This window comes from Amphiura filiformis, chromosome 5 (assembly GCF_039555335.1).
Source record: "Amphiura filiformis chromosome 5, Afil_fr2py, whole genome shotgun sequence".
Classification (NCBI taxonomy): domain Eukaryota; kingdom Metazoa; phylum Echinodermata; class Ophiuroidea; order Amphilepidida; family Amphiuridae; genus Amphiura; species Amphiura filiformis.
In genome coordinates this window covers 65,616,017-65,688,105 of record NC_092632.1, presented here as the reverse complement: position 1 = coordinate 65,688,105, position 72,089 = coordinate 65,616,017, and the positions used below count along the sequence as shown (strand labels likewise).

Below are 72,089 nucleotides of genomic sequence, written 5' to 3'. Positions count from 1 at the left end.
AAAATAGGGGACATATCTGACAGTAAAAGCTAACATTTTATGGAAATGAAATGCTAATCTATTTTAATGGAAATGCTACCATAATTTTGCTTTAATTTCCTTGCAGTGCCCTTGATTGCAATCAATATAATAGTGTCCACAAAGTGGAAACATACAATCAATCACATTAGTGTGAATCTCATATGAAAATGTACTTTAGAGGAGTTCCAGCACTTGCCGGGAGCACATCTAGATATTTGAAATGGAGCCTAACATTACAGAAGACTTTGGAGTAACTACAGTGGGCTCTGAAATATGGACAACTGATGCAGGCTCTGGGACGGAGTCTAGTGATAGGGATCACCATGATCATAGCCTTCCAGGTGGGCTCTCTGTGTATGTTTCTATTCGATTTACACTTTGATGATCATTATTGGCAGTTTGGGAAACATTGGTACCATTTGTGCATTCGCTTTGGATTCCGAACTATACGCAAAAGCAAGTGATTTAATTATCCTGGCACTGGCTGTAGCTGACTTGTGCATTTGTTTGGTAGCAATACCACCAGAGATGGTTGAAAAAGTAGCGAAGAGGTGGATTTTTGGTGAAGTTGGTTGCAGAGTAATTGAATCCATACTAGCCTCCAGCTGCATCAATGCTGGAATCAACTTGATTGTCATTTTAAGTTGGGATCGTTATCTCATGCTTAAAAGAGAATATGGAGATTATATGAAAATGCAGACGCGCAAGATGATTTTAATACTTATAACTGTAGCCTGGGTATGGGCAATTTTCCCAAGTATTGTGGAAAATGCCATGTGGGAACATCTTAGGAATTTGGAAGATCATAAGCCACCTGGATGTGTAACACCATTTTCTAACAATGAAACATTCGAAGGTATAAAGCTGTTTTTATTACGTTTCACACCCATTGGTCTTGTTGTCATATTTGGGGTGCTGTTTCTCATCCAGTTACGACGGCGCCTTTTAAGATGGAAAAAAGTCGGAGTTGGTATATCAGGTGCAGCTACCTTGACTACTGACATTGCAGAAACTTCAATACAAAGCAACACACGCATATGGGGTGCTATGGATTCAGATGAAAACTGTAGCAATCCCAATGTGGAAGCCATTGATCAAAAGGTGTATACAAAAGAGAAACAATCAGGACATGAGACTCTATTTCCTGCAACTTCAAGCAATGAACAAAATTCAACTTCAACACATGATCAGCCATGCAGTAGCACTAGGGAAAACTTTCCCCAGCAGAATGCAGCAAGACAAGGTAATCAGGATGCAGTTCTCACGTAAACGCTACATCAAACCGACCATCATGTATGCAGCTTTGGTTTTGGCCCTTTTCATTTGCACTACACCACTCCCTATTATTCATTTAAAGCACCTTGCTTGTGAGTCTACCCACGGTACTCCCACAGGGTCAGAGTGTAATGATTCAATAGCTACACAAATCAGTTTTATTTTGCTCTATTTTAACTCATGTTTAAATCCAATTCTGTATGCATTCACTAACAGAAAATTGAGACAATTTTATGCCAGAAAGCTAAAAAAGATATTCAGAACATAAAGCATAAGGACATGTGTTTTTGTGTTACATGTGTACAGTCATGGGCATAGGGGGGGGGGGATTTTGCAATCCCCACACATTACATTCCCAGAGTACACTAATGTGATATTTAGTCCACACAATATACTTGTGCGATACACTCATTTCATATATTCATTCACCTGTGTAGGAATGACCTTGTGCACATAAAGTAGGGAATTAATGTTTTAGCATAACAAGAGATTGAGCTCCGAAATGGCCGTGTAAAGCTACGGAGCATGAAACTGTGTGATTTACATAAAAGGCACAACTTTTTGAGAGCCAACAGCCTTAGCAAGTTATAGTTCATGAACCAGTAGGCATGATGTATTCACTATAGGCTACCTCCTTTCTTAATATATAATTGGCTGCTAGACATAGTGAGAGAGTATAGGCAGTCAGGATTACTTGATATTAATCAACTGAATATATGAATACAAAACCCACCCAAGTCCATACTTTGGCCAAATTGAGTTAAGCATGGGAAATTGTTGCTATACATAGGCCTGTCATATGTATGAAAGAACAACTCAAATTCAACCTCTGTGTCTATTGAGCATGTGAAAAATAGCATTTATAAAAAGAACCACCAAAGTCGAGGATTTGAGTCTTGTAACACATTGATTGAAATCCAGTATGTATTAAAGTCCACTTGTGACACATTCATTGCTAGAGAGTGACTTTTGAAAAAAAATGGGTTTAATCAAGGAAAGTGTGTGGTTTATATTACATGGCAGTATGCTTATCAACATTATACATACCTGTGTGCTTTATTTTGTATTATCTTACTAAATGGTAATCTCATTTTAACATTGTTGTCTTTGTATATGATTCAAAAACCACCCAAGTCCAGCATTTAAAATGAACCCCCACAAAGCCCCTGAAATACCTAATACAGTTTAACCCACTCATTTGCATGTAAAACTTACCATATTGACCAGGTAAATCTAATTGAAGGAATTAAAATGATACACATGTTTTTTCCTCAAAATCACTTCCCATGGACTTGGGTGGGTTTTGAATTCATGTATTCATTACTACTAGCTGTGAATTCAAGTGGCGCTGTGGTAAATTTCTTAACCGCCAATCCAGGGATCAATCCCCACTAACTTGGCGATTTTATCATTCTCTCTCAAATCAATCAATTCTATGTAATGTAATGTTGTTTTCACATAATGCATTCATTCATTCACATGCCTTTATTAATTAATAATTTAAAAAAATAAGGAATTCATTTTTAGTAATTAGCTGCAACTCACTGTTTCTGTTTCAGTGGTGTAACTGGGGGGGGGGGAGGGTAGACTATGCCATAGTCGAATTTTGAAAAATTTAGAAATAGGCCTATGTTATTAATCTCGATATTATAATGTAATATATAGTCTCAATATCGTGTACCACCTAGATGTAGGCATTCTTACTTTAAACAATAATTTGTGTTTTTTAATATTTTTTGAAAGAGGGCTCCCTTCATGCCTACCAGTGAGATCCAGCAGTCTGTTTTATTTTGGAGAATTGCTCATGTTGCTGACTGCTGTCCCCCCGCCCGAGCCTGAAAAATCCTATCAAGCTAACAGAGGGCGTACGGTGACTGAACAGATCAGGAAAATCTATCAATTGTGCACACAATCGGAGTTTTAAATGCAAAGGTAATAGGGGGTAATACTGAGTATGCACAATGGCAAGTGAACTACGGAGAACTTGGTCTAGGGGGAGGGGGGAGCAATGTGCCCTGGGCGCTACCACTAGGGGGCACAAAATCGGCCTCACTTAAAAAATGTTTGAACCGATGCCATTCCTACATCTCCGCGTCTAAGATATTCTCGGGTGGGGGAGGGTAGGGGAGCCAATTTTGTTTCTTGCACCAGGTGCTACCAGGCTGCACTGCACTTTTTCTCCATTTTCTTGATTGATAGTGTTAAAATGGATCTATAATATGTGACATGTTTGTACTATTACTATGTATAATGATGAATGTTATAGAATATAGATTATATAAGTAAAGATACATTCTTCTTTTGTCACGTAGAGTGCTCAATCCTTACGGAGAGCAAGATATACATAAAAAGAAGAAAATGTGTAAATTTACTCCATGTTGATTCACTACAGACTAGGCGAAACAGTCTGTAGTGAATCAACATGGAGTAAATTTATACATTTTCTTCTTTTTATGTATGAATATAGATTATATATATTTTCACTTTTATATATATTAGGCCATCTTAATTTTCGTCTCAAAGCCTTTCATTTTTTTTTTGCTGTTTTATTTTTTTTCCAAAATCCACCACACAAAAATATCACATCTGACAGTGTCAGACATCAAAATAGCCTAAATCGTAAAGCTCAATAAAATTCTTCATCTTGAGTCAGTGAAACCTCCTTGACTTGATTTTTGTCAAAAAGCTGGTCCCTCAGATATAAAAATTAAACCAAAAAAAAAAAAAAATACATACCGCATTAGGTTTTCAACTTGGGAAGGGCTTTTGAGACAAACTATTAAATTAAGATATATAGCCTTATCACTTTCGAAGGAAATTTGGGCAATTGACATCTTCAATTTTTTTTAAAATTGATTTCATTGACATTATGTGAGACAATCTAATCAGTTATTCAGTGTAAGATGAATTATTCAGTTATTCAAAATGAGATACAGCCAACAATGGGGAGCAAACAACAACAACAACAACAATAAAATAAATCAAAAATTGATATCATAAAAGTTTATAACTTTGCAACCAAGTAAGCTAGAGATGCAATTTGAATTTCTGTTGTTTTAATTTGCTATTTTCTCTGCTCTTTCACTCCTCTCTCTCTCTCCCTCCCCTCTCTCTCCCTCTCTCTCTCTCTCCGGGCTCTCTCTATCTCTCTCTCTCTCTAATCATGCTAATAGATTAATATAGACTGAATTTGTTCCTCTCTCCTTGCTCTGAATAGATATATGATATGCATTTATCACATAGCAAATTGCTACTTTCACAAGTTCATTTAATATAATACAGTAAAGAATTGAATCCATTTGCAAGTCAAATAACAAGGGCGCATTGTTGCTGAAAAGTCTATTCTTCAAAATCATATGAAAAACACATTTTCCATTAAGAAAATTATATGGGAATGCATTAGTGGCATTCAACGCATGTCTAAAGCTAAACCAGTGAATCATGTGATTTTAAATGGGAGATCTGGTCTAGCTCATATATCTTGTCAAATATTTTGACAATATTTTCACAAATAGAAAACAAATATATTTCTTTTTAAAACAAAGCACCATGTTCTTGGTCTATGTCATAATCTTGTTAAGCTATCAAAATACTATAAAGGTCAAGGGAAAACAACAACATTTTACAATTGAATTTGACTCGGTCTGCATAAAACCCGGGATAACATCCCTGGATAATTAATTCAAGTAGCTATAGTTAATCAGTCCCAAATATAGGCAGGCCTTATAACATCACAGATTAATATCAATATATTCAATTTCCAGAATCGTGTTGTGACATTCGCCAGCAGCATCACAATTTAATAATTCAAGTCACATACTTTTGTCTACTTTCTTTAGCATGTTACTAGGCAGGTAAACTATATCACTCTTAACATGGGTCTACTTTTCGGCATAGTGGTAAAAGCCTAGCAATTCATGCCGATTACGGCTGCTCAAACTAAAGAAGGAATCTTAAGTGCATTAAGATATGTAGATTATCTCTGTCCACACCTTGAGATACTCATCAGGCCAACATTAATGGATCTGGAATGAGCGTTTTGACCGTATTTTTTGTGGGACATGAGAGCACATCAGATATATCGAATTGCATTCTGAATCTGAAGAATGTCTTTTGATATCAAATAATTTTCATTTTTGAAATTCACGATATAATACAAATTTTATGACAAATTATTAAAATTTGATATTTTTCAAATTTTTGATATATAACAGTCCTCGAAATAAATTTTATAAATCTAATGATATATTCTTAAAGTGTATGTAGCTGGGAGGAAAAGCCGACGATCAATTGAAAATTTTGACATTTTATATTGAAGATATGGATTTTTTTCCCAAAAAGACCTATTTTTTTTTGTTTTTGGAAAAAAAAAAAAAAAAATCCATATCTTCAATACGAAAGGTCAAAATTGTCAATTGATCGTCGGCTTTTCATCCCACCTACATACACTTTAAGTATAAATCATCAGATTTATAAAGTTTACTTCAAATACTGTTAAATATCAAAAATATCAATTTTTAATGATTTGCCGTAAAATGTGTATTACATTGCGAATTTCAAAAAATCAAAATTATTTGATATCAGAAGGACATTCTTCGTATTCAGAATGCATTCGATATGTCTGATGTGCTCTAATATCCCACAATAAATACTGTCCAAATGTTCATACCCCTTCCCTTAAGGGATCTGGAATGAGCGTTTTGACAGTATTTTTTGTGGGACATGAGAGCACATCAGACATATCGAATTGCATTCTGAATCTGAAGAATGTCTTTCTGATATCAAATAATTTTCATTTTTGAAATTCACGATATAATACAAATTTTATGACAAATTATTAAAATTTGATATTTTTCACATTTTTGATATATAACAGTCCTCGAAGTAAATTTTATAAATCTAATGACATATTCTTAAAGTGTATGTAGCTGGGAGGAAATGCCGACGATCAATTGAAAATTTTGACCTTTCATATTAAAGATATGGATTTTTTCCCAAAAAAGGTCTAATTTATTTTGGTGTTTTGGGGAAAAAAATCCATATCTTCAATACGAAAGGTCAAAATTTTCAATTGATCGTCGGCTTTTCATCCCACCTACATACACCTTAAGTATAAATCATCAGATTTATAAATTTTACTTGAGTACTGTTAAATATCAAAAATATCAATTTTTAATCATTTGCCATAAAATGTGTATTACATTGCGAATTTCAAAAATGAAAATTATTTGATATCAGAAGGCCATTCTTCGTATTCAGAATGTAATTCGATATTTCTGATGTGCCCTATTGTCCCACAATAAATACTGTCCAAACGTTCATACCCCACCCCTTAAGTGCATTAAGATATGTATATAGATTATCTCTGTCCACACCTTGAGATATTCATCAGGCCAACATCAACAAAACTGCCTACCACAAAGCTGTTTTCCCAGATGATTCTGAGACTAACCTTTTCTTTTTTTCAATTCATAACACAAATAATGTTATTATGATTTTACATAGAAGGAAGTATTGATTATTTGACACTTTGAATATTGCTGTTCATATCAATGATGACCCAAATAAATCAAAATTAATGAAATGACATTTTATGACAAATTATGTATGCACTTGATTATGACACACTCATTTTGATTACATTGTGTTAAAGGTTTGTGACCAGAGTGACAGCTTTACCCCCCTTACCTCATCAAAACAGATAATAAGTCTATACCAGAAGAGAGCGCATGCTTTTCTCATTACCCCTGCAAAATGTACACCCATTTTAGATGAACAAAGACATGATAAAAAGTGGTAATTGACATTCTATGGGGCTTTGTTATAGGGGCCTACCTGTTTTTGCTTCTACATTGTAGTCAGGCCCGTAGCTGGGGTGCGGGGGTTTTCAACGCACCCCCCAAAAATGCTAAAGGCCAAAAAGTCCGATTTTGCGAGTGTGGCGTTTAAAAAATAGAGGTTTTTATGCCTTTTTGGTCCAAAATGTCCAAATCCACGCCCCCAGTCCAAAAAGGTCCAAATAAAAAAAAAAAAGTCCACTTTTTCAAAATCAAGAATAAATCCTGGCTATGGGCCTGATTGTAGTATCAAAATAAAAATCTGGAGCAATATAACTTACATTAGGAAATGGATTGTTTTAATGGCCCCAGCTCTGGAACACGCTCCATGTTTATGTAAGAGAAGCGGAATCTTCCGCTGCTTTTAAGCAGCTTCTGAAGACATACCTTTTTCCTAATGTGTAATAGGCCTATATTGTTGTTGTTTTCCATATGTATTTTGTTTTAGGGGCAAATGTATTTGTAGAGCGCTTTAAAAATGTGCTTTAATAAGCGCTATAGAAATGTGCTTTAATAATGATGATGATGATGATGATGATGATAAAGCTAGAATAAGATTTAAAAATTTAATTCTTCTCAGTAACATGAACATAATAAATCTCAGGAACCAATTCAAAATCTAAAGAGATTTTCAGCACAAGATTTCTATCAAAATTGTAATAATGTTTAGTGAGGAGAAGAGTCAAAACTGATCTTGATTGATTAAAAATTACTGATTTTAGTTGATTCTATTGAATATAAACTATGCATAGTGCCCTAAATAGTTGACATGTTATGTACATCAATTCCGATATTTCACAATTATGATACATTATTTAGTTCATTTCATTTACATGCAATGGCATAGATTTCTTTTTGGGGCGCCCTCTACGGAGGCGTCCCACAATATAGGCATGTGTTTGTGAGAAGCTTCTAATTTCACTCTTACTAGATTTACTCCGCAATTGTTTTGCTAAAATTATGCCCTTGCTCAGAAATAAAACCACAATATGTTTGGATTTTATTTTATTATTGTTTTCTGTTATGCACAGGATAAAATGGTGTGCGTATATTCTTTGTTTAAAAGACAAAATTAATGGATTTGTAAAAACACCAAATAATCCGTGACCTTTGTATGCCTTCAACCTGACCACCGTTTGTCTTAAAACCCGATAAACGATGACATTTGACCATAAGATCAATGGCCTTTGTTTGCCAATTACCATAAACAAATCTATATAGCGGTTATTGCCAGAGTTGTAATATGGTGGCACAATTGGGCGGCAAACTGTATGGAAACAACACACGGCATATACTTTGACCATACACTAGGATCCACAACATGCTTATCTATCATGGGAACAGTTCTTAAACCTTGATGCTACCCAGTAATGTTTGCTTAATTAGATGTTATCTTAATTAGAGCTCTAGTAGGCCAAATATTATTATTTGCATGGTATAATTGACTTGGAAAGTTTGTTTGCTGGGGAGTTATAGGCCTATGTCAGAGTCAGGATGTAGGTATCATTATGCCTCAAATCACGAATTATTGTAAGATTTAGTGCAGAGTAGGTTAGATATGAAAATGGAAAGTTACAACAAATGACTATACACCTGATTCGTGAACTGTGTCATTTTGAAAGACTCTTCCTCTTTATCCTTCATCTCTATTTGATTTTCAGTGTATTAGCAAGTAGATGATGTATATGTATCACAGACGTTTATACATTTATAAAAACTTAACGTTTTCTATTGGTCAACATAGGCGTAGATCCCGGGTGGGGGATAACCCCCCATATTTTGCCAGGGGGAGCTTACTTATTTGTGTCTTCTATACTATTCATCATATACCCCTGCATAACGAAATTCAACAATATTCAATATCCAAAGCAATATCCTCACTATAATAGGTCCCAAAAACAGAATTTTTCCCCACCCCACATAATCGCAAATTGACACGAAAGCTTCATTCCCATTTTTTTTTCATCCAAAACGGTCCTGTCATACATCTTCCCCAATCAAACACATTTCTCTTGCATTTGATCATTTCCTACTCTTCCCTAGAAAAATCATTATAATACCAAATCTACACACCTAGGCGAAATGTCAACCGTGCTAGCATGGTCAACCATGGTCAACCATGGTCAAAACATGGTTGACCATGGTTAACTATGGTCAGCGATGATCAGCCATGGTGGCTTGACCATGGTCAACCATGGTTGCCATGGTCACCATGGTATACCATGGTCGACCATGCTTTAGCATGGCCGAGCATGGTCAGCCATGGTCTTCACCTCACTTGACCATGGTTGACCATGGTCACTTTTAAGTATACCATGGTCAACCATGCTTTATCATGGGTGAGCATGGTCAGCCATGTTCATCACCTCACTTGACCATGGTCACTTCAAGTATACCATGGTCAATCATGCTTTAGCATGGGTGAGCATGGTCAGCCATGGTCATCACCTCACCTGACCATGGTCACTTCAAGTATACCATGGTCAACCATGCTTTAGCATGTGTGAGCATGGTCAGCCATGGTCATCACCTCACCTGACCATGGTTGACCATGGTTACTTCAAGTATACCATGGTCAACTATGCTTTAGCATGGCTGAGCATGGTCAGCCATGGTCATCACCTCACCTGACCATGGTTGACTCTGGGTAGTCATGGGTAGTGAATGAGAAAAAGCGCCCTCTGTTGTTATTAATCGTATTTAATGCGTATTTACAACGTTGTGAATAAATATTTGACACCATAGAATATAAAAACTAGTAATTTGATAAGTTAAAATAAGATTTTTAACAGAATAAATCTAAATAATATGATTATGCAATTTATTCCGTTAAATATTTACCCCATAATTTCCCTCATTCTTCAGGCCCTGCCCTCTATCGGGTGCTAATTTAAAGTTTAAGCTTGATTGCTATTGTTTCTTTCTATTGTTTCTTCCTTGATTGCTATTGTTTCTTAACCATGGTCAAACATGCAAATTTTTGACCATGGTTGACCATGGTCACTTTAGATAGACCATGGTTGACCATGGTCTCTGGCTGTGGTGCCATTTTTCAAAAACATGGTTGACCATGGTTGACCATGGTCAAAAACATGGTTGACCATGGTCAAAAACATGGTTGACCATGGTCAAAACCCTGGTTGTTGAACTATGGTTGACAATGGTTCAACCATGGTCAAACATGCTAAGTTTTAACCATGGTTGACCATGGTCACTTTAGATAGACCATGGTCAAAAGGTTAACCATGGTTGACCATGGTCTCTGGCCGTGGTGCCATTTTTCAAAAGCATGGTTGACCATGGTTTGACCATGGTCAAAACCCATGGTTGAACCATGGTTGACCATGGTTAACCATAGTTCAACCATGCCTTTTTCGCATAGGTGGAATTCACCATATCACGTCCAAGCACTATTCATCATATACCCCTGCATAACGAAATTCAACAATATTCAATATCCAAAGCAATCTCCTCACTACAATAGGTCCCAAAACAGAAATCCCCACCCACATAATCGCAAATTGACACGAAAGCTTCAATCCCATTTATTTCATCCAAAACGGTCCTGTCATACACCTTCCCCAATCAAACACATTTCTCTTGCATTTGATCATCTTCTACTCTTCCCTAGAAAAGAAAATCATTATAATACCAAATCTACACACCATGGAATTCACCGTCACGTCCAAGCTCACATTGGGCGCCCCATTCCTTTTTTAAAGGAATTTTTATTGACATTGGGGTTGAAAAAAATCTTGAAGTATAGTGAATCCAGCACCTTTTGGCAAAGCGCAGAAAATTTGGCTATTTTGAAGCTAAACTGATGAAATATGGTGCAAAAGCAGAATAAATGTGCGTAAAGCGCACGAAAATTTGCACTTTTGGGGCTAAAATGGGCAAATATGAGGTTAATTTCAGAAACCTATATTCAGGTGTCAACATGGGGGGATGATTGTATGGAGCATCCCCCCTGGCAAAATATTGGGGGGATTTATCCCCCCATCCACCCAGGATCTACGCCTATGTTTTCATGTCGTAACACACCTTTACTCAGCACAAAATAGAAATAACAAGAATTTGTCTTTAAAAAAGACAAGTTCACGGATCAGGTGTATAGTACATACATGTAGTTTGAGCTACTTTGATCTAACATTTAATATTCATATCTAACCTACTCTGCACTTATTTGACAATAAATAAGTGATATGAGGCTTAATAATGATATACCTGCGTCTTGACTCTGAAAACAATATTTTTAAAAACCTCATTTTGCATTTAGTTTTTAAGCCACCTCGGAACCCACCTACAGGATCTCATTTTGCATTTAGGTTTTTATTGCATTTCAAAGTAGCAAAACTTTCTTTATATATGGCCCAATTTGTGCCTGGAAAAGGCTATCCCCTCTTACAACCTATCGACAGGTCTAAAATCTATAATGAGGTGTCACCGGGTTTGCAAGAGATAATAATACCAAATCTAAACACCATGAAATTCACCACATCACGACCAAGCTCACATTGGGCACCCCATTCCTTTTTTAAACACATTTTTATTAACTCTTGCTATAGCTTTTGTCAGGGTCAGTGATATTTGTCTTTGTCAATATTATACAGGTTTATACACATGCGTTATTACAAGAGTCAATAAACATTCAATTAACTATAGATAATGGACTTAGTTTTGTGCAATGTAGTTATAGTGAACTTTATCTGAAGTAAATCACCTGCTACACAGTTTTCTATACAGAATGAGTTGTTTACTTTGTGATGAGGCGCAGACCTAACCCCTGCTAGTTTTGATTAACCAATCAGTTATGTGTATTGTCAGCATGTGATGGCCATAAGCCAATTGAAAACATGTTTCTAAAAAAGGCTAAAAAATTCCTACGCTGGTCAGACTCTTGGACAGGTTAAGGGCAGAGTAATGGGAGAGAACATGGACCTTTTCGAGCATAATTATTTTTGAATTGTATGTCTAAAATATATAAAACTATACATTTTTGGAAAGGAAATGAGTCAAGGAATCCCATGGTGACGTCAGATTTGTTCAAAAATCTCGAGTTTTTGAAAAAATCACAAAAATGCACTTTTTTACCCCAATTTTTTGTGACAACTTAAAAAAAATTCCGTTCGGATAAAAAAATTTTAGTTACTTTTTCATGGAGAAGAGACATGAACTTAGGGAAGGTTTTTTTTATTTTTTTGAAATTCGTCTTATTTTTCGAAATACTGCAAAAACATGTGAAAAAAGCACTTTTCTCACTCTATTAAGCTAAAAATTGCACATAATGGTGTATATTTTTATTTAAAACAAATATTTTGAAAAAATGAGAAAACCTTCCCTAGACTTTGATTGGCTCTAAACGATAGTGCAAAAAGTTTACCTTTATCTTTCATATTTTTCGAGTTATCTTGTCACAAAAATTGTACAATATTGTCAAAAATGAACTCTGAGAAATCGATGTTTTAGTAAAAAAATGTCAAATTTATGCACAAAACGTCCTTATATTTTTAAACGGCAAGACTTTCACGCTTGTAAAAGCTGTATCTGGTGCGTGGTCTAAATATGCATCTTTTTGCACCAATGAATCTATAATGTCTGCTTTTAGTGCGCCCAAATCCAAAATAATTAAAAAAATCTAAGTGGCTTTTTCACTTCCAATTTTTGTTTTGTTTACATCACATTTGCTGGTGTTAACAACATACCGAATGCGCCTTTGACTGCGTTGGACATACGCCAAGAGAGTTGCGCTAGCAAATCACGCGCCGCTTGAATCAAGCGTAATCACAATATTTCGCATTAGCGCATTTCTGACTCAATATTTCCGCCAATTTACTAAGCTGTCTTGAGCCATGTGACTTTTTAGAGTTAAAAAGAGTGAAAAAAAAAAAAGGAAAAAATACGAATAAATATTAGGAAGTTGTATTTTATCAGTTTCAAGTGAAAGAATACATCTTAGTGTTGATAAATATCGAGAAATCTCAAATTCGGGCGTGGACGAATGTGTCTTCCATTACTCTGGCCTTAAGTGTTAAATAGTAAGTTGTCAGTGGGGCAAGATTAGATAAAGGCATACAAACTAGGGTATGAGATATTAGGAATTATTTCCTAGCCTCCATAACCACAGGGTGGTGTGCTATGTAGCTATTCAAGACACAGGATATGTAAGGTAAGGGATAAACTGTGCATATGAGATATGGGTGCAAGTGGCATCATTTCACTGCCGTGACAAAACACACAAGTTCTTTGTCACAAAAGTCAACCAAGTTTAAATGTAAGCTCATGTACACATTGGTATGTATTTCATATGCACTGCATAGATGATCATGTTGTGCACCTATCATGCTGTCTAGAATCTATTAATGCTGTAATGAAGCTTGCTTATTGAATACCAATTAAACTATAGATATGCATAATTAAACCAATATTCTAAGAATTCTTGTAACATTTCTACCATTATCCCTCTCATCAACACCCCTGAATTAATTGATGTGAAGCACATCCTTCCCTTTCCCTTTTCAAATTTATGTTATGGTGGAGGGGTGGGGGACTGGAGGATCTGATGTTCAACTACATCAATCAACATAGAAAGGGGCAAAGCAGAGATACAAAATGTGATGAGAATTTTGCTCCCAACAAAATCATCTATTCAAAGGTATTTCCACCAAATCTGGTAATTTCAAGCAGTTTGTTACTTTTAAAAGGGCATTTCGTGATCCACAGCCTCGTCCCCCCACTTTTCTCAAAAAAAGTTGAGATTTTTACATCACTGGAAACCTCTGGCTACATAATGTTTATGTACAAAATATTTCTTGCAGATCAATTCGTTTAGCAAAGATATTGTGAAACGAAATTACAACGCATTGTCTATGGAGGAGTGTAATACACATAATCATGCATAACTCATGAACGCATAAAATCGGAATCAACTGAAATTTTGGGAATAGGTTTTTTCGTGGATATCTAATGAAAAATGACATAAATAGAGGATGCTAGGATCACGAAATACTCCTTTAAAGTTTAAGGGGGTACTACACCCCTGGCCAATTTTGTGCAGATTTTTTGCATTTTTCTCAAACATTATAACGCATTGGTGACAAGTAAGATATGTATATTATAGGGGCAAGGACTACAACTACTGCACTGGAAATTTTATTTCAGCAGAGACAACAGTTGTGGAGTTACAGTCAAAAATGAGGGAAAACCAGTGTTTGATCAATAAATCAATAACTACTTGCCTTGAGTTGCTGAAAATGCAAAAATAGGCACAAAATTGGTTAGGGGAGTAGTACCCCCTTAATGGCTTTTTACATCACTATAATTGATTTCACTCAAACCGTACTTATTTATACCATAGAGGTATATAAATAAATACCTCCATGTTTATACCATATGCAGCTTTATTGTCATGTCACAAAGCACCTCATCCCAATCACATAGTCCAATAGCATACACTATTATCAAAGCACAATTCTGACCTCAAGCTGTGGAGTATGAATTTTTGCACCCACTGCATTGCAAGGTCAATATTAATGAGTGTAGAAGGATATAGGGGTCGAAGAACTGTGCCTTGATATATGAGCATACACAGGATCCTTAGCTGGCCAATAGGCTGCACCCCACTTTTTGAGATATTTTCTCACAATATCAGAAGCTTTCTTAAGAACCACCGAACCAATACTAGGCTTGTTTGTACTCGTATAAATGCATTTTTATGCCGATTCCAAGTATAGACATGAATATTTACAATTCTGAAATTTTTGAATTAAAGAAAAATGAAACTTGTCTGCAGTCGACACCCGCGGACGTGGAGAGAGGTGTGTGGCTTGTGCCACTAAGAAATCAATATACACCATCATGTCGAAAAGCTTTACCTAAAATTAACTGGAATCTATTTATAACCATTAACCACAAAGATATACAAAATAAAATGGTTATATATAATACGTATTGGTGTATTATGCAATGTTCTTGTAATGCTAGTACTGCTGTAATAATGAAAATTGTATTTTAGACTACAATAAAACAGTGACATAAGTGTATGAGGGCAGCAAACAATATTAATGTATGACCAAATGTAATTACTGCAGTAAAGAGCACCTAGTGTAAACACATGGTTATAAGTGTGGAGAACCAATCAGTATCACTGTTACAAATGCACTGATAAAATGGCTAATAATAAATGTAGGAAACAAATAAACTCAACCCAGAAAGTATCGAAACGATTATAGATGGTCAGATATATCAGGAACTGAAATATATAGCAAAAACTTATTTAAAGCCATAATGTACGATCTTATAATATGAAATTGGTTTATTTTTTTCAAACCTGATTTTTTTGCATATTTGTAATGTTTACACATGTCCCAACTTGCATCTAAATGGAATCGGCCAAATTTGTTGTCTTTGTAGGTGAACAGAGCAAAGTTCGACATATTATCATAATTTAAAAATTATGATAATATGTCCTCCCATAGAACTGCATGTTAAATGGCCAAAATAACCAGTGGGGTTTCTTTCACTTTACCTTGTTATTTCAGCTTAAAATGGACAGAAACCCTTCCCGGCAGTTATTACTAATATTATTTCAACATTTTGAATACAGAATAACAAAATTAAAATTTAACGGAAATCGTACATTAAGGCTTTAAAGAAAAATGAAACTTGTCTGCAGTCGACACCCGCGGACGTGGAGAGAGGTGTGTGGCTCGTGCCACTAAGAAGAAATCAATATACACCATCATGTTGAAAAGCTTTAGTATTTTAGACTACAATAAAACAGTGACATAAGTGTGTGAGGGCAGCAAACAATAGTGATGTATGACCAAATGTAATTACTGGAGTAAAGAGCACTTAGTGTAAACACATGGTTATAAGTGTGGAGAACCAATCAGTATCACTGTTACAAATGCACTGATAAAATGGCTAATAATAAATGTAGGAAACAAATATAATGTGATGGTGTCTATATTGTGTCTTGATTCTATTTGTATTTTGTAAAATTACTAATTTACTTATTGCAAGTTTCACAAAAGTGAACAAACCCAAAGAAACATTGGGTAAATCGTGTTAAATATACCTGAATGACAATTTCATGCTGCACTTAGCATGACCGATGGAGTGACACGCATTAGCGACATCTGCGCTGGTTGTAAATTCCAATTTTTTTTTTGCTTTACCTCAGTTGTTCAACTCAAAATTAAAAGGGGACACATCTGACAGTAAAAGCTAACATTTTATAGAAATGAAATACTAATCAATTTTTATGGAAATGCTACCATAATTTTGCTTTAATTTCCTTGCAGTGCCCTTGATTGCAATCAATATAATAGTGTCCACAAAGTGGAAACATACAATCAATCACATTAGTATTGTGCATTAACTGTGAATCTCATATGAAAATTTATCTTAGAAGCTTTTAGAGGAGTCCCAGCACTTGCCAAGAGCACATCCAAGAGCACATCTATCCATTTGAAATGGAGGTTAACATTACAGAAGACTTTGGAGTAACTACAGTGGGCCCAGAGATATGGACAACTGATGCAGGCTTGGGGATGGAGCCAAGTGATAGGGATCACCATGATCACGGCCTTCCAGGTGGGCTCTCTGTGTATGTTTCTATTCCGATTTACTCTTTGATGATCATCATTGGCAGTTTGGGAAACATTGGTACCATTTGTGCCTTCGCTTTGGATTCCGAACTATACGCAAAAGCAAGTGATTTAATTATCCTGGCACTGGCTGTAGCTGACTTGTGCATTTGTTTGGTAGCAATACCATCAGAAATGGTTGAAAAAGTAGCGAAGAGGTGGATTTTTGGTGAAGTTGGTTGCAGAGTAATTGAATCCATACTAGCTTCCAGCTGCATCAATGCTGGAATCAACTTGATTGTCATTTTAAGTTGGGATCGTTATCTCATGCTTAAAAGAGAATATGGAGATTATATGAAAATGCAGACACGAAAGATGATCATAATACTTATAACTGTAGCCTGGGTATGGGCAATAATTCCCAATATTGTGGAAAATGCCATGTGGGAGTATCTTAGGAATTTGAAAGATCATAAGCCGCCTGGATGTGTAACACCAATTGCTCACGATGAAACATTTGGAGGTATAAAGCTGTATCTATTACGTTTCATGCCCATTGGTCTTGTTGTCATATTTGGGGTGCTGTTTCTCATCCAGTTACGACGACGCCTTTTAAGATGGAAAAAAGTCGGAGTTGGTATATCAGGTGCAGCTACCTTGACTACTGACACTGCAGAAATTTCAATACAAAGCAAGACCCATACAACAAGGGCTATGGATTCAGACTCCCCTGATGAAAACTGTAGCAATCCCAATGTGGAAGTCACTGATCAAAAAGAGGACACAAAAGAGAAACAATCAAGGCATGAGACATTTACCCTATCACTTGCTACAACTTCAAGCAATAAACAAAATTCAACTCATGATCAGCCATGCAGCAGCACTAGGGAAAACTTTCCCCAGCAGAATGCAGCAAGACAAGGCAAGGCACAAGATGCAGTTCTACGTAAACGCTACATCAAACCGACCATCATGTATGCAGCTTTGGTTTTGGCCCTTTTCATTTGCACCACACCACTCCCTATTGTTCACTTAGAGCACCTTGCTTGTGAGTCTACTCACCATGTTCACAGTACTCACGCAGTGCCAGAGTGTAAGAAACCAATAGCTATGCAAATCAGTTTAATTTTGCTCTATTTTAATTCATGTTTAAATCCAATTCTGTATGCATTCACCAATAGAAAATTGAGACAATTCTATGTCAGAAAGCTAAAAAAGATATTCAGAAGATAAAGCATAAGGACATGTGTGAAATTAGATGTGTAGAGTCATGGGTATGGTGATGATTTTGTAATCCCCACACATTAAATTCCCCAGTGTACACTAATGTGATATTTACAGTGGCGGCGCCAGAATTTTTTTTTTGGAGGGGCATTAGGGGGCAAAGTTAATTTCAGGGGGGAGGCAAAATCAACAAATTTGTGGAATTTTTCGTAATTTTGGGTTTTTTTCGGGGGGGGGGGAAACAGGGGGGCAAGACTGGATATTTAGTCTGCACAATATAAACACAGCCAAATTAAAAAGTCTCCACTAGTTCTATCCCCATTTAAAGCCTTAATGTATGATCTTTTTTCAGAATATACCTTTATTTTTTTCAAAACCGATTTTTTTGTGTGCATATTTGTAATACTTACACATGTTCCAACTTAAAGCCTTAATGTACGATCTTTTTAAATTTTTAGATTTTTCTTTTTTCTTCTAAAATGATAATATGCAATCATTATGAAAGTTCCCAATACATTTGGACGCTTGAAAAACATTGGGAATTTGCAAAGAAACAACATCATAAACTTCACCTCTATCACTCGAAACATCTCGCACTATTTGGATTAGGACAGCGAGTGCGGCCTCAGAGTTAGTCTCCTACGCGGCCAGTTTGGTTACGCTCCCTCCACATGTGGAGAGAGCGTAACCAAGCTAGTTGTGTAGGAGACTACGGGTTGCGACCGTGGCCGACATAAAGTCATAATCTAAAAAATTATGACTTTATGTCGGACCAACAGAAAATCGTCCGTTTTACTACAAATAGGACGAATTTGACAGTTAGCTCATAGATTTAAGTTAGAACATGTGTAAGTATTACAAATATGCCAAAAAATCGGTTTTGAAAAAAAATAAAGGTAAATTCTGAAAAAAGATCGTACATTATGACTTTAAATCTATGAGCCAACTGTCAAATTTGCCCTGTTGTAGTAAAACAGGATGATTTTCTGTTGGTCCGACGTATTATCATAATTTTCAGATTATGATAATATGTCTGAAAGATCGCAAATCGTAGTCAAAACGAGCGTCTAAGAGACTAACTCTGAGGCTGCACTCGCCGTCCAAATCCAAAAAGTGCAAGATATTTCGAGTGATAGAGGTGAAGTTTATGATGTTGTTTCTTTGTAAATTCCCAATGTTTTTCACGTCCAAATGTATTGGGAACTTTCATAATGATTGCATATTATCATTTTGGAAGAAAAAAAGAAAAAAATCTAAAAATTTAAAAAGATCGTCCATTAATCAAGAGTCTGATGAGATTATGGCAAAATAATTTATATAATAATTTTCTATACACTTTCCTTCGAAGGTTGATACCAAATTTGATATCAAAAGTTTAATCATCGTGAGCATAGGAACCGTTGTTTGGAAATTCGTGCAATTTAAAAAATGACATACGGTAGGGAGTTGTATCACGCGGTGGAGCTAGCGTGAGTGCCAAAAATTACGTCGCCTGGATTATAAACCACCTCCTCTCAACATCTACACATCTACACGCATCAGAGAGGTCTAATTCCATTGTCATTACAGGTTTACCCATGCATGTCAAAATTGCAAATCAAATACCCCGCTCTTTTCATTGTGCGCTGGCAAGTGTACAATGATTCCTGTACAGGTTGCTTCGGGCCACATAATAAGCTCATACCATGCATTGGTTTTTGCATGGTCAATTCGTAATTTGTCATTTTAAAAATTGCATGAAAAATCTTTTAAAAAAACTTCATTCCGCATTTGTTTTTGAAACTGCCATGGGCTTTGAGAGATAACAATTCTTTTTAGCCTAATGTTGTTTTCATATAATCCATTTATTCACATGTCTGTATTAATTAATAATTAAAAGAAACTAAGGAATTAATTTTATTTTAATGATTGATGTGTATAATATGAAACTATTTTAGTAATTAGCTGCAATTCACTGTTTCCTCCATTTTCTTGACTGTGGTGTTAAAACGAATCTACATGTTACATGCTTGTACTAGTGCTAGCCATTGAAGTAGTTTAAATTCCTCAATGAAGGTTTCACAAATCAAAATAGTAATACTATCATAAAGTACATGTAGGGTACAATATTGGTTAAAGGGAAAAGTGTAATGAGGCAGGCAATAGTAGGATAGAATAGAATTGCAATTAAGTCGTAAGCCATTGAGATCAAGGCTAGAAAATGAGTTCCAAAGTTATCAAGTGCATTAGTTAAAGGACATTTTAACAAGCGGGGGGCATTGGGCGATTTCCTTGCATGTTATGACTAGTAAATCGTTGGGAGTAATTCACTCTGCTTTTCTGCATAATTTATTAATTTGATGTATTTCTGAAGGTTTCTGCAGCCATTGTTTCATATTTGTCAGTTTTTGCTACACTTATATAATAGTAGAGTAATTCACCCTAGTTTTTGATTTTATTTGTAAGCTGCTGTTCCCTTACAAAATTTATAGAGTAATTTTCTCTAGCTTAATTTAATTGCTCTTGCAACTTTCTTTGCTTTGTTTTGTAAGAAGCTGTTCTCTTACAAAATATATAGTGTAATTCACAATTAGCTAACCTAGCATTTATATGTTACCTAGCATTTATATGTTTGTATATATTGTATGTGGCTTGCTGATGAAACCTTTATATAATTATGTATTAAGTTATCGTTGTATGTTTATGTAGAAAGATTAAGCGAAAATAAATTCTTGATTCGGTTTGATGCTGATATGTGTGGCAAATTCAGTGGTGCGTTTCATAATTTATTTCTCTGTCAATGGGTAAACTATGCATAGTGCCCTAAATAGTTGACATGTTATGTACATTGTGTGGATTTTATTTCTTTGCCATAAAAGTAAACCAAGTTAACTGTGAATCTAATATGAAAATTTATTCCAGAGGAGTTCCAGCACTTGCCGGGAGCACATCTAGATATTTGAAATGGCGGTTAACATTACAGAAGAATATGGAGTAACTACAGTGGGCCCAGAGATATGGACAACTGATGCAGGCTTGGGGATGGAGCCTAGTGATAGGGATCACCATGATCACGGCCTTCCAGGTGGGCTCTCTGTGTATATTTCTATTCCAATTTACACTTTGATGATCATCATTGGCAGTTTGGGAAACATTGGTACCATTTGTGCCTTCGCTTTGGATTCGAACTATACATAAAAAGCAAGTGACTTAATTATCCTGGCACTGGCTGTAGCTGACTTGTGCATCTGTTTGGTAGCAATACCATCAGAGATGGTTGAAAAAGTAGCGAAGAGGTGGATTTTTGGTGAAGTTGGTTGCAGAATAATTGAATCCATACTAGCCTCCAGCTGCATCAATGCTGGAATCAACTTGATTGTCATTTTAAGTTGGGATCGTTATCTCATGCTTAAAAGAGAATAATGAGATTATATGAAAATGCAGACGCGCAAGATGATTTTAATACTTATAACTGTAGCCTGGGTATGGGCAATAATCCCCAATATTGTGGAAAATGCCATGTGGGAGTATCTTAGGAATTTGAAAGATCATAAGCCGCCTGGGTGTGTAACACCAATTGCTCACGATGAAACATTTGGAGGTATAAAGCTGTATCTATTACGTTTCATGCCCATTGGTCTTGTTGTCATATTTGGGGTGCTGTTTCTCATCCAGTTACTGACGACGCCTTTTAAGATGGAAAAAGTCGGAGTTGGTATATCAGGTGCAGCTACCTTGACTACTGACACTGCGGAAATGTCAATACAAAGCAAGACCCATACAACAAGGGCTATGGATTCAGACTCCCCTGATGAAAACTGTAGCAATCCCAATGTGGAAGTCACTGATCAAAAAGAGTACACAAAAGAGAAACAATCAAGGCATGAGACATTTACCCTATCATTTGCTACAACTTCAAGCAATAAACAAAATTCAACTTCAACTCATGATCAGCCATGCAGCAGCACTAGCGAAAAGTTTCCCCAGCAGAATGCAGTAAGACAAGGCAAGGCACAAGATGCAGTTCTACGTAAACGCTACATCAAACCAACCATCATGTATGCAGCTTTGGTTTTGGCCCTTTTCATTTGCACCACACCACTCCCTATTGTTCATTTAGAGCACCTTGCTTGTGAGTCTACTCACCATGTTCACAGTACTCACGCAGTGCCAGAGTGTAAGAAACCAATAGCTATGCAAATCAGTTTAATTTTGCTCTATTTTAATTCATGTTTAAATCCAATTCTGTATGCATTCACCAATAGAAAATTGAGACAATTTTATGTCAGAAAGCTAAAAAAGATATTCAGAACATAAAGCATAAGGACATGTGTGAAATTAGATGTGTACAGTCATGGGCGTACTGGCAATGGTGAAGATTTTGCAATCCCCACACATTACATTCCCCAGTGTACACTAATGTGATATTTAGTCCGCACAATATAAACACAGCCAAATTAAAAAGTCTCCACTATAGTTCCATCCCCATTTAAAGCCTTAATGTACGATCTTTTTTCAGAATATACCTTTATTTTTTTCAAAACCGATTTTTTGGCATATTTGTAATACTTACACATGTTCCAACTTAATTTACTTAAATCTATGAGCAAACTGTCAAATTTGCCCTATTGTAGTAAAACAGGATGATTTTCTGTTGGTCCGACATATTATCATAATTTTCAGATTATGATAATAAAAGATCGCAAATCGTAGTCTCCTACAAGCCCGTAAGAGACTAACTCTGAGGCCGCACTCGCTGTCCAAATCCAAAAAGTGCGAGATATTTCAAGTGATAGAGGTGAAGTTTATGATGTTGTTTCTTTGCAAATTCCCAATGTTTTTCGCATCCAAATGTATTGGGAACTTTCATAATGATTGCATATTATCATTTTAGAAGAAAAAAAGAAAAATCTAAAAATTTAAAAAGATCGTACATTAAGGCTTTAAGTTGGAACATGTGTAAGTATTACAAATATGCACACAAAAAAATCGGTTTTGAAAAAATAAAGGTATATTCTGAAAAAGATCATACATTAAGGCTTTAAATGGGGATAGAACTAGTGGAGACTTTTAATTTGGCTGTGTTTATATTGTGCAGACTAAATATCCAGTCTTGCCCCCCTGTTTCCCCGAAAAAAAACCCAAAATTACGAAAAAATTCCACAAATTTGTTGATTTTGCCTCCCCCCTGAAATTAACTTGGCCCCACTAATGAAAAAAAAAAAAAAAAATTCTGGCGCCGCCACTGTAAATATCACATTAGTGTACACTGGGGAATTTAATGTGTGGGGATTACAAAATCATCACCATACCCATGACTCTACACATCTAATTTCACACATGTCCTTATGCTTTATCTTCTGAATATCTTTTTTAGCTTTCTGACATAGAATTGTCTCAATTTTCTATTGGTGAATGCATACAGAATTGGATTTAAACATGAATTAAAATAGAGCAAAATTAAACTGATTTGCATAGCTATTGGTTTCTTTCAAGAGTCTGATGAGATAATGGCAAAATAATTTATATAATAATTTTCTATACACTTTCCTTGATTTGGAAATTCGTGCAATTTTAAAAATGACATAGGGAGTTGTATCACGCGGTGGAGCTAGCGTGAGTGTTATGAATTATGTCGCCTGGATAGGGCGGCAGGTTAATCGATTATAAACCACCTCTTCTCAACATCTACACGCATCTGAGAGGTCTAATTTCATTGTCATTACAGGTTTACCCATGCATGTCAAAATTGCAAATCAAATACCCCGCTCTTTTAATTGTGCGCTGGCAAGTGTACACTGATTCCTGTACAGGTTGCTTCGGGCCACATAATAAGCTGATAGTCCTGATACCATGCATTGGTTTTTGCATGGTCAATTTGTAATTTGTCATTTTAAAAATTGCACAAAAATTCTGTTAAAAAAACTTCATTCCGCATTCGTTTTTGAAACTGCCATGGGCTTTGAGAGATAACAATTCTTTTTAGCCTGTTCTTTTCATATAATGCATTTATTCACATGTCTTTATTAATTAGTAATTAAAAGAAACTAAGGAATTCATTTTATTTAATGATTGGTGTGTATAATATAAAACTATTTTAGTAATTAACTGCAACTCACTGTTTTCTCAATTTTCTTGACTGTTCACATGTTACATGCTTGTACTATTACCATGTATAATGACAAATGTTATAGACTATAGATTAGGCCACGCGCATTTGTAAAATCGTGAGATTTGGAAAAAAAGAAAAAATTTTGATAGTTTTTCCAGAAAAATTCGCAAAATTTTTTTCTTTTCTCCAAATACCATGAAAAAAGTAAAAAAAAAAAAAAAATGCATTTCGCATTTGTTTTCAAACCACTCGTGATCTTTGAGACAAACCATTATTTTTTTTTGCCTTATATATTATTTCAAGAATCTATCACTTTCAAAGGAAATTTGGGCAATTGCCATCTTCAAATTGTTTCTTTAATTGATATTTATGTGAGACAATCTAATCAGTTATTCAGTGTGAGATGAGTTATTCAGTTATTTGTTTTTCTTTGCTCTGTCACTCCTCTCTCTCTCTCTCCTCTCTGTCTCTCTGTCTGTCTCTCTCCTCTCTGTCTGTCTGTCTGTCTGTCTCCCTAATAGACGAATACAGACTGCATTGATTTGTTCCTCACTTCTTACTTTGAATAGGTATATGATATTCATTACTACAAAACAAATTGCTACTTTCACATGGATGAGAATTAAGTTCACTTGACCCATTCAGTGATCCCAGCAAATCATTTATAAATTGCTTGAAAGTGAAGGATAATTCTTATTCAATGGGTGCGTCTTGTAAAGAATTCACGTAATTTGATTGGTTTTCTGGTGTATAATATCTCACAATAGTTGATAGTGATATTAGTCAGGGCGCTGCTACGCCATGCAACGGTGGCACACTTGTTGCTCCTCAATGATCGTAGCGATAATGCATTCAAGCGTAATACACGCGGCGAGAACTAAAACGCGATTCGGCGGCTTAGATGTTCATGATGGTTTCGTTCATTTAAAACAACGGGGATGTACTCACAAAAGTAACTTGATTTTTTTCTGAAAAAAGGCAGTTCTTCTCGCAAAAATTACATTAAAACTGAATAAGAATGAGAATAAAAGATAGGATTTTGTCTTTTGCCTATCCAATATCGTGTCATAATGGATGGGGTGGCCAATATTTTTATCGTAGTGGATACCGGCTGCACCGGCATCCACTACTCAAAATATTGGCCAGCCCATCCATTATGACACGATATTGGATAGGCAAAAGACAAAATCCTATCTTTTATTCTCTAAGTCATTCACATTGTTAGTTGGTATTTTTGAAATGAAAAATTTGGCAACAAAACAAAAACAGCAGTATTGACGAAGTTGAAGCCCCATTCAAATACATATAGCTAATTTATATACTGTTAGTATATAAATTACAGATTCATGCAGAATTTATTTTTTTATCTTAAATACACGTCTTTCGGCTGAACCACTACCAGGTTATGTTAGCACATATGACAATGACAAAGGTACCAAAATCTGAATTTGGATGATTTTTACGATCGTCCAGATGAGCAAATCACTGAATGGGCCTTTAATATATATATATACAGTAAAGACCACACAAATTGAATCCATTTGCAAATTAGATTCTATTCTTCAAAAACAATACAAGAAATACATTTTTTCCATTAAGAAATATTTATGGGAATGCATTAGTGGCAAGTTTTCTTCATTCATTATCTAAACAGTGAATCATGTCATCTTGTCTAGCTCATATATCTTTTTAAATATTTTTTGTTTCACAAATAGAAAACAAATATATTTCTTTTTAAAACAAAGCATCATGTTCTTTGGCTTATGTCATAATGTGTTGTTATCTTGTTGATAAAAAGGTAAAGGGAAAACAACAACATTTTACAATTGAATTTGACTCGGTCTGCATGACATGCCCGGATTAGTATCAAGTAGCTATAGTTTGATCAGTCCCAAATAGGCGGGCCTTATAACATCACAGAATAATAGCAATACAAGTCACATACTTTGTCTTCTTTCTTTAAGGGTAGACGAGGTATTGTTGGTCAAAGCAACCTAAAAATCTATTTTCATTATCTATATCAATATATTATTGAAAATTAACGCCTTTGATGTTTTGCAAAAGTTCATTCTACAAATCATATACTTTGCAAACTTGCTTAATTTATTGTTGTTAATGAGTTATGTACATTTTACAAAAGTGTTGTTGTTTCAGCCCTCTTTACAACGTAACTCAAGAACCGCAGCTCCTATAAAAGTGTATCTGTGATATTTTAATTCTTCTACACGCTCGCTATGAATTGAGCAATACAATTTTTGCCAAAGCTCAATACCATTTGTAAGATGCTGTGAACTACCAAATCACAACAGTTTAAAATAATTAATAACTTTAACATGCAAAATATAGACCAGGCAGGTAAACTACATCACTCTTATTAACATGGGTAGTAGTGGTAAAAGCCTAACAATTCATGCCGATTACGGCTGCTCAAACTATAGCAGGAGTCTTTCTTAAAAGACAATTAAAATTGCATTAAGATATGTAGATTGTCTCTGTCCACACCTTAAGATGCTCATCAGGCCAACATCAAACACAATAAAACTGCCTAGCACATAGCTGTTTTCCCCCATGACTCTGAGACTACCCTTCTCTTTTTCTAAATTTGGCTTAAATAAGTCAAAATTTATGGAATTTAATACATTTTTTTCAAAATTATGATTTCATTTATGATATAAATGAACTTGATAATGACACACTCATTTTGATTACAACTTCATCCAGTTCTGGATAACAGTGAAACATAAAGCACAAAATATTTATTAAATGGACACGTACATTGACATACTTAGCTGCTTGATTTTCAATTGCATGTCACTACGTGCTTCTGAATCAAATGGAGTAATATCAAATCGTCATAAATATAGGGAAAGTCACTCCAGCAAACTGTGTCATATCTATTTGTCACTCAATTCATTTTTTAATGCTCTGTGTGCTAGCCTTAGGCTTCAACATTAAAAGTTTTTTTAAAAGGTTTTGAGATATTTTCTCAAAATATCGAGAGCTATCGTAATAACCACTGAACCAATACTAGGATTGTTTGTACTCATTTTAATGCATTTTTCATGCTGATTCCAAATATGATCATGAAAATTTACAATTCTGAAATTTTTAAATTAAAATTGAAAATTGTCGTCTGCAGTTGACACCTGTGTGGAGAGAGTTAAGTATGCCCAAATGAAAACTATTTAATTTATTCTTCTTAGTAACATGAACATAACAATATCTCAAGAACCAATTCAAATTCTAAAGAGATACAAAATTGCTGTCAAAATTGTAAGAATGTTTAGTGAGGAAAAAGTCAAAAATGATCTTGATTGATTGAATATTATTGATTTTAGTTGATTCTAGTATTAGTTGAATATAAACTATTTATATATAACATTTGGCAAAAAGCACAGGCAATACCCAATAGTGCTCAAAGAGCACTAAATTAAAGGGAAGCCCTACATACAAAGCGAACAAAAATAAACTGAAAAGCAAAAACAAGATAAAAAAGACAACTATTGGAGGGTTTTAACTGCAGCCCTGAAAGCGGACAAGGTGGGACAACAGACAACATTTTCTGGCAGCGCATTCCATAACATAGGACCAAGGTGGAAGAAACTTCTTTGACAAAGTGTGAGGCGGCTGAAAGGTGGGTAAAGAGCTCGGGAATGGTTACATCTTGAGTTGGAACGCGGATGAGGAGTGAATACATTAGGAGCAGATGAAAGGCCGGCAAGAATTTTGAACACATGGCGACCGTAAAGGAGTCATGACGGGCCTCAAGAGAGGGAGGTTAGTTTGGGAAAGAAGGCTGTCATGATCCAGGTCCCAAGAATGTAATATGACCCGCAGGCAAACCTCTGAACAGATTCCAGGCGGTTGGTTTGGGTTTTGGTGAGTGGGTGCCAGGTTGAGCTGCTGTACTCAAGAGCTGGACGGACCAGAGAAATGTACAAGGTGCGACGAAGATGTTGAGGAGCAAGGTGGAAGTTCCTGTGTATCATGCCAATCATCCGACGAGCCTTCTTACAAAGGACATCAATGTGAGTGTTCCAATTTAATTTACTAGAAATGTGAATGCCAAGGAAGGTGATGTCTGTCACTCTATCAATGGGTTGGTTGTTAAGTTTTAAAAGAAGGTCCGGGTAAGGGTTGATTTTGGTGGAGATAATCATGGTTTTGGTTTTCTTAGCATTGGCTTGAAGAAGATTGCAAGAAAACCAAACGGAGATTTTGGTGATGTCCTCTTGAAAGTCGGCTAAGTCCTGGTGGTTGTTGATTGGCTTGTACAAAGTTGTGTCATCCGCATATAGAACTAATTTGCTACCTGCAGAAAATGGGATGAGAGATATGTTGTTGATAAAAAGCAAGAAAAGAAGGGGCCCCAGGACAGACCCCTGGGGAACCCCAGAAACAACGGGAACAAGACGAGAGGAACACCCATGGACGGCAACACACTGGTACCTGTCTGTAAGGTAAGAATTAACCCATGACAGCAGTTGACCAGATATGCCAAAAGCACTAAGTTTTTGAAGCAAAAGTTGTGTGTGGCACTTTATCGAAGGCTTTCGCCAGATCGAAAAGTGCAACCCACGACATCTTTGCGGGCTTCAATGGCATTGTGCCAGTCTAAGATGGCTGTAAGAAGGGCATCTGTGGTAGATGAATTTGGAAGGAATCCAAATTGCCTCTCAGTGAGCAGATTGAATTCTTGAAGGTGGGAGAGAATATGTTTATGAATAACTTTCTCTAAAATCTTGGAAATGATGGGCTGAGAGAGATGGGACGGTAGTTTGTAATGGACTTTTTGTCCCCAGATTTGAAAATAGGAATGACACGGCAAATTTTCCAAGCAGAGGGACCCTGCCAGAAGACAAGGAAAGATTGAAAATATAGGTCAGAATTGGGGAGACGGTGATGGCGGTACCTTTAAGCATGGCACCGAAATACCATCAATACCAGCAGCAGAGGACGATTTCCGGAGAAGGATGAGATCAAATACGTCCTCAACTGTACAAATTACACTGGAAAGATTCCCAGGAGGATGGTAAATACTGGATGGAGTTTGAGAAATATCGACGTCGTCGGGATTAAAGCATTCAGCAAAAAATTGACTGAAAAGATTGGTAATGTCTTGGGGATTATCAGCAATAACGTCATTGTATTGCATGGTATCAGGAATGGATGGGCGACCAGATAAGGACTTCACATATCCCCAAAAACGCTTACTGGGAGAATCGCCATCAGCAAGGGAAGCAAGATAGGAATGTTTAGCTCGCTTAAGCAGGTTAGACAATCTATTTCTAAGGTACTTGTACTTTAAATAGATATCTTCCCGCTTTGTGGATTTCCATTTCTTGAACAATTGATGTTTCTTTCTAATTAACTTACGGAGGTCACCAGTTAGCCAAGGTGGATTTTTGGCTTTACAACGAATAGTTTTCTGGGGGATACACTCAGTCATAGTTTGCATAAAAAAGTCATGAAAACATATCCAGGCACTTTCAATGTCTAAGTTATAATCTAACTGAAATGAAGACAACAATGAGTTAGCTTTCTCCCAGTCCGCATCAGAATATTTCCATACTGACCGGGAATAGGTTTGGAGCTGTTTGGCTTGAAGTTAGCACTAAAATGTAATATGACATGGTGGCAGGACCCAATAGGAGGCAGATATTGAAGCGCACTAATTTGAGTATCATCATTACAATAAATATGATCAAGAATGGAAGGTTTACCATGTCCAAGCCATGTTGGTTGACAGACAAGTTGATCAAGGTTGAAACTAGCCTTCAAGTCGGCAAGCTCGTCAAACAAATAATGGGATTTGTCCAATAAATTAACATTGAAATCCCCATAAGAACCATTTTGGTTCCTGGAGGACACAGTTGGTTACACATGGATAGACTGATACTCAGTTGGGGAAGAGTATTTGTATGGCGATAAGGAGGGCGGTAATAAATACCAACCATAAGGTTTGAATTTTTAGATCTGCATTTCACCCATAGGATCTCACAAGAGGTAGTGCTAAGTTGAGGGCAAGGAGATGGGTCTAGCGACTTATGAATAATAAGGCAAACACCACCCCCACGCTTACAACTACGATCATTTCTAAAAACACAATAATCAGAATTAATACAAAGTTCAGTGTCCATAAAATTTTGATTTAACCAAGTTTCAGTTATTCCAGTTATAAGTGGAGTAGGTTCAAGAGAGTCCATTGTTGAAAATAATTCATCAAGCTTTTTGGTGATGCTGCCAGCATTGAGGAGGAGAAATGATGTCCCAAAATTGGTCCGATGGTTGTTAAGGTCTATGCTATCATTGATGGTAGTAGACGCATCACTATTGTCGGTGGGTACATCCGTATTACAGTTGATAGAGCACAGAGAGTCATTGGCAAAAGGGATGTTCATTGTGACACAGGGCTGACATTGAACGTCATAAAAATATGAGTCACGGTGCCGTAAAGCATATGATGATAGTCCGGAACATTTCAGATGAATAGGTTTGGAGCATGTTGCACAAGAAAGTAGCATTTGATTTATTCGGACAGTTCCACTACAATTTGAACAAATGTTTTGGGGTCCAGGGTTCAGTTCCACATCGCCATCAAGCAATAGCTGAAACGAGGCTGAGGAGTTAGCATAGTATTGAAACCTGGCTCTAGTAAAACGGTGATAGTTGGTGATAGTATTTGGTTGACTAAGTTGAGTAACCTGAGTTCTGCATAGAGCAGTTGATCCATATTCAATAAGATGCTGTAAACAAGGTGATTTACTTGTATGTGGCTGGTAGCAAAACACAGTCAAGATGATAATAAGAGCCAATTGACTGCCCCTCAATAGGGATAATCTCACAGTTTGTCCTTGACGAGCCATGGTTCACACACAAGGTGTACAGTGATCAAGTGAGTACTGAGCTAGACAAAATAAGATGACAAGTGTCCAAGCTGCAAAGTTCAAACTCCTCGATATGGTGGTAAAAATGTAGAATGGTTGAACACACAATATTCACTGATGGTAAACTGAGTCACACAAAATCCAACATGAAATGTTGAAAAATATGGTAAATTCCACAAGAATTCATCAAAAAGCTGCATCAAACAAGTCCCTGATGTTAGCTTGAAAGCATGGTAGATTTTTATCCATGAAAAATGCCTGTCATCTGTCAAAAGATGTTAGAAAGACAGAGCACAAGTGGAGTGCAGCATACACGAACATCCATATTCATAGTGCCCTAAATAGTTTCCATATTATGTACATCACTTCCGATATTTTACATTTACGATACATTAGTTCATTTCAGTTTCATGTCAGAACACACTGTTTTACTCACCACAAAATAGGACTTGTGTGGATTTTATTTCTTTGCCACAAAAGTAAACCAAGTTAACAGGTACACATTGGTATGTATATATTTCATATGCACTGCATAGGTGATTGTGTTGTGCTCGTATGCCGTCTAGTATCAATTAATGCTTTAATGAAGCTTGTCTACATGGGTACCAATAATGCATAATTAAACCAATATTCTAAGAATTCTTGCAACTCATATATCTCTAATTAACACCTCTGGTCATGACCGAGAATTAAATATTTCCGTCAAGGTACAGCATTTGATGTGTAGCACAGCCTTCTCTTTCCCTCTTCAAATTTGTGTTGTGGTGGAGGAGGACTGGAGGATCTGATGTTCAACTACATCAATCAATCAATATAGAAAGGGGTAAAGCACATATACAAAATGTGATGAGAATTTTGCTCCCAGCACAATCATGCATCTATTCAAAGGTATTCCCACCAAACCTGGTAATTTCAAGCAGTTTGTTACTTTTAATGGCTTTTTACATCACTATAATTGATTTCACTCAAACCTTACTTATTTATACCATATGCAGCTTTATTGTCACTCTGCACCTCATCCCCAATCACATAGTTCAATAGCATATACACTAAAGAATCAAAGCACAAATCTGACCTCAAGATGTGGAGTATGAATTTTTGCACCCACTGCATTGCAAGGTCAATTTATGAGTGTAGAAGGATATAGGGGTCGAAGAACTGTGCCTTGATATATGAGCATGATACACAGGATACTTATAGCTATCCAAATAGGCTGCAACATAAAAAGTCCACATTTTTGAGAAAATTATTAAGAGCTATCTTAAGAACCACTGAACCAATACTAGGCTTGTTTGTACTCATATAACAGTCCTGTACAATGATTTTATAAAGTCGATAATATATTATCGACTTACATCACATGGGCGCAGTTGGCGCCAGGTTGTCTGGCATGTGGCTTGAAGCTCTGCGTGTGGGCTTTCTGTAGTTTTCAATGGCAAGATAGGACTGTGGCCATTTTTCTGCTTAGAAATTTGTATTTTGTGCTAATTTATAACAATATTACAGAAAATTCTCTCGATAACTTTTTTAATCTCTCGACAAAGATTTTACAAATATTGTTTTGTGCATTGTATGTGAAATTTAGAATCACCCAGTGCTCAGAATTTTTGCCGTAAGCGGTGTATCAAAAAGTCATGATTCATTTTCAAAATTCTCCTATTCATTTGTGTGTGCAGCTGAAAATCATCCAGCCATCTGACAATGGGTGGTCTGCTAATGGCTGCCTCCATGAGCTCTACTCGATAATATATTATCGACTATATAAAATCATTGTACAGGACTGTATAAATGCATTTTTTCATGCTGATTCCAAGTATGGACACGAATATTTACAATTCTGTAATTTTTGAATTAAAAAAAATTAAACTTGTTATCTGCAGTCGACACCAGCGTGGAGAGAGTTAGGTGTGTGGCTTGTGCCACTAAGAAGAAATCAATATAGGCCTACACAATCATGTCGAAAAGCTTTACCTAAAATTAACTGGAATCTATTTATAACCATTAACCACAAAGATATATAATTATTTTTAATTTTTTAATTTTTATTCTTATCCCCCGCGTGTTGATTTAACTTTTGCGTCTTTCGCTCACACGCGTCAGTTTTGTGTCTGCGCGCGTACACGCATCCACGTTTATTTAGTCTGCTTAACAACGTACGCGATATATTGTTTTGTTTTGTTTCAAATATTTGGCATCACTTGATAAAGGACCATTGGTCCGAAATGTCGTGTGTTTATATTAAACCATTGTGTATTTTATACAACAAACTGGTACTGTTTTTACTTATTATCTACGACTCTATAAATAAAAATAGTTATATATAGTACGTATTGGTGTATTATACAATGTTCTTGTAATGCTAGTACTGCTGAACTTGACATGAGTATGTGAGGGCAGCAAACAATAGTAATGTACGACCAAATGTAATTACTGGAGTAAAGAGCACTAAGTGTAAACACATGGTTGTAAGTGTGGAGAACCAATCAGTATCACTGTTACAAATGCACGGATAAAATGGTTAATAATAAATGTAGAAAACAAATATGATGGTGTCTATATTGTGTCTTGATTCTATTTGCACTTTGTAAAATTACTTATTGCAACATTTACAAAAGTTCTTTCTTGTAAAGAAACGTTGGGTATGATATATTAAACATACCTCAGGACAGTTCTGTGCTGCATCGTTGCAGTTTTCTCCTGTTGGAACTCAGTTGCATAGCCAGTTTTCGAAACCGGGGGTGGGCACAACTTGTAAATGTACCAACTGAAATATTTTTTGCTGACGGAAGTTGTTAATTGTTGACCCAATTTTTTCATGCCTAGTGCCCACAAGAATCTAAAAAGTGGGAGGGGGGGGGGGGGAGAGCACAATTTCAATGCATTACATTTAAATATCAATATCAATTAAATTGGCAACATTAACAGGCAAAAAGGCAAGGGTCATGTCCAAGATTTGAAGTGTTTGGGCTACATGTGCTCATTATTTCTTCACTCTTCATAAGTAGTGCACAAAAATTGTCTATTGTTGACCCCATTGGGCATTGTTTCACCAATGCCCTTCCTGTACCTACAGCCTTGGATGAACAGACAGCACTGTAGGATGCCCCGGTAGGATGCACTGGCCATTGTTTTAAGCTGATGCTGCTGCTAATAGTTTTGGGGTTTAGGAGCTGTCATTGAGGTATATTTAACATCATTTACCCAATACTTCTTTGGATTTGTTTACAAGAACTTTTTCGAATTATATTTTATTGACAATCCTGATTAACTTATTTACAGTAAATTTTTTAATAACATATAAATTATTAATGTTATATACATTTTGCTGAAAATAACATCAGTACAGTGCCGTAGCCAAGGGGGGCATAGCCCCCCCATGAAAAGTCTTACCCCTCTCTTGCCCACCTAAGTGGGATGGTAGCAGCCCCGATATTTAAGATTTTAGGGCCTTTTTAGCCCATTTTTGACCATTTTCATCAATATTTTCCCCCCTTAAAATTTTTCTTGCCCCCTCCCACCACCATAGGCTTAGATCCCGGGGATGGAGGATTAATCCCCAATATTTTGCCAGGGGATGCTCCATACAATCACCCCCCCCAATGTTGACGCCTGAATATAGGTTTCTGACCTATAGGTTTTTTGCCCCAAAAGTGCAAATTTCCCTGCGCTTCGCACACATTTGTATCATAAACTTATTTTGTCGCCAAAAGCTGCTGGATTCTCTATATTTCAAGAATTTTTTTCAAACTCCATCCCCCCCAATGTCAAAAAGAAATCTATGCCACTGCCCCCCTCCCACCCTCTGAAAAAGTGCTGGCTAAGCCACTGCCCTAGTACCCCCTCCTGGCTCATACACTACGTATACTGCTGTCAACCAGAACAATTTTAATCAAGGTAAAAACATGAAAACAAAACAAATTGAAGACCTCAGAACTAAAGAGGGTAAATTCACATTGACTGCATTTTGACATACAATATAAATGGCAAAGAAGATTGTTATGTTCATGTAGTTTCATTGCAAGGAGGTGGTTTTGTCCATACAGTTTGAATGCTCTACAGTATTATTTCACTACGAAATTTGCAGGGGGTGCAGATCGCCCCCTTGAAGCAGAAACTGACACTAACTCATTTTTCATGATTTTGTAACTTAACCCCCTTTTAGTTCAGGTCTTCAATTGCGAATTTGAGGTTATGAAGCACATAATACAAAAATAAATATTACTTCATTTGTGTTTTAAAGTTCTGAAAAAAAAATTACATAAAACCCACACAAATTGGGTTATTCCATTTAAAATCCTAACTACCTCTGTGGAATATTTTAGAAATATCTTTCACAGAGGGAGTATAAATTTCAAATGGGATGAACACATTAGGCAGCTCCATTTGAATTTCATACACCCTTTGAGAATGATTTAACCTGCATCTTCCACTGAGGGCGGGTGAGTTGCAAATGGAGCTGCCTAATGTGTTCATTCCATTTGAAATTCATACTCCCCTTGTGGAAGTTATTTCCAAAATCTTTCACAGGGGTATTGTGGATTTTAAATTGAATAGCGTAAAAACTCGATAGTTAGCATATGTGCTTACTATCAAGCATGAAGTGCCACATCCACAAAAGTGCATAGGGTTTTGAGCATATCATCGATATACATAGCTATATACAAACTAGTAAACCTGCAAATCTGTGTCTCAACCCCATTAGCTCAGTTTGTAAAGTACCAGGCTTTGGTACAATTTCATGTTTTCAAAAGCACTCGATTGTAAGCACATATGCTAACTATCACGTTTTTATGGAAGCCCAATTGTTTTAACAGCCAAATATGCCAACAACTCTGAAAGATACATGTAGTTATCAAAAAATTATTGTTTAATTGTCCATAGTATATTGTCTATAGCATATGGACAATCAAACAATAAATGTTATAGACTAATACAAAACATAACCTGTACATGGATGTATTGGTACAATTGATGGTCTACTACCATCCTCTATCACATTAGACTCCTGCACAGGCTGCAGACTCTCCATCAAATCACTCACATGTGAAGCACATAATACCGGATCTTGTTCATTACATGGAGATGTGTTCAAGTCAGTATCTTGCACAGAGGTAACCTCTGTTCTCTCACTTGCTCCCATTGTTACACTACACCCTGCAGATGGAGTTGCGTGAGACTCTGTCATGCGTAAGTTGTGTGCGGTGCTGTTCTTTTGCTCTACGGTTTTCTCTGCTCCTATCTCATCAACAGATTGATGAATATGGGTTAGCTGATTAGCTACAAAATCTGCCATCTTGGATGAGGATGAACCCATATTCTCATCAATGGGAACTGCTTCAGATGACATCTCTGCAAGTGTTTCATCGATTATTTCATCTTCTCCATGATTCTTGCTGAATATATCCGGCAACATTACATAAGTTAACGATTGTCCGTTTGATTTCTTATAAAAATCACTGGAATGTTCAACGATGCGATGATCATCTCCAATCTGCTTCATGTCAGACAATCCTGGTGGTTTCATATGACTTTTGACTACAGGTGAAAGTACATAGGACATACCTACTTGAAAGTATGGTACCGACTCTGAGCCATCAGGAGAATCCGGTATCTGTGTGGATGATGCTACCAGATGCTCTCCTGCATCAGTAGATGTATCTGAAATGTCTCCACCACCGGTATGATGATGTGATGTAACGCCTGGCTTCAAGTTCAAGGATGGGAACATCGACATGCTACCTGTGATTGTACTGGGAATTACCGAATTACTGTTTCCTTCATCTTGAGCTGTATCTGTTATGCTAAATGGAGCGCTACTTTCTCTCATATATTCTTTGTTGCAATAAGTCAAAGAACCACTATTTTCCATCTGCGCACTGTTTGATTTCACTTTATTGTCTTCACCACTATCAAAGATAAAATGTCCTTTTATGAAATCATCTGCAAATGATGGCAAAATGGCTGATAGGCTGTCCTCTCCAACCATCAGACCCCCCATGTGGTTGTTGCTATAATTACAAGGCGAAGGTGGAACGCCGCTGTCTGTACTGTCCGAGCGCGTAAATAATAACTTGACAGATCGATCGGTTTTGATTTGTTCTAAGCTGCCCCATGGAGGAATCAAGTGTCCTGCATTAACAAGTGGCTTGGTATCCATTGTGGCTTCAGCACATTCAGTAGATTCAGTAGAATTAATCATACACTGCTTTGTTGTTAACGGTTCATCAAACACTTCTTTTTCGATTACACCACAAGGTATGCCATTCTCCAAAGCCTAAATAGGGATCAAATAAAAAAGAAGTATATTTGTTAAACAATTCAGTACTTTCAGTAAAATTCAAAGTTATGTAATTATTCTGGGTTGGAAAGTACATTTGGAAAAAAAATGTGTATCTTCAATACAAAAGGACAACATTTTCATATGATGGATGGCTTTTCCTCCCAGCTTCATACACTTTAAGTACAAATCATTAGATTTATAAAGTTTACATTGAGGACTGTTAAATATCAAAAATTGAAAAATATATAAATTTTTAATAATTTGCCATAACATTTGTATTATATCGCATATTCAGAATGCAATTTGATATGTCTGATGTGCTCTCTCATGTCCCACAAAAATACTGTGTAAACGTTGATATCCATTCCCTTAAGCAAAAGATTGATCCATTCGGACTAAATCTACAAATATTTTGATAAACAACTTGACAATTTCAGATTGAAATTCTAACCCTACCTTAAACAACTTGCTATCCACAAATTCAGGTTTAGCTGGGAGATGATCTTGAAAGACGTCTGCCTTCTTCACTTGATAGAACATGACTACAAGAATCACTCCTGCAACCAGGACACCGACAGATATGACCACTACAAGAGTTTTGTTTACTGAAAAAAGAAAAAACAACCCAAAATGCCACAGGTTTATTATAAAACAATTACATTAAGAATATATGTTTTACGGAAAGTAAAAGTAAAAGGCACACTTTATAAACCATTTATTATAATTCGGGGATGCAGTTCTACACAGGCACAGAATCCTTATCAGCCTATAATAACCATCGCATCCAGGGTCAGCTCCCAATGTTTACTAGACTGGATAAGATTAGTACACATGGATGCGTGGTGTCAATTTGATGTCACTTCAGCCCAGGGTCTTAGCTAGAAATTGAGGTTTGCCCGTCATTTGAATAAAATTGCCTGTCGTAAATCAACTTGACATATAGCATTCATGTGCCACACATCCATGTTCCAAAATCTAATCCAGTAGACTCTATCAGTGCTCGTACTTTAGAATTTTTGTGTACCAAATGGAATATTCTTATTTCATTAATGACCCAAGTTTTGTGAAAATTTTAAGTTTTCTATTGAGAATGGCAGTTTTGTTGCCCCTACAGTAAAGTCACAAAATACAGGTTGAGAGTGAATATTACACAGGCAGTCAAAAATCAATATATTGGCCACTCAATATCGATAAAAATCAATAAATCAATTTTCCTCCCAATTTTCCGCATATCTTCTACATTCATCAACATTTTTCCATACCTATGTAACAGGATGCATCATACCATTTGGACTCACTAATGCACCAGCTACCTTCCAGCAACTTATGGAGAGCTATGTCATTTGGACTCACAAATGCACCAGCTACCTTCTAGTGACTTATGGAGAGCTATGCCATTTGGACTCACTAATGCACCAGCTACCTTCCAGCGACTTATGGAGAGCTATGCCATTTGGACTCACAAATGCACCAGCTACCTTCCAGCGACTTATGGAGAGCTATGCCATTTGGACTCACAAATGCACCAGCTACCTTCTAGTGACTTATGGAGGGCTATGCCATTTGGACTCACTAATGCACCAGCTACCTTCCAGCGACCTATGGAGAGCTATGCCATTTGGACTCACAAATGCACCAGCTACCTTCCAGCGACTTATGGAGAGCTATGCCATTTGGCAAATTATTGATTGAATTAGATCAAAATAATTTTTGTTCCAAACGTCACACTTGATATATACTTTTGTGTGTGCTCATGACGTACACCAAATCAGTTTGCGGAACAAGTTTTGGCTTGACTTCAACGCCAAGGGGATTAAGTTCCCATAAAAATGGCCTGGTTTTACTTGAGCCAGCAGTATACGATACTTCTGGAAGAGTAAAGCAGGTGCATAACATTTTTATATATAACATGTCATAGGTTATACCTGGTAAGAGAGGGGGTAGGGAGGAGGAGAGGGAGGGCATTGGAAGTGGACAGGGAGGTGCATTGCCGGTAGCCAAAGGGGGGGCAGCTCCCGTGGGACATCTTGTCTTCCTTCTTGACCATCCCCTTTTGGATGCTGGCTGCAGTGATACGCTTTTAGGCCTTTTTCTGCCATTTTAAGCCCATTTTTGTAAAAACGTTTCCCTTTGACAAAATCACTGGGGAGGGGGAAACAGGAGTGCGAGTGGGTAATTATAGGAGGGTCAAGTTTGAGAGAGCGAGTAGATAGAGGGGAGAAGGAGGGGAAAATAAGGAGAATGTAGGGAAGGGGACACAGGAGGGGAAGGGGAGAGAGATTCAGAAGGAGGGGAAAGAAATAAAGAATATGTATTTCATTAGGCTTTGTGTAGTAAATTGGAATATGAAATTGACAAAGCTGACGAGTCATTATTAAATAATATATATAGGCCTAAAACTATCGTAAGAATATTAATTGAAACGTATAGCTAGTTTCAAAATAATATGATAAGGAGATTAACGCTGGGTCCCGACATAATCCATGTTGAGTGGTATCGCGAGTTCATTCATGTTTATTCAAACGAAGCTCAAGTCTTTTGTCTTGAAGTGGGACTAATAACCACTTGACTAAACAAAAGAGCGACATTTTGATGTAGTCGGTTACAAGCTCTTACACATGCCCTTCTTTTGAACGCACATTGATACACATGTCCCGAGTTTAAGCGACAATACGCTGTTGTTGCAGTAACCAACCATTACGTTCACGTTGGAGTAAATTTGAGCAAGAAATCCAAACTTCATTTCGCAAAGTCTCTATTTTCTATACTTTTCTCCATTATTGGCAACCTGAATATATCGATTTTCTTCAGAAAGTGATATTGAGGATATCGATATTATTAGATAGTCGATTGATTAATTTTTATCGATATTATGATTTACACTATACACCCTACTCATTTTTTACTTATATGATTCCTACCTGGTATTCTTTGACACATCTCATGTTGTTTCATCATACTAGGCGACCCACGCATCTTATGACGCGTCTCATTAATATTCACAGCAGCCACCTGCATATCGTACATAACACCATCACTTTCTAGTCCACATGTCACCTCAATCAGCAAAGTTGTTGACGTTGTTTCCCGCACACTCCACTTAGTTGTGTTGGTTGGTCTATACATTATGATATAATATATATGGTCTATGGGTCTGTTGCTTTGTTCATCAGGTGGATCCCAACGGAGCCTCATTTTGTCCACTGCAAGGAGCTCTGGTTCGTGTAATTTCGGTTTTCCAGGCACTATTGTAAAAATAAATATGAAAATTATTTATATGCATCACTGCCAAAATAAATTTTCTGATGTGATGGGAAAGAAAAAAGCACGTACAGGATTTTACATACATGTATGCAAGTGATATCTTTTTAAAATATATCAACTCTCTGATGTCAGGCAGTAGGTCCAGCCAGCCAGACAGACAGGGAGGTAAGAGCTAGTTTTCTATAAAATATGAGGGTTGCTGCCAGCTAGTTTTTCTTTTCTCTTCTAATTTGTACATAATAAAATTCGATGTAACCCAAACTACAATAACACAATAACAACATAATAATAGCTTGTGTGATACTGCATACTCAACAAAATATTTTCTGAAATATAGGAGTATATGGTGAAGCATCACAGCAGCTGAAAGGAGTATCCCATCATGCATTGCAGTATATCTGCTTCCTCCATAGCAAATGTATACAAAATATAAACAAGAGCCGCTTAGATATTAAGAGCTATTGATAGATTCACAATACTCTATGGGTAATATTTTTTCAAACAAAAATCTAAGCTTCCCTGATTTAAGAGAGTAGTTGAAAGTTGAAGTGTGGGATTTTGTGTACATTTTCTATGGCACAATCAGTTCTATAATGGTACCGCAAAGCATAATGGGATACTCCCTTCAGCTGCTGTGGTAAAGCATATATAGAACTTTTTATAAATTGCTATTGGGAACCTTCTTTAACTGGTATTGGTAACATTCCATTCAGGCAATCTGTCGGTATCGGTCGGTCTGTCAGTCGGTCATTCGTAAGTAAGTCAATCAATCTTTGCATGCACCTGCAAAATCATAGAAGGTTGAGATACAATGGGCTATTCTATTTATAATCCACACTACCCCTGTGGAAGATTTTGGAAATATCTTCCACAGGGGAGTATGAAATTCAGATGGAATGACCGCATTAGCAGCTCCAATTGAAACACACCCTCCCTCAGTGGAAGATTCAGGTTGAATCTTTCTCAGGGGTATATGAAATTCAAATGGTGCTGCCTTATTTGTTCATTCCATTTAAAATTCATACTCCCTCTGTGGTACATATTTCCAAAACTCTCCATAGGGGTAGTGTGGATTTCAAATGGAATAGCCCAATTTGTTGCAGACTTGAAAAGATCAAGTTGGGTTGACATGTTTTTCAGATCTACAAAGCTATGCCTCACCTCCAATATAGGTCTTTACAGCCACAGTTTGTGAAAATGGCCCACACAGTGATGTACAAGCTTGGATCCACATGGTATAAATATGGTACTCCCTCAGGCCTGATAATGTACATGATGTCCTATTGCCATCAATTAATTTGGTTTCCCTGTGCAGATTACTCCCTGAATACCATACTATGTATTCTTGCAGAATTCCATTGGTTTCTACTGGTGGTGACCATGACAAACTGATGCTGGTTGCTGAGAAGCTAGTAATGGTGAGATTGAGTGGAGCTTTTGACTCTGTAGAGGTGGAAGAAGGTTAAATGATCACTATATATTTTGTATAAAATGGCAGACAATGAGTAAAATGACAACAAAATTAACAATAATCAATAATAACAATATTGAATGACAACAACAACAACATTAACTGGCGTAGATTTCTTTCTGACATTGGGGGATGGAGTTGGAAGAAATACTTCAAGTATAGTCAATCCAGCACCTTTTGGTGACAGAATAAGTTTATGGTGAAAATTTTTACTATTTTGAAGCTAATCTGCTGGAATATGGTGTAAAAGTAGAATAAATGTGTGCGAAGCGCGCAAAAATGTGCACTTTTGGGGCTAAAATGGGCAAATATGGGGTTAATTTGGTCAGAAACCCATTATCAGGCATCAACATTGGGGGATGATTGTATGGACCCCCCCGGCAAAATATTGGCAAAATATTTATTCAACCATACCCCGCCCACCGGGATCTACGCCTATGTTAACTGCACACAAAATAAGGATATACCCGCTTATTATGAGTGCACAAAATCACGGTCCTGAGAAATGGCAGGCCCTTTGTTTTCACATTGGTGCAGTGGGGCTCTGGGGCCCATAATATTTTATCAATGGGGCTAAAGTACATATGTTAGGGTATAAGGCTCTAGTGCTATCAGAATACAAATGCAGAGCACTGTAGCTGCTTTACTTACTGAGAAACTGCAGGCCCTCTTGTTTTAACATTTGGGGCCTTGGAGCCTTTAGCCTGGAGGCAAAATGCACTTCTACATGTCAGGGCGCATCTTGAAATTTCCTCCCCATCACAGCCCCTCACCACAATACAGGGGTATTATTACCAGAAGTTGCGGGTTCGAACCCTGGTGGTGGTTTAGTACTCTCCTGGAAAAATTGAGTTAGGGACCGTTCACAAATACTTGTTAGGGGGGCCTGATGCAGTGTATGAGCTTGGAACGGTCCATGGTTTTCCATGGATTAGCATGTGTTCCTCACGGACCAACCTGGGTAAACAAACAAACAAACAAAAGTTTTGACCTTCCTAAGGGGGGCCCTGAAAAAAATGACCACAAATTTTCCTGGGAAAATTGAGTTCATATGTTTTTCTATGGGGTTGACCCATAATTTTCATGTCATAAAAAGGGGGCCCTGAGGTCTGGAAAGGGGGGCCTCAAAAAATTTTCACGATAAAAATGTTTTGCATCAGGCCCCCCCAACAAGAGTTTGTGAACGGTCCCTTAGCTCGAAATTCCCCTGAACAAGGAACTTATTGCTGCCAATTGTCTCGTTGTAACCCTTATGACGCTGATCCTGGTTGTGAAGGTCATTTGTGAAATGTCTCAAGTGTGCAGGGTTACCAAAATATTTCAGCCCGAATCGCAAGTCAAATAATCGAAAAGTCGCCCAATTTTTCTCTTTACCATTGGTTTCTATGGGGCAGGAAACTATCGGAAGTCGCGGAAGCCAATGTTGAAAAGTCGGCCAATTTTTTTTCTTAACCATTGGTTTCTATGGGACAGGAAATTGTCAAAAGTCGTGGGGAAAATCTTCAAAAATTGCCCAATTGGGCTACCAAGTTGCAGGTTTGGCAACACTGCGGGTGTGTGCTCTTGAAGCTGCAAAGTCCCTGTGTTGTTGTTCATGGTCTATGGAATGATGCAGGGCTGTAGTGGTCAGCGACAATCTGTCCTTAAAGTGTGCTGAGGCTTGTGGATCAACGTCTTGTGCCTGTGCGTAGTGCACTTTAAATCCCACTTTTAATACATACCTCCTTCACTTGTTGTAGCCTCTACTGGTTTTGATTTAGCACCGGGTCCTAAGCGAGAATATGCCGCCATCCATATCAGATAAGAGGTGAAAGGTCGTAGGTCATCTATAATGGCAAATCTCTGGGATGCGCTGGTTAGGTTTTTAACAAAGGTAGCACCTGTGCAAAAGATATACATAATGTTTGAGACTGTAAAATTGCAGTAATCATGTAATAAGTTATTAGTATTTTAATGTTAATATTTACATATAGACAGTTGGAACAAAGGGCTTTGGGGTCTCAGGAACCAGTTTTGTATAAGCATGCATTCAAAATCTGCCTGTTTTTGGCAACATTTGGGTACTACCAATAACATAGCATGCAGCAAGTTAGACTATAATGGGTTTGTTTATTTATTACTTCATGTCTCAAATAATTGCAATTTGGGCAGTGACACCGGAACCGGGGGGGGGGGCAATAATTTTGGTGGCTATGGAAAAGTACCATTAGCCCCCCTCAATAAGTTGGACCAGGCACCGTTGCCCCCCCCACCCACCCCCATATTTAACATCTTCCGGAGCCTCTGTTGGGTATCTTTACCTGTACAATTGTAGCCACTCTGATAGCTAGTCTGTACACTGCATCTATAGATGAGATAGCCGAGTACTTTGCCATTGTTATAATCACCTGTAGGCAATTCCCATGATACATGCAGCTTTGTAGGTCTATCTAGAACAGGAGCTACATTCACTGATTGAGGAGGCTTTTCCAAAACTTTTCAAATTGAAACAATAAAAAGAAGAAAAGATAATTAGTTAAAATGATCCAAATTTTTAATCAATTTTGCTGAATATGAATAACTATGAATGCACTTGTAAAAGACATTAGGAAGGTGTTCATTAATTTAATTGAAGGTATACTACTACAGTGTTGGATACAGATAGATACCTGCAACAGGACTGTATTGTAGAACAATGAAGCGCAAAACCGGTCCAGGATTATAACGTCACTGGGCGGGAAAAACCTCATATGTACTTTTTGCCCTTGAACATGGATGAAGCAAACCATTCAATATAAAGTCTATACCTACAAGGCTTTATCCATGTTCAAGGGCCAAAAGTAAATATGAGGTGTTTCCTACATGTACTTTCGGCCCTTGAACATGGATGAAGCAACCTATCCATATAAAGTCTACACCTACAAGGCTTTATCCATGTTCAAGGGCCAAAAGTACATACAAGGTTTTTCCCGCCCAGTGACGATAAGCAATTTTGTAAATTAAAGGCCTATTCAGTGATCACAGTGACAGCGTAGACAAATTAAAATTGTGTATATATAAATAGCTTAGAAGTGAAGGATACGTCATTAAATTGTCACTAGGCAGTTCAGAATGAAACATTTGGCAAAAAACAAGGAAAACAGCAGTATTGACAAAATTGAAGCCCCATTCAAATACAGCTAGCTAATTTCCCTACTTTAATTGTGTATTACATTTTCATGTAAAATAGAAGAACACACTAGCATGCTACATTAGGTGCAAAAATGAATTTTGAAGATTTTCCGAAATCACTGAATAACTCTTTAAAGGTGAACCTCATTGAAAATAAAGTTATATATCAATGGAAAGCTTATGATGTCAGGAAGCAGAAAAGAATATTTTTTTTTTTTTTTTCGTACCAGGCTAGACATAATCTCCATGCAAAGATTGGATATTGGCACCCCCTAAATTACAAAACGAAATCGTCAAATTGGGCGCTTTCGTTGATGACGTCAGCCCAGGGACACACAGTTACTTCCGGGTTTGATTGTAAACACAATGTCCGTGTATTACTGTGGCATGCATCGGGCCAATGCACGAATTCAGTCATTGTCAACTTACTTTACATGAAAACTATCTTCAATAAAATAAGAATAACATGAAGGAAATATCATGATCAAATTAAGAATGAAGTTCCTGAATAAAGTGTGTGGATTTAAAATGGGAAAAGTGCTGGCGGGGTGATTTGGGATAGGCCAAGCCATCCACGATATGCATAGGGAATATTACAGTAAAAGCACGAAGAGCGAAGATTAGCGAAGAACCGGAATGAAAACAGATTACAAAAAATAACTGCTAGTGCTACCAGTTCAGATCGTCACACCAAGTTGAGATGAACTTATTACAATGAGAAAATGAAGGAATAGAATAAGGTACATGTACAGGATTTTTTAATTATTTCTTAGCTTTACAACCAGTCATGGCCGGTCATGTATGATAGGCGAACTCGTATAGATACATACAGGATGAGCTCAGTGACTGCACTGAGTCTCACTACGCCGAGTGTTCAGTATCCGCGACTGTACTGAACTTGCAGACAAAATGACCGATTTGATATTCACATTCTGATATTTCCAACTTATTGCTACTTCATCAGCAAAATTTATTCCTGTAAATGTTCCAAATATAAGGGAACGATTGATCAAATCTGCTGAAACACCGTGCACCCACCCCATGAAACACGGAGGACGAAGCCCCTAAGCGAGTCGCTGTGTTTGTGCATATCCGTCCCTGCAATTCAGCAGCAATTTACGCATCGTGTTCGGTAATCCATAAAACATGAATGTTTCACTTTTTCAGTACCGTACACTGATTGTACTATCATTAAAGAATCATGACACAAGTGACAATATTTTAATTTTATTCAGATTTCAGAATTCCATCAAATAACGGCATACTATAAGCCTAAATTGTATTTATTTTATACTAAAGTATCTGCCCGAGTATCTGTTTCTTTCAATCGCGATGCGATTGTGTGGAAAGAATGTATTACCGCAATACGCTAAATATGAAAACCTTTTATGGGCTGGATTTGATGAAATCGGCGGTTTTTATTAATTTTTAATTACTGCAAGACGATATTTTTTAAATCAGACATTTTAAAATGAATCAAGAATATATAGGGAATGTCTGAAACAACTATTTAATTTGTTATTCGATCATGTTTATTCAGTCCATGACATGAACGGTAGCAGCATTTGCGCATGGGATTGATCCCAGCGCGAAATTCAAACTCAATTACCCAGTTATACCCAGCCAGTTATGACTGATTTTGTCAAAAATGTACGGACAATTTATGTGTTGACAATAATTCTATTATTTCTAATATATATAGAAGGAACCAGCAATTTGAAGATTCCTCTAATTTCAAGCTTTATTGTGAAAATCAGACTTGCCGGGCAGCTTGCAAAGTACAGGAAGCAAGTCTTGTTTACATGTTTCGAGTAGGATCACGTGATCACGAACCCTGAGCTTACGTCACGAGCATTCCCAAGGTCATAGACGATTGATTTGGGTGCTTTTTGGGCGCCTTAAAAGAGACCAAAAATTCAATAATTTTTTTAATTTTTCAGCTTTATTAGCCATCAAAAAAATCGGAAAAAATAATTTTTAATATCCTGACATCATAAGCTTTCCATTGATATATAACTTTATTTTCAATGAGGTTCACCTTTAAGCAGATATTTGCCGTAGAAGTGATGATGTAACAGGATAAACTATACCATAGCTATATAGGTTTAAACAATTTTTGAATATATCACCCTGCACAACAAGCGATGTTGCACTCATCACCTGTGTATGTCTGCTATCATACCGTAAACGTTCGCCTAATGGCGCTCTGATGGGCTCCCTTGACATAACTGGAATTTTAGACACAAACTTAAAGTGCCCTCCCATAAAAACCCCACCAGCAGATAAGGGCACATACCTTAATTCTTGTTGGGATTTTTAAAGGAGGGAACTGTCTATTTGTACATGAAATTTACCCAAAGGCAAAGGAGCCCAGGTGCGCCATTAGGCGAACGTTTACTGTATATTAAAGCCATAATGTACGATCTTATAATATGAAAGTGGTTAATTTTTTTTCAAACCTGATTTTTTTGCATATTTGTAATGTTTACACATGTCCCAACTTGACCTAAATGGAATCGGCCAAATTTGTTGTCTTTGTAGATCAACAGAGCAAAGTTCGACATATTATCATTATTTAAAAATTATGATATGTCCTCCCATAGAACTGCATGTTAAATGGCCAAAATAACCAGTGGGGTTTCTTTCACTTTACCTTGTTTTTTCAACCTAAAATGGACAGTAACTCTTCTTGTCAGTTATTACTAATATTATTTCAACATTTTGAATAAAGAATAACAAAATCAAAATTTGACGGAAATCATACATTAAGGCTTTAAATTTGTTGATTTTGCCCCCTGAAATTCACTTTACCCCCCGAAAAAAAATTCCTGGTGCCGTCACTGCAGCTCGGTGCTCGCTTAGCTCGCTATTCAAGAGGCGTCACTTTTGGGAAACGGGGCTACTTCCAGGCAATATATTCAAAAATTGTTTTAACTTATTGCTATGGATGGTAGTTCATCCTGTTACATCATCACTTCTACGCTGAATAATGCGTATTCTATTACCTCCTTCCAATGTCCTTATTAGATCTATAGTCTGAAATATTCCTGTTAAGTTTCTATCATGTCGGATGTTATGAGCTTGTACACGGATGTCATATACTGTGTATGTATCCAGACCAGTAATCATGTAATATGTGTTATGTGCTCGGATGGTGGTCTCCATTGCATTCTCCCTGAAATAAAAACACATGGAAAACTAGAGCGGTTACCGCACCATAGCTGAACCATGGGGCATTGGCAGTATATTGTGGTACATGTGTACATGACCGCTTTATGACCCCTTAATGACCTTAAATGAATTTTAAACATGTTTAGTAAATAGAATGTCATAAGGATCATTGCATTTACATATCAGCTCAATTGGAGCATTTTGAAAACTTGACCTTTGACCCCTTTATGACCCCTTAATGACCTTAAATGAATTTTAAAATATTTTGAACATGTTTAGAATGTCATAAGGATCATTGCATTTAATTTTCAGCTCAATTGGACCAGGTTGAAAACTTGACCTTTGACCCCTTTATTGACCCCTTGCTGACCTTAAATGAATTTTACAATATTTTGAAACATGCTTAGAATGTCATAAAGATCATTGCATATAAATTTCAGCTCAATTGGAGCATTTTCGGTTAAAATGACCTTTTTTGACCCTGTGACCCCTTGGATAACCTCTGACGTTGGGAAATATTTTTATTATATTCTTTACTCCTTCCTCTTTCATTTGACACCACTTGGGGGTTCATACCTTCGTGACATTTAAAGATATGTCCATTTCAGACCAAATGGTTGGTAAGTAAGTAAGTAAGTAAGCAAGCAAGCAAGCAAGCAAGCAAGCAAGCAAGCAAGCAAGCAAGCAAGCAAGCAAGCAAGCAAGCAAGCAAGCAAGCAAGCAAGCAAGCAAGCAAGCAAGCAAGCAAGCAAGCAAGCAAGCAAGCAAGCAAGCAAGCAAGCAAGCAAGCAAGCAAGTAAGTAAGGAAGGAAGGAAGTAAGTAAGCAAGTAAGTAACATACACTATTATAGGCTGATACCATTTCATGGTTCAGCAAAAACCCAGTAAGATGAAGCATGAAAAGAGACATCATTGGGCTATTCCATTTAAAATCCACACTACCCCTGTGGAAGATTTTGTAAATATCTTCCACAGAGGGAGTATGAATTTCATATGTAATGAACAAATTAGCAGCTCCATTTGAAACTCGCCCTCCCTCGGTGGAAAATTCATGTTGAATCTTTCTCATCAGAGGGTGTATGAAATTCAAATGAAACTGCTTGATGTGTTCAATCCATTTGAAATTCATACTCCCCCTGTGGTAGATATTTACAAAATCTTCAACAGGGGTAGTGTGGATTTTAAATGGAATACCCCAATTAAAGGAAGTTATGCATGGTTGATAATGTTGTTTAAGCTTGTCCTACAGCAAGGGGCAGTCTTCAGTGAATGGCTCTTTTCAGAGCCATCAGTAGGCACGAGGCGGCCTCATGTCTAGAAGTCAGAGTTACTCCTGACAAAAGCTTGACAGTTTTAAACTTGGCCGGCAGCGACCCCGCCAAAAACCCACTAATTGTTATGAACTCCCATCGTAAAAGCCTATCCAGCCACAATTTTTCCTCCAGCAATTAGGCTGACCAAGTGGAAGGAAAAGAAAGTTGATTCATTATAAATGGTAATTATTTAGGGTGTTTGTCTGTTTGTTTGTTTACACTGGCTGGGAAAGTTAATTTGTCCACCTTTTTCTTCTTCACTCATCAAGGACTTGTTGGTGTATTTGGATGCCAACTATCTCAATAGACATAGAATGGCTAATTAAGGCTGGGGCCCAGGGAAATGACCATCATAAGAAAATAATTTACTTTTAATTAGGGTAATAATACATTAAAAATTGCATCGTTCTCTTCTCTTGCTTAAATTCATTGTATATATGGTCAAGAAAAATTATAAAGATGTCAAAGGTAAATTGAAGATCCCCTATTGGAAGAGTCTTTTAAGAATGTGCACTAAAGACAATTCATTAACATGTATTGCATGGCCCGCTGAAGCAGGGGGGCAGAGGGAATTTGCCCCCCTGCCCACTTTTTAGTGAAGAAGAAGAATCCCAAATTCAACAAAAGTGTGCACCAAATTGCACGAATCCCGTTTGAAAAATTTTCCAGCTTCTCAGATACCCCCTGTGTGCGCTTATGCATGCACTTTCGACGCGATGCATGCCAATTTTGCCCCCCCTTCAAAAACCTTCTGTGGGCCCTGCATTGTCTTTAATGCATCAAAGAATGCATCTATGTTATGGTCCTGTTACTTACCAAAGTCTATCCTCAGTTTCGTCATGCTTTTGCCACTGAATGCAGTAAAATTGCAAATGACCGTTTGCATCAGACGGCTCTTTCCATTTCACCAAAATGGTGGATGCTGTCATAGCAACTGCTCTGACATCTAGTGGTGGCCCAGGATCTGTTGGGGGTACAAACATTTGTTCAATGAAGATAACCTATTAGGGCACTGACTTGCCATCAAAACATGTAACAATCTACTCACCAATGGAAGATGGTCACCTTCAATTCATGCTTATAAAAATGAGCTATTCCACACTACCCCTGTTGAAGATTTAGCTAAAGTCTTCCACAGAGGGAGTATGAGTTTCAAATAGAATAGACAATTGAGTAACTTCTATTTGAAATACTCACTCCAGTTGTGGAAGATATAGATAAATCTATAATATAGAGGGACTATGGGTTTCAAAATGATTAACTTAGACCAATTACATTTGAAAACATACTCCCCATGTGGAAGATATTTCCAAAATCTTCCACAGGGGTAGTGAGGATTTCAACTGGAATAGCCCAATGGATCTATTTCCTGTATAACCTTTTGCCCCCTTCCTAATCATGGGGTAGGGGTAATTGCCTCCCTGTATGTGGCACTGCCTCCTTCCTAATCTTGGGGTAGGGGTAACTCTCTCCCTGTGGCACTGCCTCCTTCCTAATCATGGGGTAGGGGTTACTGTCTCCCCATGGCACTGCTTCCTTCCTAATCATGGGGTAGGGGTAACTGTCTCCCTGTGGCACTGCCTCCTTCCTGATCATGGGGTAGGGGTTACTGTCTCCCTGTGGCACTGTCTCCTTCCTTATCATGGGGGGAGGGGTAACGGTCTTTCCCATGGCACTGCCTCCTTCATAATCATGAGGTAGGGGTAACTGTCTCCCTGTGGCACTGCCTCCTTTCTAATCATGGGGTAGGGGTTACTGTCTCCCTGTGGCACTGCCTCCTTCCTAATCATGGGGCAGGGGTAACCGTCTCCCTGTGGCACTGCCTCCTTCCTAATCATGGGGCAGGGGTAACTGTCTCCCTGTGGCACTGCCTCCTTCCTAATCATGGGGTAGGGGTAACTGTCTCCCTGTGGCACTGCCTCCTTCCTAATCATGGGGTAGGGGTAACTGTCTCCCTGTGGCACTGCCTCCTTCCTAATCATAGGGTAGGGGTAACTGTCTTTCCTGTGGCACTGCCTCCTTCCTAATCATGGGATAGGGGTAACTTTCTCTCCTGTGGCACTGTCTCTTTTCTAATCATGGGGCGGGGGAAACTGTCTTCCCCGTAACTTTTTCTCCAAGGGCACTGCCTCCTTCCTGATCATGGAGCAGGGGCCAACTGTTTCCCCTGGGGCACTGCCTCCTTTGGGGTACTGCTTCCTTCCTGATCATGGAGCAGGGGGAACCGTTTCCCCTGTGGCACTGCCTCCTTCCTGATCATGGGGCAGGGGTAACTGTCTCCCTGTGGCACTGCCTCCTTTCTAATCATGGGGCAGGGGTAACTGTCTTTCCTGTGGCACTGCCTCCTTCCTAATCATGGGATAGGGGTAACTTTCTCTCCTGTGGCACTGTCTCTTCTCTAATCATGGGGCGGGGGAAACTGTCTTCCCCGTAACTTTTTCTCCTAGGGCACTGCCTCCTTCCTAGGCCTGATCATGGAGCAGGGGCCAACTGTTTCCCCTGGGGCACTGCCTCCTTTGGGGGTACTGCTTCCTTCCTGATCATGGAGCAGGGGGAACCGTTTCCCCTGTGGCACTGTCCCTTTCTTATCATGGGGCAGGGGTAACTGTCTCCCTGTGGCACTGCCTCCTTCCTAATCATGGGGTAGGGGTAACTGTCTTTCCTGTGGCACTGCCTCCTTCCTAATCATGGGATAGGGGTAACTTTCTCTCCTGTGGCACTGTCTCTTTTCTAATCATAGGGCAGGGGTAACTGTCTTTCCTGTGGCACTGCCTCCTTCCTAATAATGTGGCAGGGGTAACTGTCTCTCCTGTGGCACTGTCTCTTTTCTAATCATGGGGCGGGGGAAACTGTCTTCCCCGTAACTTTTTCTCCTAGGGCACTGCCTCCTTCCTGATCATGGAGCAGGGGCCAACTGTTTCCCCTGGGACACTGCCTCCTTTGGGGTACTGCTTCCTTCCTGATCATGGAGCAGGGGGAACCGTTTCCCCTGTGGCACTGCCTCCTTCCTGATCATGGATCAAGGGGAAACTGTTTCCCCTGGGGCACTGCTTCCTTTGGGGCACTGCCTCGGATGCGTTCATTTTTCTTATGGGTCGATGCATTTATACTTGTTTGTATTTTCCAACACTTTTAGTAATAAAAATAGCAAAAATCATGGGAATTTATTGTTGTATATGAAATAGGTTAATAAATGTGTATCATTTGTTTGTAAAATATAATGCACTTGTACTGAGATGTTGGTGCCTCTAATGCACAAGCCCAAAAGGGGGAGTGCATTGGATGCTTCAACATCTCAGTACACATGCATTATTTTGTACAATTTCACTCCCAACAAGTGCATGCATTTATTAACCTATAATTAATGTTATTGACAATGTGGTTTAGAAGCTTTTAATTGCATGTTAATAAAAACACAAAGAGATGAGAAGTGACTACCATGTTGTGTTATGTAAAGCATTATTTATTAATATAAATCATGCACACATTAAAAATACATTAGATCATTACAAGTGAATTCAGGCACAATGTCTCGATTGGTCCAAAAGTTCTATTGGTGCCCCAATAGTATACAAATATAGACAGCCATGAGAGGTTCTGGTTAAAACTATGGGCCCGAGGTGAGATCAATAGTCCCGATGGAAAATATTATTAATTGATCTCAACGAGGGACCATAGTTTTAACCAGAACTTCGAATAAAGGCAGTATATATTTGTTTTATATACTTCATTAATATATTCTTTGTTCATTGATTGGTTAAAAGGAAATTATTTCATGTTTGGACTCTCCAGCTTCTATCCTGACTGAACAGCACAACCAATTTAAGCACAACCTATATTTTGCCCTTCAAAAAAATCGAATAGGCTAAAATCGGGCTAACCAATTACAGCAGCGAAATCACGCTATGGCAGTTTCAAGCGATGCGTGAACTGTTCCATCGCATCAGATGCGCGCACGCGGAATGCATGGTCAAAAGTACTATTTACGGTTTGGAGGTACTATTTACGGCTCATCCGGGACATTGCAAATACTATTTACTGCTTAAAGGTACTATTTACGGATAGGAGTACTGATGGTAGAACTATTTTTGGTCATGTGATCCAATTTTAACCAATCAATGAACAAGAATATATTAATGAAGTACATAAGTTCTGATGACCTTTTCTATCGCACCGTATCATACCCTGAACATTTGCATAATGCTTTTGTTATTTAAACAACAATAACACTATGAAAGAATTCATTATTATGTTCAATGCTCAATACAATTGATTATATCAACGGCATTATAGACAGAGCCATAATTGGTACCTATCTAACAGCTTTGGGGGCACCGATATCGCTATAAGACCAAACCATATATGGTGCCTAAGTAATTAAACTGTAGACTATGTTTTATTTACAAATAATTTTTTCAAAGTTAGCTATTCTATGAAATTAAATCAAATATGAATGTCAATTAGAAAAAAGTCTATGGGTGTGACTCACCCCAATAATGAAGTGTGTGAAAAGTACAGTATTGAAAATGCCCATTGATTGAATAGTAGAATGAATAGTAAATTGCAGAATAATGGCACATTTTCCGCCAGCGGAAAAATGTTAGTGCTAACATCTTGCATGTACCGCAATACAATAGTGTTAAAGTACATTATTTCTATTGTTAAAGATATATTTGATTATGTAATAAAAACTAAATATGAAGTTTATTTACACATACAATCTTTGTGCTTGAAGGTAATACAACTTTACAAAATAATATAAATATGTATAAACTTCTATAATATGTATGAATTGTCTGAATATATAAAAATATGAATTCTTGTATAATTACATCCTGATTCATCATATAAAACTGATACATGACCTTGAAAGAAGTTGGAATACTATTTTGTATGTTTCTGATAACTGTGTCGAAAGTTTTCCTGAGGTCTACTAGTAGTCCATGCATTCATCTAGGCAGTAGGCTTTTGTCATGGACTACATGAGCAAGAACAGTAGTCTACTGTTACCATGGCAACTGGTTTTGATTCCAAGTTGGATGCTGGGCCTGTCAGAGGATAATAAATTCTATCAAATTTGTGTCAAGTTGGCTAAATCTAACATATTTGAAATGTTATGTAGAAATATAATTTGTCATTTTATTTTAGTTGTTGCAAATTTGAGTTACTTTTGAAGCAGTTTAATATGATCAAATTTACTACATGGGATTGTAATCTGTAATATCAATAAAGTCATTCTAGAGGGCACTAGGCAGCATAACATAATTAAGACAACTCATGCAGTTGAAACATTCTGTTTAAATCTAGTTTGGAAATTCAAATCAAAATAACAGTGGCGTAGCTAAGGGGTAAGGGAGGGCACATGCCCTGTGCACTGCCAGGGGGTGCTGAATCGACCAATTCAACACCACCTATATCGATTCTGCACCCCCTCAATGTGATGAAAGTCAAAATTGTGTGTGCTTTATGCACATTTCAGTATAACTAGTCATTTGAAAGACAGTTTTAAGACTGAAATTCATCTTGATCATGATAAATTAGTGGTATTTGTTCAAATTTCTGTACATTCTGCACGCAATTGTTTCAGCTAGGGGGGGCAATATTCTGTATCCTTTCCCCCGGACGCAACAACCTCTAGCTACACCACTGCAAAATAAGCTTTGCAGTAATTCTCAGAATATTAGTACAAAGCTGGAAGCAAATGATTATGGATTAGGCAGTTACATCATTTTATGACAGACTTCATGCATGTTAATTGGTACATTAAGACCTTTTCTAGACCACATTCTCATACATGAAATATATATATATATATATAACATGACTCGGGCAAGTTGATATAAAATTGTCTGCTATGCAACATGTATAATAATAATAATGTAAGCCCTGTTTCCTAATCCAAAAATATTGCATGCAGTTGATGCATTGATGAAGTCAATCAGTCAACTACACACACTTTTTTAAATTAATTTCAAAATTCCACCCCATACCACATGGGCACTGCCATTACAGCAAGAAAGCACACTATCTGGCAAGTGACCTGCAATACGGTGGTTGATTTTGCTGTACTTTTCAATGGCAAGATAGGAGTCAGGCCAACTGTAAAGACAGAAACACAAATAACAGAGTTGTGATTTGGGGAGTTCACAAATAACAGAGTTGTGATTTGGGGAGTTCACAAATTGTTGTTGTTTGGATCTTTATGGAGTATGACTACTATATAACATCAAAAAATTAAAATAAAACTATTTTTCTAAAATGTTATATTCATTTTAAGTTCAAATTTTTGGAAATTCCCGAAGATTTCCCGAAGGGAAAATATACTATATCTCCGGAAGGGAAGGTGGTACGAAGATCAAACCACCACCAAAATGCGTATTTTTACCCACACTATAATGTTATACCAATAACTCAATTTCGGCCAGGGGTGGACGTAAGCCCTTTTGCATCTCAGCTCTTTATATGAGGTAAGTTGACTTTAACAGTTGGTCTAGTAAACATGGCCTAGCTGCTTTCCGCTGCAAAAGTGATATTTTTGCCAACTTCTACTATGTAAATAAATAGTTTTATGCCAGTATCCCTTTTTGCCAAGCGCACTCAGTGTCCAGACGACAGCTGGTTTGTGAGCATATCTATAATATTTTCATCAGCTCATAATCGATATTGTTAGGCTTTTATCACAACGCCGAAAAGTAAACCCAGGCTTCTGGCATGATGTCACAAGAAAATTCTTGAAATAAAATATATTGATAATAATCCACGATGTTAGAAGGCCCGCCGATTACAGATGATCAAACTATATGTGCCATCTTTAAATGCACTCATGTATATACGACAACAATCCAACACTTTGAGTTGTACACTCTCGACTTGAAGCTGCACCCAGTCAAGATGTCACATGACTGCACAGGCCAAAAACACTATAAACACTAGGATCCACAACATGCTCATCTATCAGGACAAAGCTCTTTAACCCCAATACATTTGTACATTCATTGAATGACCTTTGAAAATTTGGGTACAAAAACTCATACTCTGCAACTTGGGGTCATATTTTGCACTATGATTGTTTAATTCAGGTTGCTGAACTATGCCATTGGGATGAGGCTATTATGGTGCGTAGTGAGAGGCATAAAAAATACAAACTTACTGTCTGTCAGATCTGGAATTTTACATGTGCTGTTTGGCCCTGCACCAGCACTGTTGAATCCATGGATGTATACAACATATTCAGCAAACTTATCCAAACCTGTATTTTAGACAGACAAAAGAGCAAATACATTAACTCAAAGTCAGTAACAAGTAGAGTAGGGTGCTTACACCATATCCCCCCATCCTGGCTTTTAATGGACCCCACAGAAATAAGCTTGACATGAGGCTTTTTGGGTTATCCAGGCCCAGTCAAACCTGAACATCAAAAACCTATTGTGTACTATTTATACCTTGAAAAAGAATCATTTTGTCTTGTCAAAATGAGACTAAGGTTTTTTTACATGGTTTATTTTATTTTATTTTATTTTATTTTTGTGTGCTTTTTCCCCATTTTATATTGTATCACACTTGCTCTGCTTTTAACTCAATTTCAGCTGCGCCATATCTTGAATGATAACCCACATTTTTTACCTTGATACCTTGGGCTTGCTACAGCCTGAATGATTTCTTAAATTTCTCGAGGTATGGACCATGCAATCGTCCCCTAATGTTACGCAAATGTGTGTATTTTTGATTAAATGAACCTTACATTTGCCCATTTCAGCTTTAAATATGTTCGCACGCTTCATACGTATTTGTTCCAGGAAATTTGTTCTGGGTGTGAAAGAAGATCTAATGGGCTCTCCCATTTAAATTCCACACTACCCCTGTGGAAGACTTTTGAAATATCTTCCATGTGGGAGGATGAATTTTAAATGGAATGAACACATTTAGGCTTCACCATTTGAATATCATACACCCTCTGAGAAAGATTCAACCTGAATCTTCCATTTAAAGGAGTATTTCGTGATCCTAGGATCCTCTTTTTATGACTTTTTTCAATAGATATCCACGAAAAAAGCTTATTCCCAAAATTTTAGTTGATTCCGATTTTGCATTTGCGATTTAAGCATGATTATGTGTATTACACTGCTCCATATAGACAATGTGTTGTAATTTCGTTCTGGTATACCAGAACGAAATTCAAATTTCACGATATCTTTGCTAAACTAATCAATCTGCAAATAATTTTTTGTACATAAACATTATGTAGCCAGAGGTTTCCAGTAATATAAAAATCTCAACTTTTTTGATGTAAGTTGGGGGATGATGGCCATGATTCTGTGGATCATGAAATGATGAGTTTTAAATACAGCTGCTAATTTGCTCATTCCATTTGAAATTCACACTCCTCCCATGGAAGATATTTCCAAAATCTTCCACATGGGCTGTGGAATGATATGGAATGGTATAGCCCATTTCACAGATTTTACACCAACCTCTACCTCCCCAAAATGTCAAAAAGAAATCTATACAACTGAATAGAGTGTGTACTAACCCTGCAAACTTAGCCCTTTTAAACTGGTGTTGTATACTTGAGGTACTGCTACAATGTCATCTGCCTTCCTCACATACAGCACATAGCCAAGAATGATGCCATTACGGTGCTCTAATGCCATGTCCTGTTACAAAAACACAAAATATGTGACCTCTCGGCACAACTGAGCCCTGAAGTCGCCAATCATCATTTTTGAGATATTCAACCAAAATATTCTGCTTGAAATTAGCTTTAAAATGATGTATATCATGTATATAGTACTTGACATTTAAGTAGTGAAAAATCATTAAAACAGTCAATAAATCCTTTGTTTCCTATTGTTTATTGTTAAGTTCGGTGGAGCATATCTCAATAGTGGCACTGGGGGTATCCGGGCTCAGTTGTGCCGAGGGGTCACATATAAGGAAGAAAATCCATAAACGTATCTAAAGAAGGTTGTCCTGGGAGCTGACAAAGGTTGTCCTATATTGTCAAAAAATAATAGTAGCCTATACTATTCCAAGTTTTAATTTTTCTGAATTTATTTGAAGCCAGAATTTTGCTCAATGTATACTTGAAGCAGATATGGATCATGTTACTGTACTAATGGTCTTTATGAGTCTGATGGTTGTCTGGTTCTTTTTGGGTGATTCCATTTAATATGGCTAGGACACCTGTGCTTAAAGGAATATTTCATGATCCTAGCATCCTCTTTTTATGATATTTGTCAGTAGATATCCACAAAAAATCTTATTCCCACAATTTCAGTTGATTCCGATTGTTCGTACACCAGAATGTAATTCAAATTTGACAATATCTTTGCTAAATGAATTAACTGCAAGAAATGTTTTGTACATACACATTCTGCAGCCAGAGGTTTTCAGTAGTATAAAAACTTTTTTGGGAAATGAGGGAGATGAGGGTGTGGATCACCAAATGTCCCTTTAATAGGTTATACTTGATTTCTGACCACTATGAATGTTTGTACTTACATTCCATTGTAAATAGACATCTCTTTTATTGCCAGGTCTGTCATATGTACGGTCAATATTTATATTTATAGTACCAGATGGTGCTGAAATTTGAAAATAAGAATAAAACATTTTACAAGCATTTAAAAAAAATAACATAATTTACAATACAAACGTTCTAGACATATCTGAGTTTACAATCCAAACTTTCCAGACATATCTAGTGTAAACAGGTATCAAGTGGAGTAAACAAGAGTTGGAGTGGAGTTGGAGTGGAGTTGGAGTGGAGTTAGAGTGGAGTGGAGACGATTGAGAGGGGAGAGATGAAGTTGATAGGGGAGGAGAGGAGAGGGGAGGGGAGGGGAGGGGAGGAGAGGACAGGGGTGGGGAGGGAGGGGAGGGAGGGAGGAGAGGAGAGGAGAGGAGAGGAGAGGAGAGGAGAGGAGAGGAGACATGAGAGTGGCTTTGCTTAAAAAGAGTAGAACAAAAAGCTGAACAACAGCATGAAATTGGCAAAAAAGACTCAAAATTGGAGGAGAGAGAGAGGAGGGAGAAAGAAAGAAAGAAAGAAAGAAAGAAAGAAAGAAAGAAAGAAAGAAAGAAAGAAAGAAAGAAAGAAAGAAAGAAAGAAAGAAAGAAAGAAAGAAAGAAAGAAAGAAAGAAAGAAAGAAAGAAAGAAAGAAAAAAAAAATAAAGAAAAAAAAAAAAAAAATAAAGAAAAAAAAAATAAAGAAACAAAATCTTACCTCCTTCATCTGTTAGTGCACATTTGGCATCAGACCAGTCACTCCAATAGTCCACATTATTTTCTGCTACAGAGTTTGCTGCTGCAACTTGTATGCAATATTCACTAAATGGTAACAGATCTAACAACACAAATCTCCTTTCAGATGATCTGGTCTCATACTGTGAATTATAAAGCAAGTGAAAATAACAGGTTCAGAAAAAATCTTTTGAAAGGATTCTAGCTAAATTTAGGGACATTAATTTTAACATAGTAGGCATATAAAAAGGTAAGAACTACATATGCTGGCGAAGTTACGGAATTAATCGGATTAACTACCATAGCAATAGTTCAAAACAATTTTGAACATATCGCGCTGTACTACAAAATCACTAATCACCTGTGTATGTCTGCAATCATAGATTGAATACAATACTGGTCTTTTCAAAGATACTAATCTTACAGGTGCAAGTGATCCGCATGATATGGTTCAATGCAGAGGTACCGTGTAAACGTATCAGTGCAGCGCGGTATATTCAAAAATTGTTTTGACCTATTGCTATGGTAGTTAATCCAATTATTACGTAACTTCGCCAACGTATTGAGTTGAACATTTATTGAGGTAAAAATTATTTTAAAAATTTTGGTGGACACTGCTTCTTGTCGGATGTTCATCAGCAACATTATTTGTCATTGTGCGATCTGAATTTGGTCGCAGTCATTTTAATTGAATCCATTTCTATGGTGTATCTTGTGTATATACAGGTTTATACAATAGTGTGAGTCATTAAAAATAAATATATATTTTTCCAACCGAATGACCCACCCCAAAAATCCCACTGGAGGGCAAGCAAACCATTTTTTTTTGGCCTAATGTGAATCACAAGAATTCATGTGCCTCAACAAGTCTGTTCCATGCAACACAATAAACTGCTCTATAGACGAATCCAAATCCACACATTCCTACACCTGACTAGCAGCCTTTAGTTGGGTAGAAAATGTGAAATGATTCGGCCTTGGCGGAAATTTTAAACTGCATTCCATCACCCGTTTTACACCTTCCGCGAAAACACAGGTAGACAAAAGAATGATTAAAGTTTACAACACAATAGGCCCTATAGTTCCCTTCGGCAAAACACACAGCTTCTACATGGTCTATTCGCTGTTGAAGTGACATAATAATCGGATTTAAAACTACACCATATCAAACGCTACAAATGGATGTACTTGCGAACAAAAGGACTATGTATGAATAGATGCGACGGGATTACCTGTGGAATTATCTCTATGTATATATTATTCTATAAACCCTCCTCATCCTTGCATCTTCTCTAGGTGTTAGGCGGCTTTTATTTGCACAATGGGACGCTCAAAACACCAGGTTGGTGCTAGCAGCTACGCAAAGATGACCGACCAAATCCTGACCATGACTTGGCTCGTTGGATTCGTCTATACACAATACTCAAGATCCGATCAAATTTAGCATTTGCATAAAATTACAAGCTAATGCACAGGCACTGAACAAGGAATATCTCCAGAATTAAACAGCAAATCAAATTTTTATGGGATTTTTAACATATTAAAATTTATTAAATATTTTCAGTGTATTTTAATGCAAAGAGTAAAACTGATTTTATTGACAAATTACTAGTACTAGGCGGTTACCCGTATTTGGCGGTTCTCGGCTGTCGCGATTACCTGGCTAATGGTGACTGTACTCACCAAGTTTTATGCCCATAGGACAGTTTTTACTAATTTGACCTTGGATGACCCCAAAATGACCTCCCAAAAATTTGACTCTAAAAGGTGACTGTACCCACCAAGTTTCATGCTTGATACGACATTTTTTATGACCTTGGATGACCCCAAAATGACCTCCCAAAAATTTGACTCTAAAAGGTGACTGTACCCACCAAGTTTCATGCGCATATGACATTTTTTACTAATTTGACCTCGGATGACCCCTGGATGACCCCAAAATGACCTTCCAAAAATTTGACTACAAAAGTTGACTGTACCCACCATGTTTCATGCCCATACGATAGTTTTTACTAATTTGACCTCAGATGACCCCTGGGTGACCTTGACCCACTAATCAATACAAACTTGTTCCGTCCTAGGTCAAGATGCACCTACCCACCAAGTTTCATGCCCATATGACAGTCTTTACTAATTTGACCCCTAGATGACCTCTGGTGACCTTGACCCACTAACCAATACAAACTTGTTCTGTCCCGGTCAACACGCACCCACCCCTCAACTTCGAGGAACCTGTGACCCCCAGTCTCCAACAAAAACAGTTGTTACTAATTTGCCCCCTGGATGACCTTGGGTGACCTTGACCCACTAACCAATATAAACTCGTTCTTCCTCATACCAAGCTGCTTCCACCCACCAAGTTTGAGGAACGCGCGACCCCCAGTCTCCGAGAAAAGAGGCGGACAGACAAACAAACACACAAACAAACAGACAGATTCTGGTGAATTATAGTAGGATTGACAAATTACTAGTATTTGACAATTTCAGTCTCAAAATTCAAAATTTGTAGTATAGGCTAAGAGTTAGCTCATGAATAATAATATTTGATGTTAATTCTGATAATTGGTTATTGCCAGTTAGAACCAACTAACGAATTAGGATTGAGCTATGTTTCATTTGGCAAAAGAGGACAATATTTTTTTAATCCCCCAAAAAATTAGTGCTGTATTTTTCAGGAATGACGAGTAATGTTTTTTATTAGAACGCTTCTTTACCTGTGTCCAGTTGGCACTCTGTTTGAGTCTATAACGAATCTTATATGTGAGTGTGTCACCAAAAGGATCTAATAGATTTGTACTCCATTCATCAGGAATAGCCCATGTCACTTGAAGTCGATTAGAAGGACTCTCAGCAGCCACTGTCACATCAACATCACGAGGGACATTGGGAATAGCTGGGGAAAAAAATCATCAACACATTTCAAAAATGGTTTTACTAAGAGCAAGTACAAAATAATTGTAGGAGGGTCTTTGCTTTTCAGGGTAAAGTGTACCAATAGAAGGTCCAAATTAAAAAAGTGTGTACCAAAAGAAGGTCCAAATTACAAAGAATAATAAGGGCTCATATTGAAATTCCCTTACACAGGAAGGTGTGCGCCATCCTGCAGCTTTCCTGTGCTAGCCTTCTTTTGTTAAAATCCTGGGCAGTGTGTATCACTGGTGCATATAATCCATCCGTTTTATGACCAAGCTTTCCTGCCTTCTTCCTGTGTGAAAACGTGGTCGGGTATTTCAATTTGAGCCCTAAACAAAGGGACCATTTTTGTTTTTATTCAAAATGAAACTTACTTGTAGTAATCACTTTTTGTCTGTTCGGCCGTATGGGTGTGCGTGTGGTGGAAGGGGATGCTACTTGGTGGGAGGAAAGATATTCATCTCTCCTTTGTGACCTATGTATTTTGGTGAAATTATGCAAATTAAAGCAGCTAGTTTTTTAGCGTAAAGTATGCACATTTAGTGATTTGCATAATTTATGTGTAACTCTTCCACAAAAATGGTTGGAAATGGGATAAATCAACCTTGTGGACAAATGTCACCAGATCTGATTGATGTATATGTGACATTGTAAAGTGTCCTGAGGCTTGTGGATCAACGTCTAGGCATTGTGCCTGTGCGTAGCGCACTATAAATCACTGCGCTTTTTTTTTTTTTTTTGGTAGCAAAACCTGGTCAAAAGAAGGATATTTACTGGCTGCACACCTGCTAGATTTTTATCACAAGATATGGTAATGAAGTTGGTAGTTTACATAATTTATGCACACCTCTCTCCATTGTAGTATTGTAGCTCAATGAAATAATTCAACTTACTTTGTGTGCTCGGATTGAATTGTATGATATCTTCATGGTGTCCAAGTGCATTGGTCGATACCACCTTCATTATCTGTTGTGTTACATGATTGCGTGTATAGTCTACATAGCAAGAATGGTCACCTTTGCTCCAGTTATCCGGACATTTCTCCCAATTGTGTCTACGTCTTATGAAAGAATAGAAAAAAAAATCACAAAACTATTGTGCTATATCTCTCTCATCTAATCACATGCACAGGGCTTCAAGCCAAACCTTGCAAAAGTATAGACCACTTGACATCATTGTTTATCAACAAAGGTGAGGGACTGGTCTATTGATATGCTTGAACGAATCGGTACACTGTTCAATTGCTTTCTTGTATTATATTAAATGTGGTGAGCGATTTAAAATGCACGCATCCTGAGCAAACTATGATGCGTACGCACACTGCAGGGCAAATAACAATGGAAATTGCCATAATTTGCACGCATACTGCATGGCAATCACATGTCAAGTGGTCTATAGGAACAATTTGAATGAAAATATAAACTGAGCTCAAAAAGAAACTTATAATTTTTACAACTTGTGAATCACAAGGTCATATCTTAAAATACTGTCAATCAAAATGAACCAAAATTACACACAGGATTACCTTAATACTCTACTCAAAACACATGTCAGTTACCAAGCAGTTGTCCAACTGACACAACAGCAAAATGCACTGTCATGGGACAGCTTCCTGGACTTCCTCCACTTTCACAGCCCAACATTTGACATACAGCACAAAAAATCTGTGAGAATGCACACAAGATCCTTGTACAGATGATAAAACGGTGCTGCTTTCTGCTTTTCATACACTTTTTTCATGAAACAGGGCTGGGCTGTGAATGTGGTCCAGGAAGCTGTCCCATGTCAGTGCATTTTGCTGTTGTGTCAGTTGGATAACTGCTTGGTTACTGACATGTGTTAAGAGTAGAGTATTGAAGTAAATCTGTGTGTAATTTTGGTTCAATTTGATGGGCAGGATATCAAGATATGACCTTGTGAAAAATTATAAGTTTCTTTTTGAGCTTAGTTTAGTACAAATATCAGAGAGCGGAAGTAAAATGCAGTGGGTATCTGAAACCAGTAACTATTGCTAAGGGGTAAAGTCCCAAATATACTTAAATTTTTGCATTAATGTGTGCATCATTTTGGACTGGTATAATGTCTATAAAATAGAGGCCAGTAAAATCTACCCATTGACCTGAAAATGTATGACAACTGCGTACAACGTATTTGAACATTTTCAGATTTACTAGTGCAAGTGAAAAAAACCCATGGTAATTTACTAAATTTGGAAAAAATATAGGATATTTTAGTATCCAAAAATAGAGGAAAACTCAGAAATAGGGCTGATCGAAGCACTGTACATACATCTTATAGTCAGTAGTCTTATAGTCAGTAGTCTTATATACATCGATCATAATCTTTTTTTTTGGGGGGGGGGTCAAAGTACAAAAAAATGCAAGCCATGTTTCTGATCGATCAGAGGTCTTTCAATCACATAAAAATTAAAAAGGTCTTTTGGTAACAGAGTCATTAGATTTGAGAACAATATAATTGTTGAAATAGAATTAACAAATTATGCTCTTTTTCTTTCATTTTGAAAAGTTGAGGTCATAGTAAACAATGTGCCAGTCATGCATCATACAAAGAACTTAGCATACGGACTGCACCCATCTGCGTACACGCCATGAATGCATTTGAGCTTAAATCCGGCTTGAAATGTTGGGGGACAGTCGGCCTGAATTGTACAAAGTGGCTGAAAAGAACAAAAAAATTGGTCATTTTCCTGAAAGGTGAGGGGGGGAGATACATCTCCCTGCCCCCCTCCCTCCGGATTGACGCCCATGGTAACGAGTCTCGCTATTTATAAGTTTAGCGAATATGTAGGAGTACAAGCTACAAGACAGGCACATGGTTCTTAGTGTAATCAGCTTACCTCTTTTTAAATGAGAATTGGTAGTCAACTTCCAGGTAAGTTTGGGCTCCAGGCCTCCACTCACACCAGTAGTCTACAACGTTACGGCTTATGCATCGGAAATCTTGTATAGGACCAGGTGGTACTGTGACATAATATAAAACAAATTTGATATGAGAGAGAGTCATGTGGGGTGATAGCAAGCCTTGAAATAAGCGGACAGAAACCAGGAGCAATTTGTTTTTGAACATTGCGCCCTGTTCAATGGGATTTTACAAGAAACAGGAGCAATTTCTGAAGAAACAGGAGCAAAAATTTAAATCCTTTTCTGCATATACAATACAGTTTACCAAGCAGCACTACTACATCAAGTGCAAAACTGGAACCAGGAGATTTCTTGTGTAGGGTGCCAATAAATTGGACTGTGAATGCCCAGAGGGGGGAGGTACTCAATGTCAGTGCATTTTGCTTTGTGTCAGTTGGACAAATGCTTGGTTACTGTAGAGTAGAATATTGAGGCAATCCTGTGTGTAATTTTGGTTAATTTTGATGTACAGGATTTTAAGATATGACCTTGTGAAAAATGGTAAGTTTCTTTTTTGGCTTAGTGTATAATTGCATCCAAATTGTATTTGTTTGTTGTTATTATTAGATAAAAAAAAATATGTAAGCTAGCTTACCTCCTACATACACCTGTGTATTATTACAATCATCTGATATACAGCAGATATAAGGCCCCCAATCACTGAAAGTCACATTAGTTAAACTGAGTGTGGATACCGTTGTATTGATAAGAGAGATGGCATTCTTTGCCAAACCAACTCTCCTGTGATACCACTGTATGTCCTGTGCAGTGTGTTGAGATTGCCCGGGTATGCTACAATACAAGCTGATATTGGATCCTTTGAGTATCACTGGCGCTATCGGGGTAATTTCTGACAGTGTAAAAATGACAATAGAGGTACATATATGAACATTTAAATCCATAAAATGATATTATAAATATATTTAAGGGCTCAGATAGCAACGTTTTCACATATTTTTTGTGGGACATCAGACATATCGAATTGCATTTTGAAAACGAGTAATGTCCTTCTGATATCAAATAATTTTGATTTTTTTTTTAAATTCGCGATATAATACATGTACACATTTTATGGCAAATGATAAAAAAATTATATTTTTGAAATTTAACAGTCCTCAAAGTAAATTGTATAAATCCATCATGTGAAAATTGCAACCTTTCATATTGAAGATATAGTTTTTTTCCCCAAAACACACATAAAAAAATTAGGTCTTTTTGGGAAAAAAATGTATATCTTATCTTCAATATGAAAGGTCAAAATTTTCAATTGATGGTTTGCTTTCCATCCCAGCTACATACACCTGTACACTTTAAGTACATATCATTAGATTTATAAAGTTTACTTCAAGGACTGTTAAATATCAAAAATTCAAAAAATCAAAGCAACCTGTTTATAAAGCACCTATGCATATAATACACAAATTTGTATGGTATTCATCAAGCAAGAAGCAGCAAAAACTATAATCAGAAACAAAAAAATCTTCAATGATCAAGCAGTCAGAACCACATGTCCAATTCTATGGAACTCCCAAATAAAATCATCATAGAAGCTAAATCAATCGAAAATTTTGGAAAAATTGTACCTTATCTCATTAAGTATAGTCAGAAACGAAGCCTTTGGCAATCTTCCCAAAGATTGATGTCACCGAGACCGGATGCAGCTTATCAAGACTAGCAAATGCTTTGATTAATTTTGCCGGTACTCCATCAGGACTACTAGATTTGTTGAGATTTATTTTCCCGAGTTCATTATACACTACCCATGGGTAAAGATGAGGAGGAGGCTCTTTGGCAGACAGCGCATTAAAATCAAGACGAGGGACAAGAGCAGAAACATGGCAAACATATATAATTGATGGAATTAGTCTTGCCGACATCATCCTTGTCATCAATACCAGGGATATTTAATTAAATTGTTAAATTATTCACTGAGTTGCTTATTTTTTCAGTTCTTAATTTACCACTGATATGAGATTTTGGCTTTTTTTTTCAACCTCTCTTTCAACTAGGTTTCTACGCTTACACCATCCCGTACATTACCTGATTGAAAGGCTTTTTAACATTCTATAATTAATGATTCTTTAAATTATTCAAATTCTTAAAATTAATAATGAACACTTTTGATGCACTTATTTTCTACCTAGAGGAATTTGTTACCTTAGGTTAAGGCCAGAGTAATGGGAGAGACCATGGACCTTTTCGAGCATCATTATTTCTCAATTTTATGTCAAAAGTATATACAACTATAAAAAAATCTTCAGTGTTTGAAAAAAATCACAAAAATGCACTTTTTTACCCAAATTTTATTGTGACAACATGAACAAAAATCAGTTCAGAGTAAAAAAAATCAGTTAGTTTTTCATGAAGAAGTGACATGAAATTCGGGGGAAGGTTTTTTTATTTTTAGGAAATTTGTCTCTTGTGAAAAAAGCAATTTTGTTACTCTATTAAGCTTAAAATTTAAAAACTTTTGACTGCAAATCTTTGTTTTGTTTACACATGCTTGCTGGAGTTAACTTTACTGCATTGGACATACACGCATGGTTGTGCCACTTCATGCAATGCTAATTGCACAATTTTATGTCCAACATGTAATCACAATATTTCGCAATCATGCATTCCTGACTCATTATTTATTTCCCGCCAATTTACAAAGCTGTCTTACGCCATGTGACTTTTTAGAGTTGAAAAGTGTGAAATAATGATTTTCAAATCGAGCAAAAATACAAGGAAATATTAACAAGTTGTAGTTTATCAGTTTCAAGTGAAAGAATACATCTTAGTATTCATAAGTATCAAGAAATCTCAAATTCTGGCGTGGACGAATGTGTCTCCCCTTATTCTGCCCTTAATCGAGGAGGCAGTGGTGTAGATGGGGGAGGGGGTGTAAGGAGGCAGCTACTCCTACTCTTGTATAGCTGTGTTCACATTGTTGGACGTATTCCCGGTAGAACTTGTTCGGCTGCACCCCCCCAATTTGCAAAGGTATGTTAAATCCCAAAATATCACAATTTGCAAACGTAGGGAGTCCATTTTCTCAAAACAGGTCTGCTTCTGTTAATTCAAATTCTAAGCATGTTATGTAGGCTACTTACTATATTATGTACAAGTGCTTAACCTCCCCAAGAATGTTATTATAATGTAAGGGCATAAAAGTCAATTAATTAATTTACAACAATGTGTATCCAAACTTACACTATTCATAAACTCTAAATACATCATTTTTATATACTTGTAGTTAGAGTCTAGGCACTATTGCAAGTTAAGGTTGGCCTTAACCCTGGAATTATGGAAACTTTTGGGCCTCATAACTGCTAAATTGTTGGTCTAAAGTATATAAAAGTATACATATTTAGAATGGCAAAAGCTTCATGAATCCATCTGTGAGGTCAAAATTTGGGCAAAAATGCTCATTCTTGGAGAAAATCCCCAAACCGTTTTTTTCCCTCAAATTTTTTGGCCAATGTAACAAAAAATTCTTAAGTAACATTTAAAAAAAAATAATTTCTAAAAACAGTATATAAATATCTAGGACCCATTTTTAATCTTTTTAAAATTTTCCATAAGGTTCCATAATTCCAGGGTTACGACCAACCTTAATCTCTTGGCCTGCCCTCCCCTTTTAAAAGGATTTTTATTTTAAGTTTTGTTCAAAAGAAAGTCATGAAATGAAATTACCTAATAAATTTCACTTACCAATCTTTGCATTCACTACTACAGATAGCAAGAGCCAAAATGAAATCCTCAATACTAAGGCACAGCAAGATATGCAAGCCATGGTGGTATCTGCACATCAAAACCTTTTCAGCATTGAGCCACATACATCACAGGTGATCCTGGAGAAAAAGACAAAACATTGTCATGCACCAACTACTACAAAAGACAAAACATTATCACCTCCCCCAGCAGTTGCAAACTACTACCACAAAAGACATAAAACAATTATTACTTCTGATTGGGCAAATATATAAATTTAGGGAAAATCCCTTTTTTGTTTTCTCTCTGGTGTTCTATAAAGTATCAAAATGCTGCAAGGCTTTCATGTTTTCTTTTTTGATGTCGATATCCTTGTCAATGCAATCTAGGACTATATCAAGAACTTTGATACAATTACACTGATTTTAAAATAAAAATTTAAAAGAGTTCAGAAAATTGAACATTTTTCCCTGCGTGCACTTTACAAACAAGACAAAATGTCATTCACTGCAATCAATCCCATATTACTTTGTGCAAATAATTTAACAGCAAAATGAAATTTATGATTTTATGTTCCAAATGGCCTGGCATGATGGGATTGTGTAAAACAACATACATGTGCTATTTATGGACGACAGCCAACTTTAACTCTATCCACCCAGGTGTCGACTGCAGATGACAAGTTTCTTCTTTTTTTTAATTCAAAAAATGTGTAACTTTTCATGACCATATTTGGAATCAGCATGAAAAATGCATCAAAATGAGTACAAACAAGCCTAGTATTGGTTCAATGGTTCTTAAGATAGCTCTTGATATCTTGAAAACAAATCTCAAAATTTGGGACATTTTATGTTGAAGCCTATGGCTAGCATGCAGAGCATTAAGACTGAGTATGAACGTGTGAGGTTTGTTAGGTCAATGCTAACCAATGACATGGCTACTGCTTCCTTGCAACAAAGGATTTCCATGAGTTGGTTAAAGATATCATACCATAATCCAGCATCTTAAAGTATCACTGTAATTTGTTTATAAACCTGACATGCACAATGATTGATGCTGACAATTGAAATGGAATTGTATACAATTTGACTGATTCCTAGAAAAAATGCTTCTTAGACAAAAAACATATATTCCATTTTGTTGATATAATACCCTGTATGCTTTGTTTAAATTACAGCATTTTCCATGATAAATGATCACATTTATAATTTATCTTCACATATTCCTTGCAGTAAATTACTTTTTTGGGAAAACGATCTTCCAGATGATGAAACAAGAAAGAAAAGATTTAAAGAAAATGAACAAATCATGATATAATTAATGGCACTGTCCCAAATTTTATGCAAAATAATAATAAGGACACAATTAACGTCAGAAAAGAGAAAATTAGAAATAGTCAAACCACATCCATGAATAAAATGTATTCATGGATACATACAATTGATAAAACACATAGAAAGTTTAAACAACTGTTTAAAAGTTGAAACAAGTTTTGGTGTTTAACATGCACAGTGCACTTGTTTAACATTTGTTTGAAACTTTTAAACGTCTAAAAAGAGTTTTTCTTTGAATCATGTTTAGAACGCAACAATAACATGTTTCTTACCTAGTTGATGTCTCCCAAGACCACACCTACTCATATCACCATCTGCCCTATAACTGAATACAAATGAACCATTCTAAAACTTTTTATTCTACTTTCTAACACACCCATACAAAACTTACTAAGGAAATAGCTGTCAATCAAACAATATCTTCTGCGAAAAGCAAAACAACGATATAAGGCATGAAATAAGAAATAAAATTGAACAAAAAATGAAATTGATCATGGTTAAGCATAACGCTTAGACCAAGAGATGATATCTTACGCTTCCCATAATACATTTCTCCCATTTTAATTTCCTGATTTGCATCCAGTGCAACATGGGTCGATCGCCGGGGTCGATCGTGAAGAAATGTACCTCAATGAACAGAACACATCCAGATCATGCAAAATATGCTCATTTCTTAACTATCGACCCATGTTGTAACCAGCCAATTCTCAAAATGTAAACAAGACAAACCTGTAATAAAGTAATGGGAGTCACTTGATGAAATGAGGTATTGTATCATGTTGCAAAGGATTCTGGGAAGGGTAAGATATCTTCTTTGGCTTGGACCAGGAAGTAGACACGCGATTAGCTAGTATTCGCCCTATTGGCTCATCAAACACTTTCAATCCACGCTATGCTCAATAAGACTGTTATTTGATTCCATAAGAGATAATATACTTCTCGACCATCTTGGCCTACCAGATTGTATACAAACCCTGGAAGGGGGTGACCTTTGATAGGGAACTACTGCTATAGTCATGTTCACATTTTGAGTTACACCCGGCGTAAACTTACGCTAACATTGATCAAAATTCCACAAATATTTTCCCTACTCCTACCGCATGTCCACACCTAGCCTATACTCCTAGCACTACATCACTGACCAGTTCCACCAAGCATTCACTTCTGGTTGGCGTAAACATTGGCTACCACTTTCGGTGTTTCTGTGACCTTTATCAACCACGCGATATGTAATTTCTTAGTTCCGACCAACTAAAGGTCAAACTTACTCCGGGTGCCAGGCGTAATCTGAGTTTACATTGCAACTTCTGCCTGGCGGAGGTTACACCCAGTTTGCTACTGGGACGTACGCCTGGCGGAACTTACGCTGACCATCGTTCACACTGCACCTACTCCTGGCAGCGCCTAC

At 37.0% G+C, this 72,089-nt stretch overlaps 1 protein-coding gene across 1 annotated transcript; it reads right to left on the bottom strand.

Moving 5' to 3' along the window:
• Positions 1-35,851: 35,851 nt before the first annotated feature.
• On the bottom strand, positions 35,852-71,068 carry LOC140152338 (uncharacterized). Its single transcript, XM_072174642.1, has 18 exons — positions 70,954-71,068; positions 69,348-69,487; positions 66,247-66,501; positions 65,588-65,711; positions 63,624-63,790; positions 62,532-62,710; positions 59,801-59,960; positions 59,076-59,158; positions 58,105-58,228; positions 56,725-56,823; positions 50,391-50,538; positions 48,096-48,265; positions 44,241-44,414; positions 43,662-43,820; positions 41,631-41,912; positions 40,127-40,450; positions 37,662-37,810; positions 35,852-37,199 (listed from the first exon to the last, which is right to left on the bottom strand). The coding sequence occupies exons 2-18, from the start codon at positions 69,427-69,429 to the stop codon at positions 35,853-35,855; spliced, it is 4,026 nt and encodes a 1,341-aa protein (XP_072030743.1). The 5' UTR covers positions 69,430-69,487; positions 70,954-71,068; the 3' UTR covers position 35,852.
• Positions 71,069-72,089: the final 1,021 nt, after the last annotated feature.

Excerpts from the sequence above, each read along its gene's own strand:
- LOC140152338 (XM_072174642.1), bottom strand. The coding sequence starts at position 69,429 with ATGGCTTGCATATCTTGCTGTGCCTTAGTATTGAGGATTTCATTTTGG. Across the intron at positions 50,539-56,724 it reads AATTCCAGATCTGACAGACA|ATCCTGGGCCACCACTAGAT; the intron begins GTAAGTTTGTAT and ends TACCCCCAACAG. Across the intron at positions 37,811-40,126 it reads GATGTGTCAAAGAATACCAG|TAAACAAAACTCTTGTAGTG; the intron begins GTAGGAATCATA and ends TTCTTTTTTCAG.